General features: G+C 40.3%; 2 protein-coding genes and 1 pseudogene across 2 annotated transcripts; 2 read left to right on the top strand and 1 right to left on the bottom strand.

The window, feature by feature from the left end:
- Positions 1–8,301: 8,301 nt before the first annotated feature.
- On the top strand, positions 8,302–8,631 carry LOC126015987 (60S ribosomal protein L30-like; annotated as a pseudogene).
- Positions 8,632–12,109: 3,478 nt separating this feature from the next.
- FBXL3 (F-box and leucine rich repeat protein 3) lies at positions 12,110–33,388 on the top strand. The gene is given in 6 exon segments (XM_049778933.1): positions 12,110–12,454; positions 18,717–19,068; positions 23,706–23,828; positions 27,593–27,764; positions 32,645–32,877; positions 32,879–33,388. Coding segments are annotated over 5 exon segments (1,290 nt in total). The 5' UTR covers positions 12,110–12,454; position 18,717; the 3' UTR covers positions 33,290–33,388.
- Positions 33,389–40,742: 7,354 nt separating this feature from the next.
- CLN5 (CLN5 intracellular trafficking protein) lies at positions 40,743–48,634 on the bottom strand. Its single transcript, XM_049778934.1, has 4 exons — positions 48,473–48,634; positions 44,810–44,975; positions 43,718–43,943; positions 40,743–41,265 (listed from the first exon to the last, which is right to left on the bottom strand). The coding sequence occupies exons 1-4, from the start codon at positions 48,613–48,615 to the stop codon at positions 40,754–40,756; spliced, it is 1,047 nt and encodes a 348-aa protein (XP_049634891.1). The 5' UTR covers positions 48,616–48,634; the 3' UTR covers positions 40,743–40,753.
- Between the last annotated feature and the right edge of the window lie 14,580 nt (positions 48,635–63,214).

Raw genomic sequence — 63,214 nt, 5'->3', positions numbered from 1 at the left:
GTCCCAGCCCATGATCTATCCCAGAGAAGGCTAGATGTGCAATGATGACATATGTGTATTCATATATATATATATATATATATTGGTTTTTGGGCCACACCCGGCGGTGCTCAGGTGTTACTCCTGGCTGTCTGCTCAGAAATAGCTCCTGGCAGGCATGGGGGACCATATGGGACACCGGGATTCGAACCAACCACCTTTGGTCCTGGATCGGCTGCTTGCAAGGCAAACGCCTCTGTGCTATCTCTCCGGGCCCACATTCATATATTTTTAAATGGCCATCTTTAAGCTGCAATTCCAGAAATAAAAATAAATAACATTTTTGAGGGAAGATACAGAAAAAGGCATGAAGTAAAAGTATGCAAGCAAAGTCTAGAATGGGAAAGAACTATATTAGTAGTCTTAACTTTCTTTGTGCTGAAGATGTTACTTCCCAAGACTGATATGAACATTGCACAGACTCCATGAGACAACTTGTGAATCAACCACAGACGAACAGGAACTTCCTAAGCAAGAACTTTAAAATTGTCTAGCAGGTCCCCCTTCACCCAGAAGAGATCATTCTGAATAGTCATATAAAAAGCAATGCTAAAGAAACACAAACAAACAAACAAAAAAGCAATGCTGATTTGATTCCTGGCATCCCATTTGGTCCCTCTCAGCCACAGCTGAGCTCAGAGCCTGGACTAAGCTCTGAGTGCCGCTGGGTATGACCCAATAGCCCAAAATAAAAAAAATAATATTTCCCCAGAGGAGATTATATAGAATTCCTTTGTATTGTATGTTGGTGCCTAAGAGTTGCAAGCAATTATTTTTATTGGGATGGGTGGGTGGAGTTATCTATGTCATGGACACACCTAGAGATATGCAGGATTTATTCATTCTGGCTCTATTCTCCGGGGTCACCTTTGGCTAGGCTTAGGGGATCACAGAGGGTGCCTCTACTCAAACCCAGATCAGCTGTGTGCAAAACAGACACCCTACCATTGTACTGTCTCTGGCCCTGCAAGCAATTGTTAATTGCCTTGAGTGGGAACAAGTGAATTGACTGGTCGTCCCAAGTATGCTTTACACTAAAGCAAACTGAAAGAGCTGCAAACTGGACTTAGTCCATTTCTACATGCAGAAAGCTTCACAATATTTCTAGAACAAACCCTCATGTCTTAAACATCCAGAAGGCATCCACGTGTTTTTACCTCTTCACGTTTTTCTTTCTGACACAAGGTCAGTGGAAACTCGTCCCATGTCAAAAAGAGATTCTATCACCTTCTGAAGAACACAACACAGTCTGTTTCCCCCAAATAAGTTTCTCTGCCACACTGTTTCCCCTAAATATGTTACTCTGCCAGAATGTTTCCCCCAAATATGTTACTCTGCCATGAAGAAGCTGAGCATCAAAGAGCAGGAATTGATGACACAACCTGCTTTGTGCTAACTGCTTCATTTCAGGACAGTTTTGCCTCTTACTCCAATTATCCCAATATCTGGGAGACAATAGGCCCAGGCTTAGGAGTGGCTTTCAATAAAAGATTAGTTCAGACTTGTAATACCAGCTAGCAGTTGCCAGAAGAGAAAGAAAGTGGGTTTATCAGGTACAAGGGCTCAATTGTATGATAAAAGAACTACCTGGGGTCAGAGTGGTGGTGCAAGCAGTAGGGCATTTAACTTGCAGGCACTAACCTAGGATGGACTTCGGTTTGATCCCCCAGAGTCCCATATGGTCCCCCAAGGCAGGAGCAATTTCTGAGCGCATAGCCAGGAGTAACCCTGAGCCTGAGAGTCACCAGATGTGGCCCAAAACCCAAAACCAAAAAAAAAAAAAAAAAAAAAAGTTATTACCTTTGGGAAACAATGTGATATTTCACCATGGGATGCTGGGATCAAACCCGGATCGGCCAGTGCATAGCAAACATCCTACCTGCTGTATGTACTATGGTTCTAGCCCCATGAAACATACCTTCTGAAATTCAGTGTTAAATCACTGAAAAACAGGAGGGAAGTAAATGAGCTCTTGTAAATATATTGTATTTAAATTCACAGACCATAGGTATGTAGTCTTAATGCTATGAATATTAGGGCATTTGGTCATTGTAAAAGTATATATATTTTTATATAATTATTTGAGCACCAGGGTTACAAACATGTTTGTAGTTGGGTTTAAGTCATAAAAAGTAAACCCCCCCTTCACCAGTGCAACTTTCCTGCCACCAATGCCCCCATGTTTCTCCTCCCCCATTAACTTTGCTGGCTAACTAATGGCTCCAATCTAATGTGTGCCAGTGTTTAAATCACAATGGAAAATAAAGAAAATAGGAAACTATCAGGATGGCTCAGCTAGAATAAGCCATCGCAAGGTAATATTTCAGTAACAAAAGGGATAAAAGCAACACGCTCTTTAACATTTTCTCAATAAATTTTAATAATATGATCCCAAGCATGATGAAACCAAAAAATTTGAACATTTTAGAAATGAGTCATAAGAAAGAACAGAAGGGAAATGACTTTGGAACACATTGCCAACAGACAATTTTCAAAGGTTGTGTATCAGACAAGAAACAAAGCAGAATCAGGAAAATAGCTATTAGAAAATCTGGAAAGAAACTTTTCTACAATATTTCAGACCTAAGTAAATATCCATTTTTATAAGCATGTTTCTTGGGAGCGGGAGTTTAGGTTTACAATCTTAAGAAAACAAGGACTATATTTGCAAGGATTAAGACAGTTGCTTTGCATGTGGTTATCATTGTTCAATCCCCAAAACTGTAATGACCCCAACTGGTATGACCTAATATCCTCCCCCCACAAAAAAAGAGGGAAAGTACATGGGGTTCAAGTTGTACATACCCGTGAAACCCATATGGTCCCTGAGCACAGTCAAGAGTGACCTTTGGGCCCGGAGAGATAGCACAGCGGTGTTTGCCTTGCAAGCAGCCGATCCAGGACCAAAGGTTGTTGGTTCGAATCCGGGTGTCCCATATGGTCCCCCATGCCTGCAAAGAGTGACCCTTGAGCAAGCACCGAAGCAGGAGTAAATCATGAGGACAGGAGGATGTGGCCCATAAACAAAAATAAAGTGTATTTGAGAAGCACAGGCAGTAAGTACTCCACTAACATTCATCTTCATTGGCATGGTTTCATTCTGCCCCTCCATACCATTTTATCACTGAAATCTACCTACAAAGGCATATATGTATTTCTGATGTGACTGCAGCAGAGCATGACAGTTCATTTTCCTGAAAACAGCCAACAGTATTGTTGACCAAGAAGTTAGCAATCTGAGATATCATCAGGAAAGTAAGTACTTATCCAAGCATTGGACTCATGGTTTGGATCTATGACCCAGGATGGGTGTCCGCTGGAAGCTCTGACTCCCATCCAGGTTCTACTCTTTTTTTTTTTTTTGATTGTTCGTTTGCTTTAGTGTGACATGCGCTCTTTCAAAAACAAAAAATATATATAATTTTGGTACATAACAGAAGAAATAAATGTTTCAAAAGAATTATGTTAACATTCAGTAAATATTTGATTACTGTTTGCTAGATGTCATATCTTGCTTTAAACTTTGGAAATACAATACTATGTGAAACTATGGCTTTTTTTTTCCTTTGGTTTTTGGGCCATACCCAGTGATGCTGAGAGGTTACTCCTGGCTATGTGCTCAAAAATTGCCCCTGACTTGGGGGACCATATGGGATGTCGGGGAATCGAACCACGTTCCATCATAGGTTAGCACGTGCAAGGCAAACGCCCTACTGCCTGCACCACCCCCAACACTGTGCTCCAGCCCCAACACTATGGCTTTTCTTCAAAAAATGCAAAACACAGAATTACTGTTTGGTCCAGTATTTTCTGTATGGAATATTTATCACCAGAATATAAAAACACAACTTACACAAAGATATAAACCACCTATGTTTATTGCAATATGGCTCATAATAACCAAGAGATGAAAATAATTAATGTTCCCACTCAAGAAGACCTGGCACATATACACAATGGAACACTTCTCAACCATAAAAGAAGATAGGAGTTGGTCGTTTTGATGACCAGGGACCACTGTCTTTGAACCAACTTGCTCTTGACAATAAAGCTTTTGTTTTGGACCATTAAAGATTTTTTCAAAAGGATATAATCTTGTAATTTGCAACGACATAGATAAATTTTATGAGAATTTATGGTCAGTGAAGTAAATTTTGTTTTTTGTTTTTGAGTCAGATCTTTCAGTACTTAGGGCTTACTCCTGGCTCTGTGCTCAAGGACCACTCCTGGATGAGCTCAGGGCACCGTATGTGGTGCCCAGAACTAAACGTGGACCTGCAATGATCAAAGTAAGTGCCTTAATCCTTGTAGTATCTCTCTGGCTCTTCAATGAGATAAATTAAAAGAAAAAAAGATAAATACCATGTGACTTCACTCATTTGTAGAATATAAAGACACAAAAGACATGAATAAACTAAATAAGCCCATAAACCCAAGCAATAAATTGTAATGAGCAGAGGTGAAGATTAGAATGTGTACTTTGTAGAGGGAGTTGATGTACTGGTGGTGGTATCTAAACATTTGAAGTAGATTGTAGGGAGCCCCTTAGGAACAGGCAGAAAATGCAGGGCTGAAATGCAGGGCCTGTGACAGGCAAAGAATTTTGCTGAAAGCAGGCAGCTTTGAGAATAAATGTAAATTTTTTGAGATTTAAGACTTGTAAGGCACTTCTAAGGCAGCAAGCAGAGAGCTATGCTAAAAGCAAGCAGCCTTAAGGAATAAACAGTTAAGATTTAAGGTTTGTGGGCCCGGAGAGATAGCACAGCTGTGTTTGCCTTGCAAGCAGCCGATCCAGAGCCTAAGGTGGTTGGTTCAAATCCCGGTGTCCCATATGGTCCCCCGTGCCTGCCAGGAGCTGTTTCTGAGCAGACAGCCAGGAGTAACCCCTGAGCATCTCCGGGTGTGACCCAAAAAAAAAAAAAAAAGATTTAAGGTTTTAAGGTTTGTACAGAAACAAAGGAAGCACAGAATTTTTGGCCCTAGGAAACTGAGTCTAAATTATGAGTTCTGTCATCTGTACATTCCAACCTGCCTGAGATGGATTCCATAATCAGTATCCCCGACCTGATGAAGACAGGTCCCATTAGCTGTTCATTCCATCCTAATTGCTGATGGGTCCTGTTATCTGGACAATATGGTCTGTTCTTTTTTTTTGGGGGGGGGGCACACCCCGCGATGCTCAGGGGTTACTCCTGGCTGTCTGCTCAGAAATCGCTCCTGGCAGGCACGGGGGACCATATGGGACACCGGGATTTGAACCAACCACCTTTGGTCCTGGATCGGCTGTTTGCAAGGCAAACGCTGCTGTGCTATCTCTCCGGGCCCCAATATGGTCTGTTCTATGTACATTTCCTATTGACATATTTACGAGCAAACTGTGCCCACACAAATATGTATATAAGCCAGGCCTTGAATTTCAATAAACGGAATTGGATTCAGATTTGGCTAGAATCCTTTTCCCACTTTTGTCTGTCTTTGTCTGTCTGTCTTTGTCCTTGTGTATACGCAATCTCCCTCCAAGAAAGAATAACCACATCTTAATTGGTGTCCCTGCAGGAAAGGGAACCCACAGTACATGGCTTTGTGTCACATATTCATTTACTAAGAAAGCAACTGTACACCTGAGCCTTCCACTGTGTTGTAAATTATTACCCTCAATAAATAATAAATAAATGAATTATTGTGGCAGTTATATAAAACAAAAATGAAGTTAAAGCAGGAAAACAATCAAAGGACATAACAAAATTTGAAATGGCATGCCACACAGTAGGTAAAAAAAAAAAAAGAAAATACAGAAACTTAAGAGATAACTATTGGAAGATGTTAAAGGGGAATCATGAAAGAAAAAACAGAGGGTCTGGAGTGGTGGCTCAGCAGCAGAGCATTTGCCTTGCATGTGGCTGACCTAGGATGGACCTTGGTTTGATACTCCGGCGTCCCATAAGGTCCTCAAGCCAGGAGTGATTTCTGAGCTCAGAGACAGGAGTAACCCCTGAGCGTCACTGAGTGTGCCCCCCCCCCCAAAAAAAATAATTAGAGATCAGTGTTCAGTATGTTACCATGCAGTCTTCCATGACTACTGGAAAACTTTCAACTTCTTAATAAGTTTCTTAGCCAACAAAACAACACACTCAGCTTTCATGTTTTATAAAATGTGTTCAGTTACCACTTACATGATCTATTTCCTAAAAAAGAAAATACGCTGCATTTGAGTTTAGGAAGGATGGATGGATGGATGGATGGATGGATGGATGGATGGATGGATGGATGCTAGGAACTCAGGTACCGATGTGTTTCTCAGAAATATAAATCACCTGCTTTGCTTTATTAATTCATCTGATTAATATTTGAACACCTGTTTTATATCTGCACTTGACAACTCATGCTCCTGAGTCTGGTAATGACATTCCCAGTAGCTTAGTAATATTTGCACATGCAAGGTGCTTGATAAGTGAATGGTGTGACAGACAGTAAGCCCACACAGGTTGAGCCAGATGCTAGAAATAGGGTATTTGTAGAATAGAAATATGGAAACGTGTTTGCTATACAATGTTATTGAGAGCCCTAATTAAAAGGGAGCTGATGGTGGCCAACCATGATGCTAAATCATGGGTGACAAAGACTGCATAATGACAACCCAAATATGCTCACATATAAAACCCAAGGAAATGAAAGTACATTTACTTCTCCGGCAAAAAATGACTGTGTAGATGTGAGGAAAGGAGACATGGAGATAGAAGTACAGGGAACATCCAAAGGCCAAAATAGAACATTTAGAAAAAAAAATTTAACCTCAAAAATTAAATCAGAACGGAGGCCAGAGGGCCAGAGAAATAGCGCAGTGGTAAGGCATTTGCCTTGCATGTGGCTGACCCGGGACGTCTTGGGTTTGATTCGTGGAATCCCATATGGTTCCTGAACATGCCAGGAGCAATTTCTGAGCACAGAGCCTGGAGTAACCCCTGAGTGCTGCTGGGTGTGGCCCCAGAAAACCATAAAAAATAAACAAAATAAAAGAACTGAGACCAGAGCAATAGTATAGCAACTAGGGCACTTGCCTTGCATGCAGCCCAACACCCCAGGAGTGATCCCTGATTGCATTGCCTGGAGTGAACAATGAGCAATGTTGGTATGGCTCCAACACAAAACTAAACAAAAGTAATCAGAGTTGTCAGACAGGAAGAAAGAGAATCATGGGACATGAAGCTGAGAGTGTGGATAATTTTCAATCTCCAGTCTTCTCATGGAGGATGTGAATAAAAAGCAAAAAAAAAGCTGAGTGGGAGAAAATATTGTCATTAGGATCAATCAGTGAGATCTATGAGAGTCGTACCTTGAAGATTTTCTATTGCTTTTGTTTTAATTTTTTTAAATAAAGTGTATTTTATCGATTAACATTTTATTTAGGGGCTCAGGACACTCATCTCAGGGATAACTTCTAGAGGTGCTCAGGGAACCATGTAGTACTGGGGATTGAATCCCATGTCAGCTGTATATAAGGCAAGCTTCTTACCCACTGTACTATATCTCCAACCCATTTCTTTTTATTTAAAAAAGTTTTTGGTTTGAAGGACAAAACTAAAACTTGGTGATAGTCAGAAGCTACTTTCAGCTCAGGATTCAGGATCACTCTTGACCAGGGGTCTCAAACTCGTGGCCCGTGGGCTGTTTGCGGCCCTCCGTACAACATTTTGTGGCCCTGCCCTAGAGGAATCTTATTTTGTTTTTTTTTTATTTGTTTTGTTTTAGTTGTTTGGGTCACACCCCCCAATGTTCAAGGCTTACTACTGACTTTGAATTCGAGGATCACCCCGACTTTGCCTCCTGCAGCCCCCAGGTAAATTGAGTTTGAGACCCCTGCTTGACAGTGCTCTGGAGGACCATTTCATTCCAGGGATCAAACCTAGATCTCTCACATGCATGTCCTTTAATAAAGTGAAACATATATACATACATATATATATAGGTAGCCTAAAAACAGCCCAATTTGGGTTTTAGTCACAAGTCATCATTAATCTGCCATGCAGAAAAATAGGACACTTAAAAAGAAAAGCTAAAGAGAGTTCTCTCTTTCTGGATTAATTCTAAACAACTTAACTGGAACAGATGGGCAGATAAGACTAGAGCCAATGTCCCTGTCATATTTACTGTCATAAATATTGTGCAAGTGGGGAAACTGTAACATATTATCTCTCTCTTCCCCACCATCTTGGAGACTACTCTTAATTGGGAGTTGTCCTGCACTTGATGATGGTTGCATAGATGAGGAAAAGGTCACTGGAGTCCATCTACTTCGGGATTCAGCTGGTGATGAAAAGTGGCAAGTACATTCTGGGCTACAAGCAAACACTGAAGATGATTGGCCAAGGCAAAATGAAGCTGGTATTTTTGCCAACAACTGCCTGACACTAAGAAAGTCAAAAATCAAGTACTTCCCAACGTTGGCCAACAACAGATTTCATCACTACAGCAGCAATAATAGTGAGTTGCCAAGAGCCTGTGAGAAATGCTACAGTGGGAACAGTAGTGATCATTGATCCTGGTGATTTTAATATCATTAGAAGCATGCCAGAACAGACCAGTAAAAAGTAAAACATGCAAAAGTTTTTGATAATAAAATCAAGACTTATTTTTCATTATTATTATTTTTGTTTTGTTTTGTTTTGGGGCCACAGTCAGCAGCGCGCAGGGGTTCCTTTGTCACTGTGCTCAGAAATTGCTCCTGGGGGCCAGAGAGATAGCACAGTGGTAGGACATTTGCCTTGCATGCAGCCGACTCCAGGAGGGATCCGGTTAAATTCCAGTCATCCCATATGGTCCCCCCGACCTATTCTGAGTGCAGAGCCAGGAGTAAGCCCTGAGCACTGCTGGGTGTGGCCCAAAAACCAATAAATAAATAAATAAATAAATAAATAAATAAAGTTTAAAAAAATTGCTCCTGGCAGGCTTGGGGGATCAGATGGGATGCCTAGAATTAAACCTAGGTCTGTCCCAGGTTGGCCATGTGCAAGGCAAATGTTCAACCACTGTGCTATCTGGCCCCCATCAAGGCTTATTTTAAACACACACACACACACACACACACACAAGAAATGGAAACATAGTTTCAAGTATAGTTTCAATATCTAGAGATCACAGGTAAAAATAACAATGTACTGTTTATACCTATAAAATACTATATCAATATACTATAAAAAAATAGTATATCCTTGTTTGGTTGTAGAACAATAATCCTCGACAGGTAATAAGCCTAACATGCGGGTTATTCAAATAGAGTCTAAGTGCTGTGCTATGGTGGCAGAAACAATGGTAAATCATCATTTTATGGGGGTAGGGAGGAGTTGGGGGCAATTCAGAATCTAAAAGGATAAGTTTCAATCTCTTTCATTTTCAAAGCAAAGAAAATCATAGCCAGTGTGATATCTCTTGTCATACATGCCTAATCCAGAAGCTGTGTATCCTAGTGCTTGCCTATCAATTGTTTTGTTTTGTTCTGAAGCCACCAAGGTATACTCAGGAGTTGCTCCTGGCACTGCACTCAGGAATTACTACTCCTGGTAGTGCTTAGGAGACTATATGGGGTGCTGGATCAAACCAGGGAGGGATCAAAACCAGGGGGGTGGGAGTAGGGCTCATGCAAGGCAAGGGCTCTAACTCCTGTGCTATTGCTTTGGCCCAATTAATTGTTTTTCAAGGAGCAAAGTCAACATCTCCATGAAAAGAAAAATTTCTGCATATGTTAGTGCCTTCTTTGTCATGGTGTCACCACAGCTTAACCCAACAAGAAAGGCAAGATGTTAACTCTCCCTACCCAGGCCTGGAATAGGAACCACCACCTCTAAACACACACGTAAAGTAGAGCCAAAGAACAGTAGCAGCAGCCACAGAGTGAGCATGTAGGGAGCATTTCCATGTAACTGGGATGCACAGAGATGTTTCATATATCCACTGAACTCTCCTGAGTGCTCTATGATAGGAGTTAGGATTACTATTGTTAAGATGACGACAGTTTCCACATTATAGATGAGGATACTGAAGCTCAAAGAAGTTAAATTATTTGTCCACGCTTACACCTCTGGTAAAATTAGAATCAGGATCAAACCCTAGCCAAGGAGGTGGGAAGAATGGGTAGAGGCAGTCAATTTTGTGGTCACAAGGCCACGAGAATGATGAACTGATATATATTACTCACATACTAAGTTCCATGGCCTTCATGTAACTGATATCAGATTGTAAACCAATGGAAATAAGTGAAATGATATATTTTATGTAAATTATTCAATATACATTTAATAAATATATATGCACATTTAAACATAATATACATACATACAAGTACATGTATATAATGTATATATAGATATTTGTATACCTATATACCTATATATAAATTACATACATGGTTTTTATACAAATTATTTCATGAATATACATTTTATATATAAATATGTATATATTTATATATAAAATGTATATTCATGAAATAATTTATATATATATATATATATATATACACACACACACACACACACACACACACACACACACATTTGAAAATTTATGCCAGGTGCTGAGGAGATGGCTCATTGAGCTGGAGTGGTTCCAAGGATGAATCTGAATTTGGCAGGGCAGAATCTGCAGTGCAGATTTTTGGCTGTGACCAAAATCCAAAAACAAGATTTAAGCTGGAACCAGTGACTTTGGGCTTTCATATTAGACCTGGAAACATAAAAGGCCTGAGCTTCAGAAAAAGGAAACGAATTTCACAATGAAGAAGGATTTGCCTATCAAATAATTGTACCCAACATAGAAAAAATAACTAAAATAGTACAATCATAGGCTTAGAGGTCGACAGAGCAATGTGCCAGAAATGAAAGTTCAGAAGGGAATTTATAAGGATTTCTTGTAATATCAACGTAGCATTTTAACGGAGACCAAATTATCATAATAATGGCAGATTATAGGACAAAAGGCTAACTGGAAATAATAAAGTTAATATCATCCAATTATACACCATAAATAAAAAGAAATAAAAAAAGGGGGGACAAGCCATCGAAGTGAGAGGGAAACATGCTCCTTAAGAAATTATAAAGTTAGGCCAGAGAAATAGTACAGCGGATAGGGAATTTGCCCTGCCTGGCTAACCTGGGTTCGATCCTCAGCATCCCATAATGTCTGTTGAACAGACAGGAGTCATTCCTGAGCACAGAGCCAGGAGAAATTCTGAATACGTGAACACCACGCAGAACAAAGCAAAGCAGGGCTGCAGTGATGCAGATGATGCACAAATGACATCTGTACAGATGATGTACAGATGGTAAGCAGATGCAGAGCTTGCTTGCATACTTTTTTGTTTGGGGTGGGGGTGTGCTTAGAGCTTACTTCTGAATCTGTGTACAAGGGACCCACCTGGCAGACTGGGGGGCGACAGATGGGGTGCCAAGGATCAAACTTGGGTGCCAGGCAAATACTCTACGCCACTGTTTTATGGTTTTCACCTGTCAACTATCTACATTTCTTTATTTTTTTATTTAAACACCATGAATATAAACATACTGTATTTGGGCCTCAGTCACTAAAAGAACACTCCCCTTTTCACCAGTGCAACATTCCCATCACCAATGCCCCAAATCTCCCTCTTCCGTTGTTTCATCTGCCCTTGGTTTAGGCAAAGGCCCAGGCAGGCAGGCAGGCGACATGTGCCGGGACAGATTGGGACAGCCCTGGTGGGTGGTCTCTGCACCCTTTCTTTTTTTCCTTCAACTTGCACAGTTTTCCCGGCACCTAGCCTCCGAGCCTCTAGGCAAGCTCCATCTTGGGGCTCCAGGCTCTGGGACCGATCCCCTGCACACAGAGAGTCGCTGTCACTGTCGCAAAAGAGACCCAACATCCCCCCAGCAAACTGGGCTCCCAGCAGCTGCAGGGTGGGCGGGCGGTGGAGGGACGCGCGCTCCCGAGTGCGCACGCGCGCACACTCTCTCTAGTGCACGCGGCGACGGAGGCGGCGGGCACGCGCCCGCTACCCGCGCGGGTGGGCGGGGCCCCGGCTCGTCCGGAAGCGCACCGGCGGCCATCTTGGCTCTTCTGCGAGGGCCGAGGCGCAGTGTGGGAGAGGTGAGGTGGCTGCTGCGGCTCGCGGGGCCCACACCCAGAAGGACGCGGACAGACGGCGCGGGGACGACGACGACGAAAGCTTCCGGAGGGCTTTACCCCGAGCTGCCAAGGTGGAGCCGCGTCGACGCCCGCCGCGGGACCTGTCGCGCCTCGGCCGCGGGCGGAGCGCGGGGGGTCGTAGCGGCGGTGGTGGTGGCGGCGGCGGCGGCGGGACCGTGACGCGGGGGTCTCGGCGGACCTCTCGCGAGAGTTGCCGCCGCCGCCGCCGCCGAAGCGGGGAAGCCGCCCCCGGCGGCCGCAGGTAACGGCGGAGGGGCTGCAACCCCGCCGGGGAGGGAGGAGGGGCCGCGCGCCTGGGGGGCGGGGTGTCGGGGCCGCGCACGCGCGCTCCCGGGCTGGGCTCGCGGGGGCGCGCGCAGGCCTTGGCGCTTTGGCTGGGGGCGTTTCCCTGCCCGCCTGCAGCGCCGCTCCGGGGAAACTTGGATGCACTGGGCGGGCGTGGGCTGCTGAATTTATTATTTATTTATTTATTTGATTTTCTGATTAGTCATCTTTTTATTTTTTTGTTTGTTTTTTGGGGTCACACTCAGCAGGGGTTCCACCTGCCTCTGCGCTCAGAAATGGCTCCTGGCAGGCTCAGGGGGGACCATATGGGATGCTGAGATTCGAACCACCGCCCTTCTGCATGCAAGGCAAACGCCCTACTTCCATGCTATCTCCCCAGCCCCCATCTTTTTTATTTATTTTTAACATTTATATATATATATATTTTATTTTTTTATTTGTCTTTATTTAAACCCCTTGATCACAAACATGATTGTAGTTGAGTTTCCGTCATAGACAGAAAGCATTGTTTTTCCACCTTTTTTTTTTTTTGTGCAAAGGCATTCTTTATTCATGAAAAAAAATATCACGAGGCACACCACCATTAGAAAATGTTAATAAAAATTTAACTCTGTGCCTCTGGTGACTATATATAAAGTAGTTCTCTTGACAAGGACTCAAATTATTTTATAATTACTTTATTCTGAAATAAAAATCATTAGAACCTAATGATTGGTCTGTTTGTGAGCCGAAGCCACATGTTAAGGAGGAACTTGGGATTTTTCCCGCAGCATGGTGGTTGAAAAACACATATATGGCGCTGGAGAGATAGCACAGCGGCATTTGCCTTGCAAGCAGCCGATCCAGGACCTAAGGTGGTTGGTTCGAATCCCTGCGTCCCACATGGTCCCCTGTGTCTGCCAAGAGCTATATTTCTGATCAGATAGCCAGGAGTAACCCCTGAGCATCGCTGGGTGTGGCCCAAAAATAAAAACAAAAGAAAAGAAAAACACTGATAAAAAAGAACACCCTGCAGGGAAGAGGGGAGGGAAGACAGTTTCTTGGGGGTGGGCTGGTGTCTGACCCCCAAAACTACCAGGTGAGAAGTGTCAGGGGTTTTATTGGTTTTGGTTGCTCTTTTTTGTTCTCTCTCTCTCTCTCTCTCTCTCTCTCTCTCTCTCTCTCTCTCTCTCTCTCTCCCCCCCCACCACCACTACACACACACACACACACACACACACACACACACACCTACCAGGTGAGAACACACACACACACACCTAGCAGGTGAGAAGTGTCAGGTGTTTTATTGGTTTTGGTTACTCTTTTTTGTTTACACACATACACACAAACTCTCTGGGACTTAGCACAAGAACACCCACCACCACTACACACACACACACACCACACACATACACACACTTCCTACATTTTTTTATATCCCAGCTTAAATCTGTTGATTTTTTTTAAATTTATTATCGTCAGAGAGCATAAGTGCACAGAAAAGTGGGCCCATCCAGGATTTTCTTGGAATTGGGTCCAAACCTGCTGCTTACACTACTCTCAGCCCAGCCGGCTCCAAGCTCCGGAACCGGAGAACTGATTGTCAACAGCTCAGCATCCCTGGCTCTTTGAGCACCTGCTCTCTGATGTTCGAGCTGCTCCAGTGTGGTCCTTCAGTGCAGGTGCTGTCCAACACTTCGTTCTCACTGCAGCTCTAGTGCTCTCTAGTTTGCATCAGTTGTTGGAAACAGGAAAAGTTCCCCTTTTACATTGAAGCCCCCCAAAAGCGTGGTCTAGAGTTCCAGAGTGAAGTTGACTGGGAAGCTTTGTGTTGTGCAGACTCTATTTTAGAGAGATCACAGATGTGCTTTCACTTTGACTACAAGAGAGGAATGGTCCACCCTGGGTCTCTGTTTCCTTTTCTTTTTTTTTTTTTTTTTTTTTTTTTTTTTGGTTTTTGGGCCACACCCGGTAACGCTCAGGGGTTACTCCTGGCTATGCGCTCAGAAGTCGCTCCTGGCTTGGGGGACCATATGGGACGCCGGGGGATCGAACCGCGGTCCGTCTCCTAGGCTAGCGCAGGTAAGGCTGGCACCTTACCTCCAGCGCCACCGCCCGGCCCCGACTGTTTCCTTTTCTTTAGGTTTTGTTTTAAACCACACCAAGCAACATTTTAGGCTTAGTTAACACTCAAGGCTCTACACTAAGTTATCTCTCCTAGTAGGACCCAAGGGAATCATACTGAGTGCCTGCCTAGGGAGGCTGGGTGCTTGGCAAATGCCCTACCTGCTGTACTACCTTTCTGGCCCATGGTGCCACATTTTTGGCTGATTGAAAGTGGATGCTCAGAGCTGTTTAACTTTCTCTAATGCAGAACTTAGTGATGGAAAAGTTTACAAGAATAAATGAGGTCACCTTAGGAAAAATGGACATGTACAATTTTTATTTGTTTTATTTTAAAAACTCTATCTTTAATGTCTGTTAGTTTGTCATAGGATAAATTAAAGCCCTAGGTAGCAAACTCTTTATTCTTTGACCCATATTTTATATTCTAAAATTAAAGCAAACTTTCAGGATAAAGTTAAAGCAGAAAATTGGGTCAAACAAATGCTCTTTCAACCTCTAATGGGACATTGTTGCATTATTACTTTTTTTTAATGTTAAAGGTAAAATTATAGTTTATACTACATTTAAATTGAACATTTTGAAAAACATATTTATCTGGCATAAGTTTCTGTCTTGCATAAAGCTTTCCTATTGCCATTGCCTCTGTCACTTTTTTCTACTCCACCAGCTCAATAGGAAACATACATATATATCACATATATGTCATATACACACATAGTTTTTACTTTTGTTTTACTTACATATTGGAGAGTAAAGGCAAGGAGAGTAGAGGCTAGGAAAGTAGATGATTTCTTGCATATATGTCAGAACTAATTAGAATAGGATATGTTTCTCTCCAAACAATCTTTCACAAGTTTTTTCCTTTCTGGATAAAGGGTCTATTTGGTGTATAATCCTGATTTTTACATCTTTCATTGTATATAGGAATTTTACATTGTATTCATAACTTCATCGGAGATACAAAAAATTTTTACAAATGTAATTATTACTGTATATTTCTTTTTTCTTCTCTTCAATTTTTTATTTCTTTTTTAAAAATAACTTTGCTTTCACTTATCTTGAAATAAATGTATTATGATCAACTGTGATACATTTTCTTTAAATAAATTTTTAAAAAGAATAATTTTATAGGGACTGGAGAAATATTTTGGTAGGTAGGGTGTTTGTCTTGCATGCAACCAAAGCAAGTTTGATCCTATATAGTTCCCCCACTCAGTTATTCCTGAGTACAGAGCTGGGATTAACTCTGAGCACCACTGGGTGTGGCCCTAAAACTAAAAAAAAATGAATTATTTTATTAAAGAATGTAATTTTCTTTCAGGACTTATATTTGGGGATGTCGAGTTGGATATCCAGTAGTGCTCAGAGCTTCCTCTTGGCTCTCTCAGTCTTCCTTCTGGCAGGACTAAGGGAACTGGAATTCCTGGGATCCAGATTGGTTCAGCCATGTGGCAAGACAAGTACATTATCTGCTGTACTATCTTTCTGACCCTTATTTTACTTTTTTGGCTTTGGGATTAAACCTATGACTTCATGAGAGGCCTGTGTTACCATTGAGTTACATCACTAGCCCTTGGAATTGGTCTTTATACTTCATTGTGTTGCTGAAAGGGAGTTGAAGCCATAGGCTACTCTTTTGTTGAAGAGTTGTGATGCCAAATCCAAACTATTCTCCTGATAGAATAGTTTGTTCTAAACTAAATAGGAGTACTGGTAGTTGTCTTGCAGTTACTCCATTTATTTTAGAGCTTACAATACTTTTTCAAGTAACAAATCACAATAAGATCTTTTTATCTTATGAAAGCTTAATTCACTGATGCTAAGAGAAATATCTAAAATAGGGGGGTATGTGGACAAAAAATTACCTGTAATTTCACCACTGTTCTAAAAACTAATATAGTGTAATATAAAATGTGTATGTTATGTGTATATTATAATGTAATATAATAATATTATAGTGCTACTGACTACTCATTGTCATGGTCATAATATAATAGTTAGGTGGATCTCCTTTCAGGGTTTTTCTTATATATGAGTAATTTTCTGTTTCCTGAGAGAGCTCCATAGCACTACCAGCAATATTTGGAGGCCTCCAGGACTGCACTCAGCAGTGCTTGGGGTATCTGTGTGGTTTTGGGGATCAGTTGGGGTTGGCTTCATTCAAAACATATTCCTTAGCCCTTGTGTATGTCCCTGGGCCGTTTTTTGTTTTATTGTTTCTTGGGCCATACCCAATGGAATTCAAAAATTACTTCTGGGAGGCTCAGGGGAACATATTGAATGCCAGAGATCAAACACAGGTTGGCTGCTTGCAAGTCAAAGGCCCTACCAACTGTGCTATCACTCTAGCTACATGTTTTTTGTTTTTGTTTTTCCTTTTTAGTACTGAAAGTTAAAAGCAGGACCTCACACATGCAAGGCAAGGTCTTTATCACCAAGTACATCTTTGGATCAAGGGTGTGTTCTTACACTTTAACAGTATTTTATAACAAAATTAGATGTATTTTTTTTAAGTGGGGGAACTTCTAGTTGGTAATCTCTTATCTCTGTTTAAACTGTGTTACTAGGTTTCATACTAGACTGCTCCCATACCTGATTCAGCAGTCATCTATCCTTTGAAATGCTTGCTTAATTTCTTGAAATAATTCAACAAACTGAAGCCCAGAAAGGTCTGATAATGATCAAGTCTGCTGAGGGATAAGTAGATCAAGATTCTGAATCAGAAACAGGGGTGGCGAACAAGTTTGACACAAAGAACCAAAATTTTAAACTGTGAGAGTCAGTCAGAGAGCCACACCACGCAGTGACCTGCCAAAACAGACAAACATTCACACAAAAGCATATAATTTTAACAATAATATATTAAACACATATTGCGTTTTGCCATTTTGAGTAAGGGTAAAAATCCTGCAGTAATGATGAAGGTGTGTTGCGTCCTCCACACTAAGAACAAAAGGCAAGATGTGACCCAACATGTGACACACGGTCCCCCTGCTTGCTGGCCCATGCAGTTGTTTCCGAGGGATGGGAGACGGGAGGACACAGCCTGGGGACAGGACCATGCACTCAGAGATCTCTCCTCAGAGGTCCCTCCTCGGAAGAAGCAGAACAAAATCCAAACTTGGCAGAGAGCCACAGTATACAAAATAATGATAAGAGGCAAAGAGCCGCATTCATTTTGGCTGGGAGCGGCATGCGGCTCAAGAGCCGAGTGTTCACCACCCCTGATCAGGAAGTTCACTTTTAGAACCTGTTTTCTTTAACCGTGCTAGTCTGCTGGTCTTGTTGCTTGACAAGACTAAAAATTGGAACAAAGGTATTTTTTTCAGATACATGATAGGCACATACCTGTAATTTAGAATAAAACCCAGGGAAAGCATTATAGCAGTAAGGATGAGTTTGCTTATTTTGAGCAGTAGTTGGGAAGGTTTAACTAGCATAATCACAAAGTTCATTTTGGAAACTGAACTTGAATTGCAGTCCTCAGGAGGTTCCTGGGACATGCTATGATGGCATTTTCCATTTCAAATAAGATTTTTTTAGATGAAACCTTTGGAGTGTTCCTATGCTTTCTCTTTTAACACATTAACCTTAATACTTATACTTATAAATTTATATATTTATAAATTTATAAGTATAAATACTTATACATATAAAACCTTATACTTGGTTTACCCTCAATACCATGGTGGATATTTTCCCCTGAATAGGGCAGCATAAACATACATAAATGTTTAAAATGACACCTGCCAGCTATGTGTAGAATTTGTAAACCCAGCAGTTGGTTTTCACTATATTCTTTTTTTTTTTATTATATTCTGTTTTGATGGTCATAAATTACAATACTTTTGGGGGGGTGTTGGGCCACACCAGGCGGTGCTCAGGGGTTGCTCTGGGCACCATATGGGACACTGGAATCGAACCCGGGTCCATCCTGGGTCAAGGCAAACGCCTTACCACTGTGCTATCTCTCCAGCCCTACTGGCCACTTCTTTCATGATATATAACCTGTAGACATGTGTCTATGGCAGCAACGAAGAGATTCATTTTTGTATTTATTCATATTCAAATGTTAAGTCTTAGAAAAAAATTCTCATTTCTTGAAACAGGATGAAACGCGGAGGAGGGAAAGATAGTGATGGTAGTTCATCTGAGGAAGGACCTGCAGAGAAAGGCAAGAAGCTGAGGACTTCCGGTGGACACCCTCACAGTTCTGACTGGGGCAACCTCCTTCAGGACATCGTTCTCCATGTATTTAAGTATCTGCCTCTGCTCGACCGGGCGCATGCTTCACAAGTTTGCCGAAACTGGAATCAGGTATTTCACATGCCTGACTTGTGGAGGTGTTTTGAGTTCGAACTGAATCAGCCAGCTACTTCTTACTTGAAAGCTACACATCCGGAACTTATCAAACAAATCATTAAAAGACATTCAAATCATCTACAGTATGTCAGCTTCAAGGTAATACTTTAAATCCTTCTTCTAAAAGATAAATGTACCATGGCCTTTGTGTCCTAAACCAGTAGTATCTCTTCTCATGTATTTAAAATGCTGACTGTTCAAACTGAAGTTGGTAATAAAATGTAATAACCCAACAGTACACAGGGGCCAGGGAAAAAAGAAAAGAGGTGACATGAGGACAGTGGTGGAGTTATAATAACTTTGTTGGCCTGGTGTGTGATACTTTTATATATTAACACTATAAACTTGAACACTGTTGTCACCCTCTAACCTAAACTGTAATTAAAGAAACTTAAAAGTAATAAATTATTGTCTATTTAGGGAAAGTGTTTAAAGGTTCAGAGTCACTGCATAGCTTAGAAGCTGTCACAAAATATTTGAGTTGAATTACTCCTGTTTTACCATAATTACTAGTAATTTTTAAAAGAGCAGAAGGGGGCTTGAGTGAGTACAGTAGGTAGGGCATTTGCCTTGCATGCAGCTGACCCAGGTTCTATCCCTGGTTTATGGGATACAAGTCCATGAAGGGGCCAGAAACAACACAGCGGTAAGACGTTTGCCTTGCACTCACCTGATATAGGCAGACTGTGGTTAGAATCCCAGCATCCCATATGGTTCCGTGCTTGCCAGGGGTGATTTCTGAGTGCAGAGCCGGAGCCAGGAGTAACCCCTTAGCGCCACTGGGTATGATCCCAAAACAAAAAAACAAAACAAAAAAAGAGTCATGTAGTCTTATATAGTAACCAAGGGTGGCCCAAATGAAAATAGAGACTGAAGAGATTACAGCACAATAGGGTGCTTGTTCTGCATGTGGTTGAATTGGATTTTATCACCAGCATCCCATATGGTTCACCAGTCCTACCAGGAGTGATCTCTGAACATCACTGAGTTTGGCCTGAAAACAAAGAAGCAGACACAATTACTAAAATAAGAATGGAGTAGAACCACCACATTAGTCTTACAAATCTGAGCAAAAAAAAAAAAGTCTATAAAAAATCTAAGATTATAGGTGAGAGTTATCTACTAGGGACTGAGGTGTGTGTGGGTGTGGGTGTGGGTGTGTGGGTGGTGGGGTTTTCTAATCAGAAACAGGTTTTATTAAGAGGTACTGAGGAAGGGGACTGAGGTGTGTGTGTGGGGGGGGGGGTTTCTAATCAGAAACAGGTTTTATTAAGAGGTACTGAGGAAGGGGAGGATGGGGTTAAGAAAGAGAGTAAAGCAGGGCTCTCAAACTCGAGGCCCAAGGCCCTCTATACAACATTTTGTGGCCCTGCCCTATTTTTTGTTTAGTTTTGTTTTAGTTGTTTGGGTCACACCCCCCCAATGTTCAAGGCTTACTACTGACTTTGCACTCAAGGATCACTCCAACTTTGCCTCCTGCGCCCCCCAGGTAAATTGAGTTTGAGACCCTTGGAAAGAGTAAGGTGCTTCAGTGAAAGCTTCTCCAAAGGCAGGAAAGCCCTGATACACCCCAGCATGAAAGTAGGAAAGTCCACATCTCAAGAGGGGAAATGTGGGCCACATGTGCTTAGGGACCATATACCCAGACAGCATGTGCACCCTCCTTTGTTCTTCTTCGATCCTTATAGGGTTTCCTAATTTGCCCAAATGGGGCAAGGATCCTGGATTTTTGTTGCTAGGGTGATTGCCAGGGGTAGTTGATGATCTTTGATAATTCCTTTCCTGGCATTTGTTCCTGCTGGAGTTCTTCTCATAGGGTGTCTGGTCTTCTCTGGGTCTACTGTGACCCCAGGGGAAACGTTTACCAATGACTGAATAATGCCTCCAAATCCTTTATCTTGGTTTTATTATCAAGAATTCATTGCCATGGAGGTGCCCTTTCTCGCATGCCTACCTGTATTCCTACTTACCTCCTCCTTTATGTCTAATAGGGACTGAGTTTTATTTCTTGATGCTTTATGATATGGGACATTAAAAAGGAAAATTAAGACTTTATATAAAACACTTAGATGAATATATATAAAATATAAATATTTTAGCGAGAATGTGGGCATCATAGTGATCTGTTTGAGTACAGAGGCTTGTTACCTGGGTCTTGTACTGTTAGAATAATGGAACTGGGGGCCCGGAGAGATAGCACAGCGGCGTTTGCCTTGCAAGCAGCCAATCCAGGACCAAAGGTGGTTGGTTCGAAGGTTTGAATCCCGGTGTCCCATATGGTCCCCCGTGCCTGCCAGGAGCTATTTCTGAGCAGACAGCCAGGAGTAACCCCTGAGCACCTCCGGGTGTGACCCAAAAAAAAAAAAAAAAAAAGAATAATGCAACTGGGTTGACTGTCTTTAACACACCAAAAATTTAATTCATCAAAAATTAACTCAAAAACATTTTGTTGATTATTTGCCTGTGTTTTAAATTGTTGAGCAGTCTTAGTTAGACCATGATAAAGTGATGGGTTTTTGTTTTTTGGTTTTGTTTTTTTAAAATAGGGATATTTTATTACACCATTGAAACATGAAACAGGGCACATACGTGGTAAAATGCATCTTTCCACGTGTCTTCAAATGTAGGTGCCCTTAATCCAGAAAATATAAAGAGATATTTTCACACATTTTTCAAATTTAGACTCATCAGTATAACGTGTCAGGGGTTACTCCTGACTCTGTGCTCAGAAATCGCTCTGGCAGACACGGAAGACCATATGGGATGCCAGGGATTGAACCTGGGTCCGTCCCAGGTCCGCCATATGTAAGGCAAAAGCCCTACCGTTGTGCTGTCTCTCCAGTCCCAATGTTTGCTATTTTTTAAATTAATACTCTTTAAAGCCAAATTGATCTTTGTAACCAAAAATTGCCTGCTCCTCAAATGTCATGTCTTTTTAGACCGATTATCTGCTTATATCTCTATGTGTTTGAGTATGAGGAGAAACCAATTAATGGGAATGGTTGATTGTAGTATGGCCCTTCTGCTCACAGAAATGCTAGATACTGGGGGATAGAATAATTAGATTTAGTAAATAAAAAGAGGATTCCTAGTTAAATCTGAAATAAGGTGTGTGTGCATGCTCTTGCACGCACACCTCACCCAGGCTTGCTTAAACCCTTCACCTATTTCTATTTCTGCGCTCAGGATCACTCCTCACAGGGCTGGGGAAACAGATGGGGTGCTGAAGATTGAAACCAGGTCAGGGTAAGATCATCAGATTTAGCAAATAAAAATAGAGAATTCCTAGTAAATTTGAAATATGATAATAATAAGTGTGTGGTGTTTAGGTAACACTCAGACTTTTTCAGGCCCTTTACATATCTGCTCAGGTATCACTCCTCACAGGGCCTAGGGACCAGATGAGTGCCGGAGACTGAAACCAGGTCAGAATAGGATGATCAAATTTAGTAAATAAAAATAGAGAATTCCTAGTTAAATTTGAAATACGATAATTGTTTGTGTGTAATGGTTTGAGGCCACACTTAGGTTTGCTCAGGCTCTTCATCTCTCTCCCTGCTCAGGGATCACTCCTCACACGCCTGAGGGATGGCATTTAGGAGATTGAAAACAGGTCAACCACATGAAAGGCAGGTGCCTTACCCAGTGTACTGTTGCTTCAGTCCCTCTGTAATGAGGTCCCAGGGACCACACTTTGAGAACCACCAGGATAAAGCTCACAAAGGATATAATGAACAGCTTTGAAGCTATAATACATGTATATAAGTTTTGCAATTTGTTTGCTTGATTTGGGGCATACCCGGCAGCCCTCCGGAGTTACTCCTGACTCTGTGCTCATTGGCTATGAGGGACCATAAGGAATGCATGGGATTGAACCAGGGCCGGCAGAGTGCAAGGCTTTGCTATCACTCTGGCCCCAAGTTTTGCAATATTAAGAATATTTGAGGGCTAAGGTAATTACTTACCCGAACTTCAAACTAAAATTTTAAACTGTTTTAAGATGTGTTTTTAGTGTAGGGAACTTTAAAAAAAAAAGTAATTTTTCACTCAGTTACTATGGCTTAAAATGCACATGGTAATATTTTCAGGCATTCAGAATTTTTACTCCAAATCTACCACCATTGTTATCATGCCTTCATTGAGATCAGAAATAACTTTTTGACAGAAGTTGCTTATAACCTTGAGAGTGTTTTATTTTTTCCCCTCCATATTACATCCTTCTATAGAAAAAAGTTGTAAAAGCCAGTACCTTTGTCATCATCTTCAAAGTTTCATATTTGTTTGGAATTCTTGTTCTGTTGCTTATTCATTAATAATAGAGTTGGAAACCAAGTTGTGATTCATTAGAATCTTTTGAGCAAATACTCAGTTTGCAGTGCTTTGAAATATATGTATATATGTGTGTATGTACATGTATAATCCAATACCAAATATATAATTTTTCAAAGATTATAAATTTACATATGCCACTAGTTTTTACCACTAGTTGAGATTAAGTCAACATTGAAGCAAACTCCTTTCAACATTATATATATATATATATCATAATGATGACAGTTAAGCCTCAGTAATAACTCTTTTTTTCGGAAAGGAACTAAGATAAAGCTGACCTTTTATGTGAGAAAAAAATAAAAATAATTTACCTTCAATTATAATGCAGTAAACAAATAACTTTGTTATGTGACTTAAATAATCATTTAAGTAAATAATTTGTGTAAATACTTTCCCCTCCTAAGGTGGACAGCAGCAAAGAATCAGCTGAAGCTGCTTGTGATATATTATCACAGCTTGTGAATTGCTCTTTAAAAACACTTGGACTTATTTCAACTGCTCGGCCAAGCTTTATGGATTTACCAAAGGTAACTGCTTTTCTTTTTAATTTGTCACTGGTTGAGAAATCTAATGAAATCCTAAACCATTTCTTATATTGGTAGCATGTGTAAGAAAAGTAGTGATTAAAAATGTAATCTTTAGTAACACTTTAGAATAATGGTAAATGGGATTTTTGAAATTCTTTTTATTTTTTCACATTAAGCTTTGTTAATATTAAAGTAAATAGATGTGCAAAGAATTTTAACAAGAATTGAGAGACCAAAAAACATTGACAATAAGAGGTAGAGAAACATATTTTTTGATTTTCAGCAAAGATTGGTGAAATTGTAGTAAAAGAAAAGTAGTGGCGAATATTGAGAGCAGGTGTACCTTGCTTAAAATCCTTTGGTAGAAGGACGGGGTGATAGTACATTGGGTAAGGTTCTTTCCTGAACTCAGTTTACTGGGGTTCTGTCCCCAGCACATCATGGTCCTCTGAGCCCACTAAGAGTAATCCCTGAGCATAAAGCTAAGTGTAAGCTCTGAGTATCCCACCAACAAAACAACAAAAATCTTCTGGTTGGGTATAAAGTTTTATCACGAGTAAAGTTTATGTTAGTATAGCTTGGATTAATTTACAGGTTATCTTAAAAGGTTATTTTTTGGTATGGCGAGTTAAATCTTTTATGTATGTATCTGATATGATTGCAGATAATTAGAGATTCTCTCCCAATAATTATTTTATTAAAATAGAAAAAATAAGTATGTGCATTTTTTTTCTTTAGTAAGGCAAATGATAAAGGCCCTTGAGTATGTTGACAGATGCTTGGTTAGTATACAACAATAATTTAAAAGTTTTTTATGGGGCTGGAGCGGTGGTGCAAATGGTAGGGTGTCTGCCTTGCACACGCTAACCTAGGATGGACCACAGTTCGGTCCCTGGCATCCCATAGAGTCCCCAAGCCAGGAGTGATTTCTGAGCACATAGCCAGAAGTAACCCCTGAGCATCACTAGGTGTGGCCCAAAAACCAAACAAAATAAAAAAGGTTTTTCATAATATACAAAATACACACCTTTAAATGTTTTAACAGTTTAGTTTAAAGCTTGATTCTGGAAGAAATACTACTAAATTGACTATATATTCTACCTTTCAAATATATTATCAACAAATGTATCAACCATTGATTTCAAGTACTTGCTTTTGGAAAGTTCACTAAATATGCACATTTGAAATAAATGCTTTTATTTCAACATTTTAAGATATTTTAGCTAACTGTGTGAGTTAGATTGCTTCACTGTGGTTTTTAAACTCAGAAATTATCTGAGGAATTTGTACATTTTGGATTCCGATTCTATGCCAAGTTTCCCCTTCCTAACAGCATTCCAGGTTACTCCTGTTGAGCTGATTTAAAGACCTCACTCCAGGAAGTATTAAGTCATGCAGTGTAAGTAGCATCTTGTTCTTACTTCATACGGGAAATGAAGTGTCCTGAATTGATTTTCTGTGAACCTCTTGGAGTTCTATATAAAATACTTTTTTTGTTTTGTTTTATTTTGTTTTCGGGCCACACCTGGCAGTGCTCAGGAGTAACTTCTGGCTCTGCGCTCAGACATCGTTCCTGGCTGGCTTGGGGGAACATATGGGTTGCCAGGAATTAAACCTGGGTCCATCCCGGGTTGGCCTCTTGCAAGGCAAATGCCCTACAACTTTGCTATCACTCCAGCCCTATAAAATATTTATTAAAAGAAAAGGTTTGATGAATATAATAATTTTATTACACAGGATTATTATTATATGTCTGTGCAAGTAATTGTGTGTATATATGTATATGTAAGTATATACATATATATAGTACAGTTTTGTCTTTGAGAACTTGGCTGCATCTAAAACTGCTTTTCTTATTTGATTTTTATAAAAGATTAAAACATAGGTTGTTATTTTGTCTTGGAGAAATAAGTGTATTTGGCCAAAACTAAATTTGAGGGAAATGGAGAAAAGAAGGCTAGATGTAATTATGAGAATATTAAAGAAATGTGAGGGGTCAGAGCAATAGCATAGAGGGTAAAGTGTTCACTTTGTTTGTGGCTGACCCGGGTTCGAGCCCCAGTATTCCATATGGTCCACCAACCCTGCCAGGAGTGATTTTTGAGATCAAGCCAGAAGTAATGCCTCAGAACCACTGGGTGAGGCCCCAAAGCAATAACAACAACAAAAAGATGTGAGTATATATAAGATATAGCTGAGCCTGAAAGTAGGATGATACTATCAAATAGATAAGCAGTGACTTAATCAGAACTTAAGTATTAACCAATCATGGACAGAAAAAGTAAGTTTGAGCGGGATTGACTAGGAAGACAGCTCGAGGAGCTGAGCACAAGCATATGTGACACCCTAAGTTTGGCTTTGGCATCAGCATGGCCCCTGACCACCACAACACTGGAGCATCTAAGCGTCAGGCCTCTGTTGTGGGCTTGGCATTGCTGGAAGTGGTCTCAGCCCTATGAGCAGTTATGGAGGTGCCTTTACAAAAGAAAATAATAGAAAGTTATCAAGTTACAGAATGTGTCCAAGAGAAATATTTTTCATTGGTTTGAACTGTTAACCTGTCCTGTTCTTATCCTTTTTCACTGCTGTAGTGAATTTATAAAGCTTGGGAAAGGAACTCGATGATGTAGTTCAGCCACCCATTCAGTCATACATTCAGGTATGGAAAGGTTGGAAGCCACGGGTCTACGGCCTTGGTTATTACTGCCAGTTTGTGGGTGGTATGCAGGACAGGTGCTGGTTTGAAGGAGTAAAAAGGCTGAAGAATCCCTATGCTGAAGATATGTGTTAGAGCATGTATTGGCCTCTCTTTCCTTATTTTACTGGATTTTCTAACATTCTCTCCCTTCTGCTTCCTCATACCATCTGCCCCCTGTCCATGCCCCATTAGTGATGTGCTCCTTTACTCTGGCTCAGAGTTGCAACATTAGACTTGTTCTCAGTTCTGATTTACAATTTGATTCCTATAACACAAAATTTTTTGGTTTTTGTGTGTTGTTTTTTTTTTTTTTTTTTTGGGGGGGGTCACACCCAGCAGTGCTCAGGGGTTCCTCCTGGCTCTCTGCTCAGGAATTGCTCCTGCCAGAATTGGGGGACCCTATGGGATGCCGGGATTCGAACCACCTACCTTCTGCATGCAAGGCAAATGCCTTACCTCCATGCTATCTCTCCGGCCCCTATAACACAAAATTTTATTGATTGATATAATTATTGATAAAATGCATTAAAGTAGGTTTGAGAATGCTGTAGATCATTAATATCTAAAGGAATTTTAAACTTTTTTGTGGATTTCAGAGCTTCCATAGACCAGATAAGTCTTTCAGAGATCTTAGTTTATTGGCTGCTATATTAATTTTTAATTACTATGCTAAAATAAATTTACTAATTATCAGACTAGCATAGAATGAAGTCCAGTGTTATAAAGCAAGAGTGAGTGTCCAGATATGGTGATGTCTCTGAGAAGTGCTTTCTTAGGAGTTTCAGAATTCCTCGTTTTTCTTATTTGTGATTTAGAAAGATTTAAATCATCCTAGAGCTTGAAGTGTTCTTTCCTCCCAGAGGTAAATAGGCTTTTCTCTAAAAGATAGCAGTAAATCACTTCTTTTCCTTGTACTCCTACAAAAGAATGAAGGCATGCCCCCATTTAGCAGTTATAAAATACATCATTAGGATTCAGTGAACCTTATGTGTGGTTTAGGACAATCTGTCAGTTTTCACTTGTAAAATTTGAAAGTGATTTATTTTGTTTCTTGTTTATCTTTCAGTCTCACTTTATCTCCGCACTGACAGTGGTGTTTGTAAACTCCAAATCCTTGTCTTCACTTAAGATAGATGATACCCCAGTAGATGATCCATCCCTCAAAGTACTAGTGGCCAACAACAGTGATACCCTCAAGCTGCTAAAGATGAGCAGTTGTCCTCATGTTTCTCCAGCAGGTAGGCTATGTTTGTTTGCCAGACAAAACTTAGTGAAGTGTATTAATGTATTTATTAAACTTAGAGAAACAACGACTAGAACTAGGGAAATAACATAGAGCTAGATCATATTCCTGTCATGCATGAGACCCCAAGTTTGATTTATGGCACCTCATGGCCCTTTGAACACTGGTAGCACCTCCAAAATGTATAACCATGATGGTTAACCATAAATTTAATTTAAATGTTAAATAATGCATGCATATTTTCTTTCTGTACATGTTTTGCATCAGTATGATTCATTTTAGAACATTGTTGTTATCCTTAAAAGAAATTATGTACTTCTAAGGTACCTTCCAAAATTTTTATCCTAGCCAGTCAGAGGCAGTCATTAATCTTTCTGTCTCTGTAGATAGAAATGTAAGGGACATTTTTGTATACATAGAACCAGACCATGTTGATGATAGGTTTCTTTCTCTCCATGTTGTGCTTTCTATATGCATGCATATTCTAGCATGTATCAGTATTTTTTATCACCAATAATCTATTATGGATATATTACATATTGACCAGTTGATGGCTATTATCTTTCTTTTATCTATTACGAGCAATCTTGGTATAAAAATTCATAAATAAGTTTTTATAAAAATTTATAAACAAGTCACCCCCAGCTACATCCTCATAATCAAGTTCTTATGTGAACATTTATTTTATCTAAAGTAGCTACTTTTTTTAGGGGGGTGTTTGAGTCATACCCGGCAGTGCTTAGGGGTTACTCTTGGCTCTGTGCTCAGAAATCACTCCTTCCAGGGCAGGGTGGGTTGGGGACCATATGGGACACTGGGGATTGAACCCGGGTCTATTCCGGGTTGTTTGCGTGCAAGGCAAATGCCCTACTACTGTGGTATTGCTCTGGCACTGAGTGACTACTTTTACTTTTTTTTAAATAAAATAATGTATTTAAAGAGCAAACATTTTATCTAGAGTAGTTACTTTTAAAAAATGTATTTAAAGAGTATATATTATATAGTTGACATAGTTGATTTTAATACATTTGTTTCCTGCTAAGTGGGAGTGAGATTATTTTAAAATTAAATTAATAAAATAAAGTGCAGCAACAAGAAAATTTGTGAAAATTTTTGTATCTCACTATAAAGTCATTAAGTCATGTCAGAAGGTTCAGTAAGTTCTTGTTGCTAGTTGACTATTCTGTTAACTTGTTTCTGAACATTAGGTGGCTAATAATCAGATACACATTGGTGTCTAAATTGGTGTGATCCTATAGTGATATAGTATTAAAAATAATGGGAGTTGTCCAGGAATTCAAGCACTGTTACAGAAACTATGGTTTTTGGGAGATAGGGATGTTTTTCATTGCTGGGGCTTTTGCTTCCAGGAGTATGAGAAGGTGGTGCTGGGGTTTTTTGCACTAACCAAAAAAATGTCCTGGTGATATTAATCCCCAAATCGGCATACCTGGAGTTTTGGTCACATTTGTGTCTCTGCAGAGACTCATAGAGGTGTGGTGGAGAATTGGCAAAGCTGCAGTTGTGGGTGATAAGTGCAGTGGGTGTGGCTTTGGCAAGACTGGGACTTAGCCTGCCTAGAGTGGCTACTTCTAATCGGAATTATTGAATCACATAGTAACTATATTAAAAGATTTGAAGACTTGCTAGAGTACTTTTCAAAGTAGTTGTTCTAGTTTGTATTTCCTTTAGCTTATGAAGGTTTCATCATTTGCATATCCTCATCTTTATCTGTTAACTAATTTTTAGTTCCAACCATCTAACCGAGTATGTATTGGTATCTGACTGGTTTAGATTGGCACTTTTGGGGGTGGCAGGGTCACACTTGTTGATGCACAAGGGTTCCTTTTAGCTCTGCTCTCAGGAATTACTCCTATAGGTCTTGGGATAATGGGTATCGAACCTAGGTGGGCTCTATGCAAGGCAAGTGCCCTATCTTGTGTACTATCACTCTGGTCCATTGATTGGCATTTTCTTGAAGACTAAATTGATTTGGAGAGACAACTGTTAAGATACTTTGCCTATGTTATTTTTTTTTTAATTAATTTATTTTTTTGTTTTTTTTTTTTTTTTGGTCACACCTGGCAGTGCTCAGGTGCTACTCCTAACTCTACACTCAGAAATTGCCCCTGGCAGGCTTGGGGGACCATATGGGATGCCGGGATTTGAACCACCATCCTTCAGCATGTGAGGCAAATGCCTTAACCTCCATGCTATCTCTCTGGCCCCACTTTGCCTATGTTTTAATTGTATTTTTTTTTGTATCAGTTGTAATAGCCACCAGTGTTTTGGGTTTTTTTTTGTTTTTTTGTTTTGTTTTGTTTTTCAGGCCACACCCATTTGATGCTCAGGGGTTACTCCTGGCTAAGTGCTCAGAAATTGCCCCTGGCTTGGGGGGACCATATGGGAACCGCGGTCCCGATCTTTCCTTGGCTAGCGCTTGCAAGGCAGACACCTTACCTCTAGCGCCACCTCGCTGGCCCCAATAGTCACCAGTTTTGTCCTTTGTGACTCAAATAGCTATTAAGATTCTTTGTTTATTATGTTTTGTCTTTTGACTTTAGTATATATCGTCACCAGTTTTATCTTTGTTGCTCTTGTGTTAAGTATTTTATAATGCTTGGAACTCTATATTCTTTTTTCTGGTGCTGCATAACTAGAGTAGATTTATCAGTTTCTACCAGCCTGAGTTATTAGCTTCAGAGTTCCATAGATCGGAGTTCTAAGCTCACCTTAGCTGGTCTTTCTGCTAAGTCCCAGAAGCTTTCAAATCTGATTTTCTCTTCTGCAGATGTTCAGATAAAAATTGGCTTTTAAAGGGCTTGCCTGATTAGATCAGGCCCAGCTGAATAATTTTACTTTAAAGCCAACATAATTTGGAAGTGAAGTTTATAACATTTCCAGGAGCATGGAATCTTGTGGCCCACTTTTTAGAGGAGTTAAGGCTACTACAGTTGCTTTTGTAGTTATTAGATGATCTCAGGATTTTATCAGTATCTTTGGTTACCTCTTCCTATGTCTTTGTTTTCTTTTCTTGCTTGACTTTATGAAAAAGGACCATGGTACTCAGATTTCCTTGAGTGATCAGGGTTAGTATCTCACAGGCTGCCTTAAACTCACAATGTGTTGAGTTGAAGTATCTTGTGAAGAACTGAAGCTTTTCAGTGTTTCAGTAGTGACTCACTGGGGCCTGTTATTCCTCTTTATTGACTTTTATACTGGTGATACAGTTCATTCTCTGTAAGTCCATTGCCTATATTCTGCCAATGCTGTTGACCAAGGCTTATTGGTATCCTCTTTCTTGTAGTAGTAAAAATATATGAACTCAAACATTACTCAGTTTGTGTTGGAATTCCAATGTAGCTTTCTAGCCACCTGCATTAACTTCAAATTAAAAGTATTATTTTTCCATGTATTTTTAATATTGTGGATAACATAATAGACACATTAGATAATTTTTATATTTCATATATACACAATAAATAGTAGATAGTATGTTGATTTTTGTTGTTGTTGTTAGATCTTTGTTTCTAAAACACAAGGGAGAAATGGAGTAACTCATTTATCAATTAGTATTGTGAGTATTGTGTAGTGTTCACCCACTGATCTGGATTGAGGAGATGAGTCAATGGGCTGTAGCAAATGCTTTGTATTATAGGAATCTCTGAGCATCATGAGGATGGTTCATGAACACCACTAGGTGTGTTTCAAAAAACAAAAGAAAAAGAATAATATCGCTGGTCTACCAACCACAGTGATCAGCCAATCAGTGATTCCAGTAGTAGACAACAGGTCCCCCCCAAAATGCGGGATATTACAGTATAAGATTTTTCAATGGTCCAGAGTATATATTAAACTAGTTTGGATATCAGTTACTGACTTTTGGTAAATTAGGTACTGTAGGGGGCCTGAGGCAGTTTAAGAAATTGTGTATTTTATTTTTTAAAACTTTATTTATTGATTGGTTGGTTTTTGGCCCACACCCAGCAGCACTCAGGGGTCGACCACTCCTGGTTTCTGCACTCAGAAATTGCCCCTGGCAGGCTGGGAGAACATATGTGGTGTGCAAATTGAACCAGGTCCCTCTGGGATCAACTGCATGCAAGGCTACTGCTGTGCTATCTCTTCAGCCCCAAGAAATTGTGTGTTTTAGAGTTAAATTTTTATTTTATTTTAGTTTAGGGACCACCTCCAGCTGTGCTCAGGACATATTCTTTAATCTGTATTCAGGAAAACATAAGGGTGCAAACTTGAGCTACATGCATGGCAAGTACCTTATCTGCTATACTGTTATCATATTTTCATTTATGTGATTTTGATAGTTACCTTTTGTTGTTTTGGTTCACACCTTGGCACCTTGGCTGTGTTCAAGGCTTGCTCCTGGTTCTGTACTTAGGAAACATGTATTATTGAGATAAACTTAATTGTGGTGTATATTATTTAATATAAGTTATGATTTTTTTGAGTTGGTATCTTAAGGCATCTAATTTTGAATAAATTCAAAATTGTATTGAATTTTTAAATATTTGTCCACTTTTATTAAAATTCCTGCTAGTACAATCATCTTACTAAAATTTAAATTGCTATATAACCTGGGACTGGAGAGATAGTGTAATGAGTAATGCGTTTGCCAGGTTCAATCCCTACAAACCCCTATGAGCACCACCAGAAATAGTTTCTGCATGTAGACCTAGGAAGCCCTGAGCATCACTGGGTATGGCCCCAAAACAAAACAAAACAAAAAATGTATATAAACGTGTGGCAAGAGAAGTATGGTATAATTGTAGCGTAAGACATGTATTGGATCAAAATTTTAAACAGAAGGACTTGCACAAAAAATTGTGAATAATGAGGCCCTTTTTTTTTCCTTTGAAGGTATCCTTTGTGTGGCTGATCAGTGTCACGGCTTACGTGAATTGGCCCTGAACTACCACTTGTTAAGTGATGAATTGCTACTTGCTTTATCTTCTGAAAAACATGTTCGATTAGAACATTTGCGCATTGATGTAGTGAGTGAGAATCCTGGACAGACACATTTTCATACTATTCAGAAGAGCAGCTGGGATGCTTTCATCAGACATTCACCCAAAGTAAACCTAGTCATGTATTTTTTTTTTATACGAAGAGGAATTTGATCCATTCTTTCGTTACGAAATACCTGCTACTCATCTTTACTTTGGGAGATCAGTAAGCAAAGATGTGCTTGGTCGTGTGGGAATGACATGTCCTAGACTGGTTGAACTAGTAGTTTGTGCTAATGGATTGCGGCCACTTGATGAGGAGTTAATTCGAATCGCAGAACGTTGTAAAAATCTGTCTGCTATTGGACTAGGGGAATGCGAAGTCTCATGTAGTGCCTTTGTAGAGTTTGTGAAGATTTGTGGTGGCCGCCTGTCTCAGTTATCCATTATGGAAGAAGTATTAATTCCTGACCAAAAGTATAGTTTGGAGCAGATCCACTGGGAAGTGTCCAAGCATCTAGGCAGGGTCTGGTTTCCAGACATGATGCCCACTTGGTAAAGTCTTAGTGTGGAGGGCAAGATGAATAGCACCTTACTTGTAAACATACTTGTTTATAATAAAATTTATTTCCTGTAGTTTTTATGTAATTCTATTTTGTGGCAAGGAAATTTGATACCTGGATTAAGTATATAAGAATTCTTTACTGGAAGAAGACCTGCAAAACAGTTTTGGATAGCAAATGTCACATTTCGTTAGTCTTAATAGCAGTCAAATCTCAGAAAATAAAATGTGTCTGAGATCTTAAAGTAATAACCATCAATAAAGATTAAAGTTCTACTGTTTGAAGAAAACAAAACATATTTACTAAGCACTATTGGGTCAGGAATGTAGCTCAGAATGAGGCCCTGTGTTCAATCTCCAGCCAGTTTTCCAAAAGTATTATGTCCTCTATGCATTTTTTTAAAAATGTAAACTTGACATTTTAGGGTCTTCAATTATACATACACCTGTTATAAGGTGTTTAGTATAGCTCAGGAAAGTGAGCATTTTTGAGGAAAATGTAGGGTCTGTTGCATCTAATGAAAAAGATTGGTTGAATATTCTCAAATGTTGCAAAACTGGTTAATGAGGTTAACTGGAGCTCTTAGAAAACTAGCAAATGTCACAGTGGTTATCACAGAATAATAAATAGAGCCAAGATCAAATTCAAATTTTAAGAAGATGACAGAATTTAGTTTATGTATATTTTAGGTTTTCTCTGTAATCCAATAAGCGATACAAATTATTTTGTGATATGTAATTGGCACTCTGCATTCAATGTTAAATAGGAATGTTCTATCACTTCTTGGTTTTGTTTATCTTTGTTTAAAACTAGCCTTGAAATATTATACAGTATTTGAAACGATAAGCTTACCTTTTAAAAAATCAGAGTGATTAAAGGTGTATATTATTAAAGTGTTTTAAAATTGCTCCCTTGAAAGCATCGTAGTCTCCAGTGAATTTTAGTCATGGCTCATTTTTTTCATTTTGGAATACTGTTACATAAGTAGAATTTTCAAAAATTACAAAAGGAAACCACTGTATAATTAAATGTAACAAAATTTAAAACATATCTAAGTTTATAATCATATTTGAATAAATATTTCAGTGGACTGGAAACTTTTAATAAAAATGTCTAGTTTGTGATTGTTAATTTGTCTAAACTTACATATTATTTAAGTAGGTAGATTTTTTTATTGCCTTGTTATGAATAAGGGTAATCCATACATTGTACAATTTGTAAAAATACTGTTAGGGACTGCATTAAATTTTTGGAGGATATTAGATAACCTTTGTTTCTGAGAACTCATATTAGTAGATACCATCCTTCTAAGAGAGATTCGAAGTTATTTATCCCCACTGGAATATATGAATGCTTGAAATTAAAATAGTATTTTGGTAATTCTGGAAACTAATAGTTTTACAACTCTAATATATTTTTGGGACATATTACTATTACCTTCCTGAGAATATAATACAAATTTGTTTTTCTAGTGCTTTTCAAAGTGATTGATTGTATTTCAGCCAAATTTAAATGAGAAGAAAAACGGCTGGTCCAGGATTGAAATTAAAACAGCTATTCTAATATTTTCCCTCCTTTTCAAATTATATATATATATATATATATATATATTGGTTTTTGGTTTGGGGCCACATTCAGTGGTACACAGAGGTTACTCCTGGCTCTGTACTCAGAAATTGCCCCTGGTTGGCTCAGTGGGCCATATGGGATGTCGTGAATCTGTCATGGACACCCAGGTCTGTCCTGGGTTGGCTGCATGCAAAGCAAATGCCCTACCACTGTGCAATTGCTCTGGCCCCAAAATTACAAAAAGTTTTGATTGTAGAAGAAATACTCTTGTTAGTAAGGACACTCATTTTTCTTGAACAACTTTTCAAGATGGATTTGACAGTTATATTAACCAAAGCTTACATAGAATTTTACTTTTTTGTACAATGGAATTATATAAGTTTGAAGTACTTTAAAGCCACTTTATAAGCAACATGCATAGAACTTGATTGTTTATACTGTAAATTATGTTAAATGTTTTTTATTATCTTGAAAATAAAGAGTTCCTAAAGTCATTGTATTACAGTTAACTCTGAATACTTATTTGATTGTAAAACATGGTAACAATTTAAACATTTATGGCTTCAGTTTCAGACGTAACTTAATAGACAGGGTTTAATGGTAAATAAGATTCATGGCAGAATGGTTCTTTAAAAAATATATGATTAGGAAAAGAGTATCATTTAGGAAAATTTTACATTATCTACAACTTAAATTAATCGCAAGACAGATAATATTTAAGCTAAATAAAATTTAAAGGGCATTTAAATTTAAATGGTAAATATTTTCCTGGTCATTTTTGCATTTCTCATTTCTCAGCTTCTACTTTGAAAGCATATTCTTTTTTCTTGAGGGGGCAGCTACACCTGGAGACGTTCAGAAATCGTTCCTAGCTTCGGGTACCATATGGGATGCTGGGGATCGAATCCAGGTCCGTCCTGGGTCAGTTACATGCAAGGCAATTGCCCTACTGCTGTGCTATCGCTCCGGCCCCTGAAAGCATATTCTTGGACTATCTCTACTCATTTTTTATTTTCAGTTGAAATTGTTGATAAACTCTTAAGGAATGCATGAATGCTCTATTTATCGTCATCACCTGAATCGGTTACTTTCCATTGAATTTATTCTTAGTAATAATGGAAAGCCTTGATTGATTTTAATGTAACTACTAGAACCTTGATTTAAAATTGAAGTATCTCGTACAGATTCCCTTATTTATTTTATAAGGCTTGTAACCAAATTCTGTGCATTACAGTCAGTACAAACTTAGCACACCTGACTTTTCCCCCTTGTTAACTTTTAACTTAGTTTAGTTTTTTTATTAAAGATTTATTTTTATTTTTGGGGCCGGGCGGTGGCGCTAAAGGTAAGGTGCCTGCCTTGCCTGCGCTAGCCTTGGACGGACCGCGGTTCGATCCCCCGGTGTCCCATATGGTCCCCCAAGCCAGGAGCAACTTCTGAGCACATAGCCAGGAGTAACCCCTGAGCGTTACCGGGTGTGGCCCAAAAACCAAAAACCAAAAAAAAAAAAGATTTATTTTTATTTTTAATTATGAGAACAATGATGCAAAGAAAAAGGACAAGGTAAAGTTACCGTGGAAGGACTGTCACCCATAAACAGAGTTCTCAGAAGAAATCCTGTTGCTGACACCTTAATTTTGAACTTACAGTCAAGGAACATTAAGAAGAAATAAAACAGAACCAATGTACAATTACTTTATTCCTCAAGTCTCCAGATGTACATCATAACATTTCTTAGTGGTACACAAAGCAATCTAAAGTCATGAAATTTGTGAACTCCTTAAATATTGAAGGCATTTTATAATTTACATTTCCATGCATATGTATATTAGTTTATGTTAACCTCAAAAGGTTAAGTAGGTTTGTTTTTTTTTAAGGTTTAGAGTCAAAGGAGCAAAGTAAAAACGGTGTTAGAGTGGCAATTATTGTTTGCATAGGCCCACCAAAATATGGGGACATGGAAAGGAAAAGCCTTGGCCTAAATACAAGGAGACCCTACCCCTGAAGTTTCCTGGCATAAGACCAACTCTAGGCTCCAGGCATAATAGTTTGTCTAATCCAAGTCATTGTAGTGCCAATACAGTTTTTATTTTTCAAACAGTCTCTGTTGTTGGCAAAAGATCCTGGAATCTGCATATCCTACATTGAAATCAGGCTGGTGTGGAGCTTCCTCTAGTTTCACCTCACAATTAAAGGGCAATGCAGAGAGCCCTGTCCAGTAAGCAGGACATTATTGTTGTTAAGTCTTCTCAGTGTTAAGGGAAGTCTCTTTTGAGTAGATTGATGTCAGAGCAGTGGTAGGGTCTTCCCTGGTAGAGGATTGCTTCCAGGTGATGTTACAGACAACATTGGATGTTTCGTAAGTGGCTTCCCTAGTTCAGGGGTGAATGAAGAATGCCCATTCTTTTGAGACCTGCGCCAGGTCATTATGTCAGTGTTTAGGGTGTAAGGTCCAATTGCACTACAAGTTTTGTGTGTTCCCATCTCTATTAGATAAGAACTTATTTGTATGTATAGAATTTTCCCCATTTTAATATGCTTATGCAAACAAGGAATAATGCCACGTGGCATTATTGGTACATATGACGGCTGCAAAAACAAATCCAACAATCCCCGTGACTTGGTTCAAACATAAGCAATAAACTGAGGGAATCTTTCACCAAATTCCTTATTGATCAGTTCATAAAGAGAAGAAAAGATAAAACGTGGAGGAAATTGTCACTGTATAAGAGAATATTTAGTAAGAGATATAGCTGTCAAAGAAAATAGACAAAATATTTAAAAGACATACATGTCCGTGTCCGTTTTATTCTTTTGAAATAGTTGGAAGGGTGTTAAATCTAGTACACCATATTGGTCTGTGATTTTGGATGGTGCAGTACTGAAGTTAAAAAGGGTAAATGTGGGATAATGATAGTTGGGGGTGAGAGAGTTAAAGAGTAAAAAATGAGTTTTGTAGGGGCGTGAGAAAGGGCAGAATACAAAATGAATATTCTGCATACATAAAAACATATCTTAAGGGATATTAACTAATATATATTGTGCGTGCGGGGCGGTTTGGAACATGTAGACTAGTATGAAATTAGCAGTGACTGCCTTAGTACAGCCGAGCAACTATCAGCCCCCCCACCCCCCCAGTTAGGTTCCTCCAAGGGTTAAAAAGGCTTTAGCACAACGGAGGTCTGCCGAACCCCATGCTAGCAGAGACTCCTGGCTCCCAGGAAGGAAAGAGATCCTTCAAGAGCCGGAAGGCCGGAAGTTCAAAGCCCATACCCTAAGCCTCCCTCTGGAGCCGGGTTGGGAGTGGGGAAAGCCTAGGGTAACCCTAGACAGACGCCTTACCGCTTGCCCACTGCTCTGGCCCCATCCTTGAGCCATATGTGCACAGTCATTGAGCTTAAGAAATAAAATTAATTTTTTTTCTTGTTTTTTGGGTCACACCCAGTAGCACTCAGGGGGCTACTCTTGGCTCTATGCTCAGAAATCGCCCCCGGCAGGCTCGGGGGACCATATGAGATACTGGGATTCGAAACACCGTCCTTCTGCATGCAAGGCAAACGCCTTGCTATCTCTCTGGCCTAAAAATTAATTATTAATGAAACACTTTAACCTGAATGAACAGGCTAAGTGGCTGGTGAAAGTTTTCCCTCTGCTTCTGAGATTTGTCTGCAAATGGCAAGGCTGCTCTCAGGCTGCTTCTGATCAAGGGCTGAGAGTTTTTTGTGTTTTGGCTTATTGTTGTTGTTTGTTTTGGGGCACACCCGGCAGTGTTCAGGAATGACTCCTACCTCCTCAAAAATTATTTCTGGCAGGCTTGGGGGCCATATGTGATGCCAGGGCTCAAATCCAGGTTGGTCACATTCAAGGCAAATGTCCAACCTGCTGTTCACTATCACACTAGCCCCAAGAGCTAAGTTTTTAAAAATTTATGTAATTGAATTTTGTTGTTTAAACCTGGCTGTTTTCAAGGCTTACTCCTACCTCTTCACTCAAGGATCACTCCTGGAGGGATTAGGGGACTATATAAGATTCAGTAGGTTGAACTAGGTTGGCCATATGTAAGGCAAGTGCTCTACCTGGAAAAATGTCATTACAGTCCCAAAGTTTTTTTAGAGTGTTGTAGTGCCCTGAAAGAGTTTAGCTAATAAAAATTGGACCATAGACACAAAATACAAGTACCATGTTTTATTAGATTCAACAGAAACAAAGATTTTTTTTATTAGATTCAATAGAAACCAAAACATTTTATTAGATTCAATAGAAACCAAATCTGTTGGAAAAGCCTGTTTTCCAACAGATTGCTTTAATTGTTTATAAATGATTATATTCAGCTCCTCACAGACCATAATATACGTTGTCGGTAATCAGTGACACAACACTGACTTCAAGTCTACACTTGAGCATCATGCTCAAAGCTGCTTGAGTTTATATCCCACGTAGTTAATGGAATCTGCTTCAAAATGTGGCTTCAGTCAGATAGCTGTGAAATGCTCATTTAATCTTCTTAAGCTCAAATCATTTTGATCAGGTAAATACTGTTTATGCTTTTTTATAAGATCTCAGTGATAATAACTAATCTGAGGCACTCGGATGTTAGTTGAAATTAAATGTAATTAATAATTTACATATTAAGCAGATTAGTTTCTAGGTCATCATCTTATTGATGGATGGTGTTCCCATGAACAGAAGTGTGTTCAGTAGTTCATCAAACATGGGACCTTGAAATTGTGCTCAATGGCTCTCCTGGAGTTACAGCTACTGGGAATCCCTTGACAAAACCTCTCTGGGAAGTAAAACCTCTTCCGCTGAGTTAGCAGCTTACTGGGCAGAGGGAGAATGAGTAGCAGTGAGGGAATGAGTGCAGACTCAAACTCACCAGCAATCAGATACTCCCATGCCTCAGAATTTGAAACAATGCAAAACATAATTATGCTGGTAGCTCAAAATTTAGGTGCTAATTAGAGGAAAGCTGGTGTGTAAACTACATTAGGCAAGATCAAGGATGACAATTGGTGCTTTGTTTCAATGCTATAGATACCATTTATTGTAATTCAGTATATCCAAACATGGCTTGGAGCATTTAGTTCTGATAGATGAATCATTTAAAAAAAAAAAAAGAAGAAACTAAGGCTCAAATGAAAAGTTGTATAAATCACAAAATGCCAGTGATTAGTTACTTCCAAAATGATCTGCCAGAACTTTTAACACTTAATTTAGCACATCTGGAAACACAGATATTCCATTATTTTCTTTTTTATTAGAACTACTTTGTTATTTAAGGTTAAGTGAAGAAATTAAAATCAAAGTCCTCGATATGGTTTCCAAAATTTAGAAAGTTGTAAGGTCTTAACTACCAAAGAATACTTTAAAATTTTTTACTAGCCAAAAATTTATCATCATGAATATCAGTGCTTATTGTTGAAATCTTAGCATACCACTGTACCAATAATTTTAGAATACTAGGTCCAAATATCCAGTATGCCTGATATGAATAATAATTATACAAGGAGGGGCCCAGAGATTTCTTTCACTCAGGGTAAAGTAATTTTACTTTTTTTTTTTTTGGTATTTGTTTTTGGGTCACACCTGGCAGCGCTCAGGGGTTACTCCTGGCTCTATGCTCAGAAATCGCCCCTGGCAGGCACAGGGGACCATATGGGATGGCGGGATTTGAACCACCGTCCTTTTGCATGAAAGGCAAATGCCTTACCTCCATGCTATCTCTCCGGCCCCACTTCTTTCCAATAAAGGAGATCTGAGCTACATGATGATTGTGTGATGTCCATGTTACTTCTTGTCGCAAAGAAGACATAGGACCTTCACATATGTAAAGCTATTCCCTGGAAAAAAACAAAATGCTAGTAGTTGAAGAAAAACATAGAATCAAAGTTTTATAGTCTGGAGAGTGTTGTGTTTCTACTAGGTAAAGGGATTTCTTCATATGTTATTTTGATAAAAGGGAATTTCATAGGTAGAAACCAATATTCAAAATTATAAAACAAATAGAACTGTCTGTGTACAATCACTTCATCAAAAATTTTCAGAAAATCGAGCAGAAATTCTTTAGTTGATGAATGTGGTTTAAAGGGGTAATAAAATTTTTTTATGGCTGAAGCAAGAGTTTTGTTTCCTGTTGGTCCAAAAACAGATGTTTCGTTTCCCAAGTAAATAGGTTCTCCACTGTAAAGAAATATTCTTGTATAATTGGTTTCTATCTTCTTGAACTGTGCTCCAAGTTCAGCCAATTTATAATAAGTCCTTAATACAAACTTAGAACAGTCGTAGGATTCAAACCACGTCTCAGCCTCTTTTCCTGGGCTGGATTGTACCGTCCACGTCTCATAATAAATCCCAGTTTCATTGTCCCATTTCACCCATTTTGCCATTTGGTTAAACATGTTACCTATTAAAACAAACAAAAACATCACCTATGTAACACCAAATATCTTAACCTTATTAAAAACCTCATGAATAACATAAACAGTTTTTGAATTTACAGACCTGCATCTTAGTAGAGAATTCAAGTTTAGGTCATTTTTAATTCATTTTTCAAAGACAAAGATTTTAAAAATTGTAGATGATAGATAAAGCCACATATAGAGAAGTTGTATGTATTAATTACATAATCGTCACAGTCAATGATTTTCAACCTTGTTTTATATCTGGGGGATGGAAATCACAGAATTGGAAATCACAGAGTGAAGTTAGTCAAAAGTGAAGTTCCATATTTGCATTATTCCTTTTACTTTACCCCACTCAAGAAACCTCAAAAGAGAAAAACAAGGAGAAAGATGCAGAAGAGGAAGAAGTGAAAGGGTAAACAGTGTAAGAACTGAATGTCAAACTGCAGAGCCACAAAGCACAGCTGACTGCATGGCAGTGTGCAGTTGTACAGCTGGCCATAGGGCTGTGTGAGGAAGAACCCTGTCATTTCCACCTGGGATATTTGGCATTTCCCTTTCTTCATTTGAAGCTGTTGTGATACTTACACTTACAACTTTCCTTGTTCATCACTCACATCCTTCCAGTGCATCAACTAAACTTCTGACCAGGTTCATGAAGTTAGAGTCCACGAAGCAAAGCTCTCTCCTACCACCATGCACTATTCTGGAGACATTTCCAAATGGTACTGAAATGTGTACTCTTGGATGCTTAGAACCTCACCTGGGTACTCACTGCCTACTAGAGCTTGGTCCTACCAAGTCAGTTTGCATCACCCTTTAAAGCCTTTCTTAGGTAATATGGCCTTGAATCCATCAAATCAAACCTTTATGTCCTCTAAAATGAAAAAAGTGGCTGCCTTGATCATCTTTATAGGAGTAAGTTGTGTTGTGCAAAAGCTCTTTTCTTAAAACTGGAAATAATGTTCTTAAAATTTTAAATAACCACATTTTTTATTCCTCTTTTTTTTTGGGGGGGTGGGGCCACACTGGGTGGTGCTTAGGGCTTACTCCTAGCTCTATACTCAGGGATCATTCCTGGTGGGCTTGGGAGACCACATGGGGTGCTGAATTTTAAAGCCAGTTCAACCACATTCAAGGCAAGCCCCTTACCCGCTATACTATCTCTCTGGCACCACAGAAAGCCATCACCTTTAAGCCATTAAGATTGCTTCAGAGGGGCTAGAGAGGTAGCATGGAGGTAGGGCATTTGCCTTGCATGCAAAAGGACGGTGGTTCGAATTCCGGCATCCCGTATGGTCCCCCGAGCCTGCCAGGAGCGATTTCTGAGCATAGAGCCAGGAGTAACCCCTGAGCACTTCTGGGTGTGACCCAAAAACAAACAAACAAATAAAAATACAATGCTTGAGAACACCTATTTTGTAACATGAGAAAAGCCAACAAACAACAGTCACAGGACTGTTGATAGTAAAGATTTGAGTTCTGGAAAATTACAATGGCAAATATAATATGTTCACATGTTTATATTTTCATAGCAGGAGGAGATTTCAGATAATGAGGTAGGTTCAAATAAAGGAGAAATATGAAATGGCCTATAGTGGAAGAGGAGCTATTTATTATACTGAACATCATTAAAAGAGAAATGGCTTTTTATATTACTGGACTAGTTTGGGACAGACACATCAGTTAGAAAGCAGAAAGGAGATTAAGAAATGACATGGTGAGTAGTTTAAAATGCCCAGATTCTATTCTTGGTTTTATCTACAGCTCTGTGACTGAAGAGGTAATTCACATAACCTATTGAACCTTAATTTGGGGGTGGATGGGTGGGTGGATGGGAGATGAAGCTGCGTCAAGTATCACCTCCAGAATGTCACATTTGCAAAGCAAATGTTTTAATCCTGAGCTAAGTCCCCAGCCCAGAATCTCAATTTATTTATAAAGGGAAAGAGGATCTTTTTCACTGAGCTGTGCAGTAATATATTTGAAAATGCTTTGTGAATATAAAGGTCAAAAGCATTATGATTACCCGAAGACCCACACTTCAATTAATAATTTTTATCTTTTTTTATTTTGGACTTTGGAGAGGAAAGACAACTTAAGAGACAACTCCCTGCCTCTCAAATACAGGAGTCTTGTCACCATTCTAACACTGGACAGTTAGTTCATCTCTAGGAGAAAATGTAAACTAGAGCCATCCACCTGGTTCCTGATCAAAGTTTTGCCGAGCTCTTCCTTCACTTACCATCAACACACACGTGCAGAGAAATCCTACTATTTTTTAGGGACACTCTAACATATCCAGAGAACAACATCTACTAGAGAAGATGTTTAAATTGTTTAAGGAATCTCAAATGTGTAATACTAAAATGCTTCTAAGAAGGATCATCTTTCATTTTCATTGATCATATACTGCCTTTTATTTTATTTTATTTTATTTTCTTTGAAACTTACCTGATATAGTTGCTACTTGCACTAACGTTCCATTTTCCTTCCAGTGCATATCATCAATTCCTTCAAAAAAGCAGGCAGCTCCTTGGTTACACCAGAAAGGGGCACTCATTTCTGGTCGGAGATGGGGAAAGGTGCAGTTTCCAAGTTGGAAAAGTTCATACCATTCCATTGTATAGTTTTTGCCAGTTGATGTACTCCTAAATCCAATGGCATCGTGCATGATTTTCTGTGTAAAGACAATACATGTTACAAACATATTTGTGAGCTCACTGTTGGTGCAGGAGCCAAAGAAGAAAAAATAACCGCAGCTTCATAACTGATAGAACAGGTACTTAATTGATTCTCTTTTATATTCCTGTTCTCATGACCCTCTATGGCTCTGAACTCCAGCCCCTCCTCTGCTTGGCATTACTGCAACTCAGCTCTAACACAAGGACTGTGTGTTCTATGTGGACAGATTCCCGCTTTAAGACTTAAAATGAGTTTCAAACGTCTCTGTGCCAGAGGCTCAGGAAGGACATCTAGATGACTTATAGGGTAAAAGGATGCTCAAATGGCAAAGTAAGCTGAGTACTAGAGGAAGCAACTGCTTCTTCCCCACGTAGCCCCTTTCTCTAGGTTTCCTTTTCTCCCTTTCCTGGATCTGGGTTTGGATTCAGGATATTAAAAGTGATTAAGGTGAGTACAACTGTTATCTACTGAGGCCAAGCGATGGCATCGCAGTAGGTATGGCATTTGCCTTGCATGTGACAGATCCGGGACAGACCCAGGTTCGATTCCCAGCATCCCACATGGTCCCCCGAGCCTGCCAGGAGGAATTTCTGAACACGGGGCCAGGAGTAACCCTGGAGCAGTGCCGGGTGTGGCCCCCAAACCGAAATAAATGTCTAAAAAAAAAAGGTGAGTGCAACTTATCTACTGTGTTACAAAAGCTTTTTTTTTTTTTTTTACTACACATTTAACATAAATTCTAAAATAGTAAGATCTAAACATGATTTCAAATCACCCATGTGAAGAACGGCTGTTTCTTCAAATTCACTACATAAATCATTTACATCATCAAAAGCTTCTAAGACCTAGAAGCAGCCTTACCAAGTGTCCTAAGAGGCCTCCATATTTAAATTCCCACACAGGGGCCTGCAACCGAAAGACCTCGATGACATCATTCTCCTTCATAACAGGGATAGTAGAGCCAGTTGGACAGAAGGTGTATTTAGCTTGACAATAAGGATCTGCTTCTGGCCGGAAGGAAAAGCGTCTAGAAGAAACCAACAACATAGGTTCTAACAGGACTCTAGTTTTCTTTGCCCATTTATAATGTCCACTTCCTTATCACTAACATGTTCAGAGAAAACACACAAAGATTAGCCCTCATGATATACATAGACATTTGATGAGTTAGCCCATAAAATAACCCTCAATGATGTTCTAAGAGCAAATGACATTCTAAAACACTTCTTTAGTTTTAAATTATCAATAAAGATGAAATTATTAAAAATGTTTAAACTGAGATTCTGTGATTTACAATGCTACTAATAATGGTTGTTCATGCATAGAATTCTAACAACCACTTCCATCACCTGTGTCTCCAGTTTCTCCCAAGGACCCCAATACCCCTCCTCCCAAGCCCCCAGCCCCCCATTCAATGGTGTAGATCAGTTTTCCCATTATGTTGGCTTAGCATCTTGATTATTACCTTGCTATGTAAGTCTCACTCACACACTTTAATAATAAATGCACCCTTCCCTTTTTCTCATCGTTCACTGAAATTTTTGAAGGTAGAAACCACCTTGAAATGTTTACTAGTTCAGATTTTAGCAAAGGAGACATATTACTGAGCAATTAATAGCTTTCATGTCATGTTTTGTTGGGTTACACATTTTTACCTAAAACGAAGTTTATCCCTAGTTTCATTGTATCTGTTTACAACTTGGTTTCACCCAAAACAAAGATTGTCTTATGTGTAAACCTGGCTAGACAGGCTCAATGGCTGCCCCACCTTAGAGTGGTCTCTATACTCAATAAAAATGGTAGTTCTGGCAGGCAGCAGGCTCCATACTAGATAGAAGACAGCCAAACTACAAGTGTTTCACCCTCAGCTTGGTTTGGATTAATTATTGTGTGACCCTGATTCAGACTTGTTCACCTAGGCTTGGATATACAGTGTGAGGGGTGATTTTACAATGTTTAATTCCCCAAACTGGGTATGAAGACATTTCAAATGTTATTAACTATTCTATTTTCTTAACAACTGACCAGTATCCTCTCAAACAATATTTATTTTCTAAGGAGCTCCCTTATGTAAGACACTACACTGCGAAGTAGGGATACTATTTGGGTGTCCCTAAAGCAGTTCTCAGGGATCTGGGACCCCTCCTAGTGATATCCACCCAACCTGGTTCCATGTTAGGGCCTGAGGATGTGGTGCTCAATGCCCTGCAGTGCCAGGGACAGCAGCATCACCTTGACAATAATGCTTGAGGGGCAGCATGGTACTTAGGGATGAAACATGAATTTGTTGGGCCTTGCATGGACCCCAATCTCCATGCTCCTGGTAAGTACATTTAAATGTTCCCTTCCACAAGGAACTTTTGGGGCTGGAAGAAGTTAAATAAGAAATGAAGCACAAGGTTGAAAGCCAAAGAAATACACGAAGCACCAAAGAAAACAACAGTGCTGTGTGAGTGGAAGTGACAAGAGCAGAGAACGGGGTTGAAGACCTGGCCTATATTTTTAAAATACTTTTTCAAGATATAGCACAGCAGGCAGGGCAATGCCCTTGCACGCAGCCGAGCAAATTCAATTCCTGGCACTTTATTGTGATCCTCCTGAGCCCACCAGGAGTGATTCTTGAGTGCAGAACCAGGATAAGCCCTGAACGGATAAGCCCTGAACACCGCCCAAACAAAAAGTAATAACAAGATTACTATAGAAGCTGGGGAAGCAAAGGAGAGAAAACATGATGTCCACAGCAGGACTAGTAGTACAGCACTTTAGACTCAAGAAAGTAATTAAGAAGGGAATTCCAGGTAGAAGCGGTAAGTGGACCCTGCATTGTAGGTTGGGGTGAGTGGCATTAAAGGAGTAGAGAGCTCCCCCTTATGCTATAAAACAAACCTTGTTATGAATTAGAAGAGGCTGAGGAGAGAGACCATAAATTAAGGCAGAGAATGAAATGAGTCGCTGTAGAAACGCAACAAAAGACAGCAATAGGGCCGGAGAGATAGCATGGAGGTAAGGCGTTTGCCTTGCATGCAGAAGGATGGTAGTTTGAATACAGGCATCTCTCATATGGTCCCCGAGCCTGCCAGAAGCGATTTCTGAGTGTAGAGCCAGGAGCGCTGCCAGGTGTGACCCCCCCCCCCCAAAAAAAGAGACAGCAATAGGATTATCGCTGAATCAATCAAACTAAATGAGAGAAGCTGCTGAATTCACACTAATAGATACCTTCCTCATATTGGAACCAGGAGGTAAAGGGGAGGAAGAGAAAAATAGTTTTTTATTACTTATCCTATTTCCTTCCATATGTACTTCATTTGCCCACAGCATATGTTTTTCTTCAACGGTTAAAAGGAATAACCAGTAAGTGCAAAACCTTTAGAGAAAACACTGGCATACACTTTTCTATTTTTTTTATATTTTGCTTTGGGGCCCATACCCAACAACGCTCAGCTGAGGGTTACTACTGGCTCGGCATTCAGGAATCAATCCTGGCCCTGCTTGGGGTGTGCGGGACTGGGACTGAACCCAGGAGATCCTTGAGCACAGAGCGGGGAGTAAGTCCTGAGCAAATGTGCCAATTTGCAGAGGAACTTGTGATTAAATTCTGCCTCCTGACTCTGTGCACGTGGGGCACAGAGACGTTGAGCAACGACCCGGGATCTTTGGGCAGTAAACCCTCAGCACAATCTGAACCCTGAACTGGCTCCAGAATGCAGTCACCCCCCACCCCAGCCCAGCCTCTGGTCTCCAAAACGGGGAACCTGGACAGTTTTGCTTTGGCAAAAGTGCTTCACTATATACTCTTGTCTTAAGTGAAGCAAAAATTCTACATCTAGGAGGAACCTTGGAATCAACCTCAGAGGCAAGCCTGCACCCTCCCTCCTAGTTCTAGGCTGCCAACAGGGGACTAAGGGAGAAACTCGACACCCTCCAGCCTGGGAATGATGGATTAATTTCTGGGGGGCCAGGGGAACTTTCAGAGATGAAACCCCCAAAATCCCAGGGGTCGTTCCATCAGACTGTCGACTGCGCTAAGGGATGCCTTCATGCCAACGAATACCAGGACAAGCATCAAGTCATTTAGCACGATCTCATCAGTGTCCCCAAACTAACCGAGGAGCCCTAAACTTGTAACTAAAATGCACCCTTTTTGCAGCTGGAGCGATAGTAACAGAGACAGGGCACTTGTATGCCCACCCAAATTCAAACCTTAAAATCCCGGGACACCCATCTGGAGTGAACCCCGAACACAGAAGTGTCAGGTGTCACTCCTGATCTTCACCTGGGAGGTGTGGTTCCCCAAATTAAGACACCCCTATCAAGTTACGCCCAGGATCAGGGACTCCCCTGCTTCAAGGCGGGTTCGCCTCGTTAAAGAACTCCAGTATCCCGAACAGAAAGATCCCAGAGTGACTCCCGGACACTCAACCAGGTTCCCCAAGGCACTTCGGGGTGCCCCTTGGCCTCGAACCCGCTAACACTCTGGGCTGTCACTTGGGGCCCGGGCCGGGCCTCACTCAATCACTCACTCACTTGTAGGGCACCGGCCACCGGTGCAGAGAGGGATCACCCGCCGCCGCCGCCACCGTCGCCTCCAGCCCGATCAGCAAGAGCACCCAGCGCCCCCAGGGCCCCCACCCTCGGGCCCCGAGCCCGTCGTCCCCTGCCCGCGCCATGGGCGGCCACCGGGAGCCAAACAGGGAGCCGGGCGCGAGGGCGCATGCGCGGAAGAGGCCGAACTTTGACAGCTCCGCCCCAGCCAGCGCCCGCCGGCCTTTAGGGGAGGGACGCCCCAACTTTGCCAGTGGGGTGTGCACTCCAGTGTAGCTTCCGGAGAACTCCGAGCGCCCCCCCTCTTTCTTGAACCAGGTAATGCTGGTTTGTGCAAAACTTGGTGGACATTGCCAGCCCCCCAAATGATCCCACCAAACTCCCCCCTTTTTTTAGTTCAAGTACTGGACTCCCCGGTTACTTTGGGGAGACTGCTGAGATCACGGGCAATTATTTGTATCCCAGCTACCCAAAGCAGAGATCCTGGGCTATTCTTCATTTTCTAGCACTGAATTTTTTTTGGTGGGGGGCGGGGAGAGGTATAGGGGAATTGGGGTCACACCTGGAGGCGATCAGGGGGGTAACTCCCTGGAGCTCTGTACTCAGAAATCTGGCTGGCTTGGGGATCCTATTGGGATGGTGGGGATCAAACGTGGGTTGGGTTGGTCCCCGGTGAGCTGTGTGCGATGCAAACGCCCTATCACTGGGCTAGCGCTTCATCCCACCCCACCAGCACTGAATTCTTTTTTATTTATTTGTTTTTGATTTTCTTTGGGCCACACCTGGTAATACTCAGAGCTTACTCCTGGCTAAGTGCTCAGAAATCGTTCCTGGCTTGGGGGACCTTATGGGGAATCCAGAGCGCTCGTCTTGCAAAGTCGCGCAATGAATTGGAACCGCTGCACTTCCAGAGTTACCGCCAGGGGGTCGCTCCTGAGCCAGGTCGGATTGGTCCAGCCCTTTTTGGGAAACTTTCAAATATGGACTTCCCTCCAAAAAAGCTATTTCTAACTATCTGACAATGTTAATAAATGAGTGAGAGAAGTAGAATGTTGCACTGGTGAAGGGGGTGTGTGCTTTTTGTAACTGATGCTCAATTTTAGTCATGTTTGTAATCACGTTGTTTAAATAAAGATACAAAAAATAAAAAAAGAGGAAAGAAAAAAGAAAGGAAGAAGGAAGGATGGAAGGAAGGAAGGAAGGAAGGAAGGAAGGAAGGAAGGAAGGAAGGAAGGAAGGAAGGAAGGAAGGAAGAAGGGAGGGAGGGAGGGAGGGAGGGAGGGAGGGGAGGGAGGAGAAAGGAAAAAGGAAGGAAAGAAGGAAGGAAGGAAGGAAGAAGAAAGAAAGAAAGAAAGAAAGAAAGAAAGAAAGAAAGAAAGAAAGAAAGGAAGGAAGGAAGGAAGGGAAGGAAGGAAGGAAGGAAGGAAGGAGGAAGGAAGGAAGGAAGGAAGAAAGAAAGAAAGAGAAAGAAAGAAAGAAAGAAAGAAAGAAAGAAAGAAAGAAAGAAAGAAAGAAGACAAAAAGAAAGAAAAAATGAGGCTGATAATAAGAGAAGTAATTGGGGGGCCCGGAGAGATAGCACAGAAAGAAAGAAAGAAAGAAAGAAAGAAAGAAAGAAAGGAAAGAAAGAAAGAAAGAAAGAAAGAAAGAAGGAAGGAGGAAGGAAAGGAAGGCAGGAAGAAGGAAGGAAGGAAGAAGGAAGGAAGGAAGCAAGCAAGCAAGCAAGCAAGCAAGCAAGAAAGAAAGAAAGAAAGAAAGAAAGAAAGAAAGAAAGAAAGAAAGAAAGAAAGAAAGAAGACAAAAAGAAAGAAAAAATGAGGCTGATAATAAGAGAAGTAATTGGGGGCCCGGAGAGATAGCAACAGTGGCCTTTGCCTTGCAAGCAGCTGATCCAGGACCAAAGGGTGGTTAGTTTTGAATCCAAGGTGTCCCATATGGTCCCCCTTGCCTGCCAGGAGCTATTTCTGAGCAGGACAGCCAGGAGTAACCCCTGAGCAACGCTAGGTGTGGCCCAAAAAAACAAAAATAAAAGAGAAGTAATTGATGGAGATTGCAGATATGATCCTTTGATAATAAACTAATCGGTTTCAACTAGCTGGTACCATCTGCTGTACAAAAGGGAATTCAGAAGAGCATCCTAGCTAAAGAGTGAAACTAACTACATTCTGTGTTTCTCTTGTCTGATCAGATGAAATTCAGATTAGAGTATTTTTTTCAATAATCCATTAACCATTCTGTTGTAACCAGTAGTATTAAATAAATTATTGTGTGGCCTACTAAGGGGACAGGCTCTGGGAAAGTGGTGACAATGGTAGGAGGAAAGTCACACTGGCGATGGGATTCCTGTTGGAGAATTGAATGTCAAAATCAACTATATTATAAACAACTTTGTAAACCATGGAGTCTAAAATAAATTTTTAAAAAATTAAATTACATTACACAGAAATTCAGATTAGATACAGAGACTTGGAACTCTTTCTTGTGTTCATGTTTTAAAGATTCACTCAACCTAAAAGCAGTAAGTGCAACAAAGAACATTTATTGTAACCAAGCCTACCTTGTTTAAGTGATTTGTTTACAGTGCATGCTGAGTCTGAAATTAAAAATCTCTGGTTTAGGGGCTGGAGAGATAGCACAGCAGGCAGGGCATTTGCCTTGCATGCAGCTGATTCAGGACAGACAGTGGTTCAAATCCCAGCACCCCATATGATACCCCCTGCCTGCCAGAGTGATTCTTGAGCTCAGAAGCCAGGAGCAACACCTGAGTGCTGCAGATTATGATCCAAAAAAAACAAAACAAACCCAAAAAAACAAGAACAAAACAAACAAACAAACAAAAAACCCTCTCTGTTTTAAGAGCCCCAAGGCTGGATAGAAGGTTCCAGAGACTGTAGCTTACAAGGCCCAGGTTCAATTACTGTTATCAGTTCTATGAGGCATAGCAAAGATGTGCTCCATCCATTTGCTTTGCAGGCAGACAACTTTTTTTTTTTCGGGCCACACCCATTTGATGCTCAGGGGTCACTCCTGGCTAAGTGCTCAGAAATTGCCCCGGGCTTGGGGGGGCATATGGGGACACCGGGGATCGAAACCGTGGTCCTTCCTTGGCTAGCACTTGTAAGGCAGACACCTTACCTCTAGCGCCACCTCGCGGGCCCCGACAACTCGGTTTTGATCCCCAGAATCCCATATGGTTCCCTGAGCCTGCCAGGAGTGATTTCTGAGCACAGAAATCAGGAAAAAACCTCTGAACATTGAGAATGTGGCCCCAAACCCAATACTAACTAACTAACTAACTAACTAACTAACTAACTAACTAACTAACTAAATAAATAAATAAAAGGAATGTGCCCACCTCAGAAAGCATCTCCTAAAAGTCATCTGCCCTTCAGTTCTGATACAGATGAAAGAGTAGGGTGGCATTCCCAATCTTCTCTATCAAAAATGCCACATTGGTACTGCAGCCAGGGCTGAAGAAATAGCACAGTGGGTAGAGTGTTTTCCTTGCACACTGTTGGCCCGGGTTTGATCCTCAGCATCTCTTATGGTCCCTGAGTCTGCCAGGAATGCTTTATGAGCATAGAGCCAGGAGTAATCCTAAATTACCACTGGGTGTTGCTCCCCAAACAAAAAAATAATTCTATTCACGGTTAAGATCAGAGGATGAGGGCGTCCATTTTAATCAACTAAAATTCAATTTCCAGCACTGCATATGGTTCCCCATATTTCACCAGGTATAAGCATTGAGTATAGCCAATGTGGACCAAAAACAAACTAAATAAAACAACAGGAAAATATTATGTAACCAGTATTTTTCTTTTATTTAAACATTGTAATCACAATATTGTTCATGAGTGAGGGGGGGGGTGTTTCAGGTCTTACAATGTATAACCACCCTTCTTCCCTGAACATTTCCTACCACCATGGTCCACAGTTTCTCCCCTCCCTCCTGGGAAGGCATTTAACCCATCTCTCTCTTTCTCCCCTTAATTTTCTATTTAAACCCTGTGATTTACACTATTATTAATAGAGGGGTTCCATGCATATCATTTTACCTCCATCTAACACTCAGTTATTGTCCAGAGTGATTCCTTCCAACTATCACTGTCATAGTGGTCTGTTTTGCTCTCTCCTTTTTCTCTCTCTCTTTAGACAATGTGGTTTGCAATATTGTTACTGAAGGGATATAATGCATTGTAGCAGTCAGCCCCTGAAGAGGTTGACTGATGGGTGGGATGGAGAATGAGGCCCTTTTTCTTCTCCAGCTAGCACGCGTCTGCTACCCCTGATCCTAGCCCACGGTTCTGAGGTGAAACGGCGGGTAAACAGCTCGCAGACAGGTCAGGCTCGTGGAAATATTTGCTTTATCGGAAGGACAAAACTGAAGTCCCAAAGACTCAGATTCAGTTCCAGCCAGCCAAAAGCTCCGGCCTTCCACAGACTCCTGTTTTTTATACTCCAGAATCAGGTCCCCACCCAATGGTGGGATCAGATACCAACCAATGGTGAAAGCAGAATCAGGTCCTACCCTAGGGTGGGGGCAGAATGCCAGGTCACACCCTAGGGTAGGGCACAATCACCTAATCAGTTTAGGGTGAGCAACATAGTAATCCCCCAAAATATTTACATACACAACAATGCATCTTGCTTTACCTTTTTTCAGCACCCAGTTTTGGTTCAGAGTGATCATTTCCAACTATCATTGTCAAAGTCTGTCCTAACTGCTCTCATTGCTTGTTTGTGGCAAGCCTCCTACCATGGACGGATCCTCCTGGCCCTCTTTTCTACTATCTCCGGATATTATCACCACACTATCTTTTATTTTTTATATCCCATTAATAAGTGAGATTATTTTATCTCTATTCCTCTTCCTCTGATTCATTTCACTCAGCATAATAACCTCCATCTCCATTCATGCAAAAGAAAATTTTGTTACTTCATTTTTCTATTAATGCTAATAGAATATTAACCAATATTAGAACCAATAGTAACCGATATTATAAATAATATAACCAACATTAATATTCACTTTTGAAACAAGTTGCATGGAAGTTACTTTTGTCCTGCCGAGGATAACATCCTTTACTTTTTTTTTTTTGGGCCACACCGGTAACGCTCAGGGGTTACCCCTGGCTATGTGCTCAGAAGTTGCTCCTGGCTTGGGGGACCATATGGGACACCGGGGGGATCGAACCGCGGTCCGTCCAAGGCTAGCGCAGGCAAGGCAGGCACCTTACCTTTAGCGCCACCGCCCGGCCCCGACATCCTTTACTTTTTTGCGTTGACTTTTTAAATATTTGTTCTAAACGTAATAAAAATTTTTCAAATATTGGTTACCGATTATTTAGGTCTGGTTTCAGGCTTCCTAGCATTCTTTCTCTTAAATCCCCAGCACACGGGAAGAATACGCCGCAGCCTTTTGCAATTCCCTGCCAAGGGCTGAATGGACCCTCCCCACCTCGGTCCGCCAGAGGCACTGAGCCCATATAGTCCGCTAGGGGGGCGCGCCAGTACCAGATCCCGCAGCCACGCTCTGGCCTCCACCTGGCAATTCTGGCTTCTCTCCCAGCCAACCTTAAAGCGCATGCATCTGCTGTGTCTCTCTGCCTGGGTCCCTGGGCAAGACGGGGAGGGGGCCTTGCTCCCCTTTGCAATCTGCAGAGGAGCTTCGGGAGACCTTTTCTTTTTCTGGAATTTCTTTCCTTAATTTTAAAAATTTGCTTTATTATTATTATTATTATTATTATTATTAGAATTACAAGTCTTTCAGAGTTATATTTAAGGTGCACAGTGACAGTGAAATAGGGCCATTCCCACCACCACCAGTGTTGACCTCCCTCCACCCCTGTTCCCAGGATGCATCCCATATCTCCACCCTTAGCCCCCTGGACTGCTGGTGTAAACAGGTCCCTTTTGTGTATAGCTTGTTGTAGTTTGGGTCGCTTGTTTCTATTGTAATTGACTTTGGGTTGGGCATTTAGGGTTGATCATCTTTCATTGTCACTCAATGCTCATGAGACTGCTTTGTCTGGAATTTATTTCTTTGTAATCTTTTGTTTTTGTTTTTGGGTCACACCCGGTGATTCTCAGGAGTTACTCTGGCTATAGGCTCAGAAATTGCTTCTTGCTTGGAGGAACCATTTGGGACGCCAGGGATAGAACCCAGGTCCGTCCTGGGTCAGCCGCATGCAAGACAAATGCCCTACCACTGTGCTATCCTCTGGTTCCGTATTTCTTTGTCATCTTTTTTTTTCTTTTTTTTTTTTTTTGGTTTTTTGGGCCACACCCGTTTGATGCTCAGGGTTACTCCTGGCTAAGTGCTCAGAAATTGCCCCTCGCTTGGGGGGACCATATGGGACGCTGGGGGATCTAACTGCGGTCCTTCCTTGGCTAGTGCTTGCAAGGCAGACACCTTACCTTTAGCGCCACCTCACCAGCCCTATTTCTTTATAATCTTAATGTGTTCAGCACAGGTTTCTCTGCCCCAGCCTTTGGTCATAGCAACTGAAGGAGCCCATATAGACAAATAGAGCAATTGGGGGCGATGTTTGCCTGACAAACAGAAATGCCAGGGAACACCCACCCCTTCACAGCTCCAAACACTCCCTCAGCCAGCTGCTCTGTGCCTGATTTTATTTCTGATGTTTTGTAGTGGCATCTGGAAACACACACAAAATTTTCCATGTCTTAACCACATTAACTGTCATTATTTCAGTGCATTACATTCTGGCACACTATTGTAGGACAGTTTCACTTCCAGAACTTGCCCATCATCTCCAGCTCGTTCCCATTTGTGATTATTGTTGATTTTCTTTTTATCTCCTTTCTTTCTGCTGTAGTTGAGGTGATATGGTTTACAATAGTTTTATGTTTATGATGTTTCGGATGTACTAATGATTGTGGCTCTCTCCTCCAGCACTATCTTTATGATATTTTTAATCCCGTTGTCTTCACCCCTGCCCCTATTACTTCCTCATCTCAGTTCTGTGGTCAAAGACAAGGGTTTTTTATCATCTGATACTGTCCATCCCTTGCATAGACTCCCTTTATATCTGGTATGTGTCCTCCTCCTCCTGACTATTTTCCTCTGAAGCCCCTGAACTCTGTCCAGGTTGTAGCACATTGAAAGCATTTATATTTTCTTGCAGCTAAACAGAGTGTCAGTGAATTGAAATGTCTTATCCTTTCACATAGGCTGAGTGGTATTTCAACATGCAAATATGTTTCTTTATCAGCTTTTCTGCTCTTGGGTCCTTGGGCTGTTACCAGATCTTGACTATTGTGAAGAGTGCTGTAATAAATAAATAAATGTGCAAATATCTTTTGGAGTTAATATTTCTGTGTTTGGGGGTCTAGACTGGAATTACCACGTCATATGGGTGTTTTATTCTCATCTTTCTGAGAATTCTCCATGCTGTTTTCAAAGGTTGATCTAGACAACATCCCGCTAGCAGTGTACAGAGTTTCTTTTCCTCCACATCCCTGTCATCAAATCTTTCACAGTTATTCTGATATGTACTATTATCACAGCTATGAGATGATAACTCATTCTCTTCTTGATTTGGATTTCCCTAATAATAAGTGACAATAGGTACCTGTTAAGGCACCTATTGGCATTGGCCATTGTCTGTCTTCAGAGATGTGAGTCTTACTGCTTTAGAAAAGGCCTCAAGGCTCACCACAAAGAGTAATGGTACAGTTAGGGAAATAACTACATGAACAACTATTATGATAATCTTAATGAGTGAGAGAAGTAGAATGCCTGTCTCAAATACAAGCAAGGGTTGAGAAGGAGTTGGAGGCATTGGTGGTGGGAATATTGCATTGGTGAAGGGGTTGTTCTGTTTATAATTGAAACCCAACTACAATCATGCTTATAATCATGGTGCTTATATAAAGATTTTCCATATTAAAAAAAAGAAAAAGAGAGAAAAGACTTCAAGGACTGATTTAACCAGTTCTCCTAGGCTCTTCATACAGCCTCTATATTTCTCCCAAAGAAACAGTATTTATTTCTTCCTCTTTTTAAAACACACATTTGAACATGTTCACATACATATTTAAAGTAAGGGAAGATTCCGCCCTGTGTATGTACCAGTGTCTTTATTCAATCATTCTTTCTTGGACACTTGGTTATTTCCAGATTCTGGTTATTGTGATTAGTACTGCAATGAGCATTAGAGTTTATGATGTATTTTCTGAATAAACTGTTTGGGCCCATGGGACCCAAATGACAAGATGACAGAAAGTAGAAATGCTGAGTTATAGGAAAGTGCAATGTTGAGGTTTTTTGAGAAGAAACTATAGTATATATACACAATGGAATACTCTTTGACTGAAAAAGAGACAAAAATCATACACTTTGTACTACGTGGATGGAACTGGAGACTATCATGCTGAGTCAAGTTAGAAGGAGAAGACAGATACAGAATAATCTCTCTCATAGTGGGATAAAAAACATAGTAGGAAAATATCAAATAATATCAAATATCAAAGAGAGTAGAAACTGAAAAATGGACCTTCATATGGAAGCTTACCATGGTGGGGGAATGGAAGAGTTCATATAAAGGGGCTCTGGGTCAGTGATAGCAGGAGGTGAATACTCTGATGGGGATATGTGGTACAGGAATATTTTATGCATGAAACCCTACCATTAATAGCATTGTAAATCACAGTACCTACAATTAAAGAGAGAAGGAAAAGAAAGATCACAGAGCTTTTCTTTTTTTCCCTCATGGTTACCAATACCAAGCAATTACCACAATGAATGTCGATAGAAAATACTGAAATAAAAATCTCTCGAAGAAAAAAGTTATAGAAAGTTTTTTTTAGACTTACATTTTTAAAATGATAGAAATAGAAGTCAATATAAAATAGTGTCCTATTTAGATCACATAGGACATATAAAATACATTTATATTCAAATCAATATCCCTTCTATTTCCTTTCTGGAACTGTTATATTATTCTATGTGATTTTCCTCTAAAAGCTTCTTTATTTCCTTTTGCTCCTGAATGCATGCAGAATTACTGAGTGCTTTTTTGTTTATTTTTGATTGGAGGGCAACATCCAGCAGTGGTCAGGGGTTACTTCTGGCTCTGTACTCAGGAATTACTCCTGATGATGCTCAAGGAACTGCATAGGATGCTGGGAATTGAGTCTAGATTGGACATATGCAATGCAAACATCCTATTCACTCACCCTATTCACTGTTTTATCACTCTGGTCCCTGAGTGGTTTAAACTTAGCGATTGATTTTCTTGATTGTTTTCATAGAAGCAATGGTGTCCTTTAATTCTATTTCTTTTTTAAGTGTGAGGATATTTGTTCCTAATGCTGAACAGATGCATGTTTTTAATCACTTGAAAGGGAGCCCAAGAGAAAAAGAAGAGAAATGTGCCTGAGGCAGGTGCCAGAACAACCCAAGGGGACTTGGCAGGCCTGCACTTGAACGTGCTTGACACTGTCATTAGACCTATTGAGTTCCTTGAAAGCTGTAACACCAAATGTTTGACTTTGTTAATAGACACTGAGGGTGTGAAGGACTGAGGGCTCAGCCGCTATTGAATCCTTCCATTCCAAGCTCTTAAGCTTTGCTGTACATAAAATCAATTTGGGGACCTTGGAAGGAAAATCCCAGTGCTGGGTTGCTAGATACGTCAGACCCACCAACGTAGTAGTTGTTTTTGTTGTTGTTGTTGTTGTTGTTGTTGTTTGGATACTTTCCAGGTGGTTCTGCTATGCAGCCACAAGTGAGAACCAGTGGTGCTAACTCGAGTGACTGTTGACCTTGATTTGACTGTCCCTGCTGGTCTTCAAAACCTTCCATATTGGCACAAGCTAATGCAATGGGCAGGCCACTTACTTTGCACACAGCAGCCTGGGTTCTATTCCTGGCAATGCATATTGTCCCCAAAGCATTGCCAGGATTAATTTCTGGGAACAGAGCCAGGAGTAATTCTTGAAAAACACCAGGTGTGTCCCTAAAACCAAAAAAACTAAAAAATAAACAAAACCAAAAAGCCAACAACGTGTTCATGGTTAGCAATTTTAAGACTTCCAGGTGATTCACAGATCGGGAGTTACTGCTTTATACCAACATGTCTTTAGCTATAATGGTCCTAGGAATCATCTAGAAATTTTGTTACAATGCAGACTCACCTCTTCTAAGGTAGGTGGCCCACAGTTTAGTTGGAATATGGAGACTCCAATTGTTACAATGGAGGTTTTTTTCTGTTTCTTCTTTAGTGCAGGAGTTATTTGTAGATTAATGACTCCACTATTTAAAATAAAAGATCGGTTTTGACTTTGACTTTCCATTGTGTAATTCCCTTCTTAATAAAAGGTGTGTTGCTTGGGCATACTCTTGAGTTGTTTGCTGCTATTTAGTATATAGAAATTTTTTTGGCCACACCCGGCAGCGCTCAGGGGTTACTCCTGGCTCTGTGCTCAGAAATCGCTCCTGGCAGGCATGAGGGACCATATGGGATTCCAGGATTTGAACCACTATTAGTCCTGGGTCGGCTGCTTGCAAGGCAAACACCCTACTGCTTTGGTATCTCTCTGGCCCCAGTATATAGAATATTTTATATAGAATATTCTAGTATCTATTTATATCTGGCATACATTTCAAACATTTAGTGATTTCAAACATAATTAATTATCACAGTCCTAGTTTTCTAGGTTGGCCTGGCTTAGCTGGGCTTTGCATGGGTTCTCATGCAATCACTGCAGATCGTAGCTAGGGATGCAGAGACCTCCTTAATTGAGGTAGAGGACACAACAAAATCTTTATTACCTGGGCTGGAATGAGCTGCGGCATTCAAAGACAGAACGTTTGGCCATATAATTATTCCTTATAGGTCTCCCTCATAATCTAAACACACCAGAGGTTTGAGTTTCTTGCATACCCCCAAGAATAAGTATTCTAATGACTAAGACTTTCTCCTGTTATCTGGACACAGGTGTCTTCAATGCCACTTCTGCCCTGATCTATTGATCAGAAGTACAACAGAGTCAAGGAAACAACTCAGGAACCTGAGTGCTGGCAGGCCTGAGTTGCCATACTGGTTGTTTTTGGCTCTTTGCTCAGAAATCACTTCTGACAGGCTCAGGGAGCCAAATGGGATGCTAGGGATTGAACCCAAGTCGGCTTCTTGCAAAGAAAATGCCCTACCCACTGTGCTATTATTCAGGCCCCTCAAAGATAATTCTTGATGGAGCTTGGAGTATCATATGGGATGCCCAGAAACAAATCTGAGTCTGAAGCATGCAAGACAAATGACCTACTCACTGTATTCTCCAGCCCCTGGGTAGCTATCCTTGCTGCCCATTATACATAAACTGTGGGTTTAAATAACTACAAGCTCCAGAGACAGGGGGGGGGGGAATGAAGATTATTTGAGCTTCTCTTTTGAGAATTTGCCAATCAGATTGTCTTGAGGCAACTTTGTCAAGGTTATTCATATGATGCTAATATTATGTGTCTTTACATCTAAATCAATATTCCTTATAGGTCAGTGCAAATTCTTACTGCTCCTAAAACACTATTATTGATTTTTAGTGAAACCCTATTATTGATTTGAATTTCTTTTTTTTTTCTAAGAACACAGATCCAAAATTTAATTGAACCATCATGAGATATACAATTAAAATGATTTTTATGATTGAACTCCAATCATACAATGTCCAACACACATCCCTTCACCCATGTACATTTCCCACTATCAATGTCCCCAGTTTACCTCATGTTTTTCCACCTGCCTTCCCTCCTACCTGTCTCTGTGGCAGACAGTTTCTTTTCTCTCTTTCTTTTTTGTTCCTTTTAAACACAGTGGTTTGTAATATTGTTACTGAAGAGTATCATGCACTACAGATCTAAATATTAGACAAATTAATTCTTTATTTTTTTATTTTTTTTATTTAAACACCTTGATTACATACATGATTGTGTTTGGGTTTCAGTCATGTAAAGAACGCCACCCATCACCAGTGCAACATTCCCACCACCAATGTCCCAAGTCTCCCTCCTCCCCACCTAACCCCTGCCTGTACTCTAAACAGGCTCTCCATTTCCCTCATACATTCTCATTATTAGGAAAGTTCAGAATGTAGTTATTTCTCTAGTTAAACTCTTCACTCTTTGTGGTGAGCTTCCTGTGGTGAGCTGGAACTTCCAGCTCTTTTCTCTTTTGTGTCTAAAAATTATTATTGCAAGAATGTCTTTCATTTTTCTTAAAACCCATAGATGAGTGAGACCATTCTGTGTTTTTCTCTCTCTCTCTGGCTTATTTCACTCAGCATAATAGATTCCGTGTACATCCATGTATAGGAAAATTTCATGACTTCATCTCTCCTGACAGCTGCATAATATTCCATTGTGTATATGTACCACAGTTTCTTTAGCCATTCATCTGTTGAAGGGCATCTTGGTTGTTTCCAGAGTCTTGCTATGGTAAATAGTGCTGCAATGAATATGGGTGTAAGGAAGGGGTTTTTGTACTGTATTTTTGTGTTCTTAGGGTATATTCCTAGGAGTGGTATAGCTGGATCATATGGGAGCTCGATTTCAAGTTTTTGGAGGAATCTCCATATCGCTTTCCATAAAGGTTGAACTAGACGGCATTCCCACCAGCAGTGGATAAGAGTTCCTTTCTCTCCACATCCCCGCCAACACTGTTTATTCTCATTCTTTGTGATGTGTGCCATTCTCTGTGGTGTGAGGTGGTATCTCATCGTTGTTTTGATTTGCATCTCCCTGATGATTAGTGATGTGGAGCACTTTCTCATGTGTCTTTTGGCCATTTGTATTTCTTTTTTGTCAAAGTGTCTGTTCATTTCTTCTCCCCATTTTTTGATGGGATTAGATGTTTTTTTTCTTGTAAAGTTCTGTCAGTGCCTTGTATATTTTGGAGATTAGCCCCTTATCTGATGGGTATTGGGTGAATAGTTTCTCCCACTCAGTGGGTGGCTCTTGTATCCTGGGCACTATTTCCTTTGAGGTGCAGAAGCTTCTCAGCTTAATATATTCCCATCTGTTAATCTCTGCTTTCACTTGCTTGGAGAGTGCAGTTTCCTCCTTGAAGATGCCTGTAATGTCCTGGAGTGTCTTGCCTATGTGCTGTTCTATATATCTTATGGTTTTGGGGCTGATATCGAGGTCTTTAATCCATTTGGATTTTACCTTCGTACATGATGATAGCTGGGGGTCTAAGTTCAATTTTTTGCAAGCTGCTATCCAATTGTGCCAACACCAATTGTTGAAGAGGCTTTCCCTGCTCCATTTAGGGTTTCCTGCTCCTTTATCAAAAATTAGTTGATTGTATGTCTGGGGAAAATTTTCTGAGTATTCAAGCCTATTCCACTGATCTGAGGGCCTGTCCTTATTCCAATACCATGCTGTTTTGATAACTATTGCTTTGTAGTACAGTTTAAAGTTGGGGAAAGTAATTCCTCCCATATTCTTTTTCCCAATGATTGCTTTGGCTATTCGAGGGTGTTTATTGTTCCAAATGAATTTCAAAAGTGTCTGATCCACTTCTTTGAAGAATGTCATGGGTATCTTTAGAAGGATAGCATTAAATCTGTATAATGCCTTGGGGAGTATTGCCATTTTGATGATGTTAATCCTGCCAATCCACGAGCAGGGTATGCATTTCCATTTCCGCATGTCCTCTCTTATTTCTTGGAGCAGAGTTTTATAGTTCTCTCTGTATAGGTCCTTCACATTTTTAGTCAAGTTGATTCCAAGATATTTGAGTTTGTGTGGCACTATTGTGAATGGGGTTGTTTTCTTAATGTCCATGTCTTCCTTATTACTGTTGGTGTATAGAAAGGCCATTGATTTTTGTGTGTTAATTTTGTAGCCTGCCACCTTGCTATATGAGTCTATTGTTTCTAGAAGCTTTTTGGTAGAGTCTTTAGGGTTTTCTAAGTAGAGTATCATGTCATCTGCAAACAGTGAGAGCTTGACTTCTTCCTTTCCTATCTGGATTCCCTTGATATCTTTTTCTTGCCTAATCGCTATAGCAAGTACTTCCAGTGCTATGTTGAATAGGAGTGGTGAGAGAGGACAGCCTTGTCTTGTACCAGAATTTAGAGGGAAGGCTTTTAGTTTTTCTCCATTGAGGATAATATTTGCCATTGGCTTGTGGTAGATGGCTTCAACTAGATTGAGAAAGGTTCCTTCCATTCCCATCTTGCTGAGAGTTTTGATCAAGAATGGGTGTTGGACCTTATCAAATGCTTTCTCTGCATCTATTGATATGATCATGTGGTTTTTATTTTTCTTGTTATTGATGTTGTGTATGATGTTGATAGATTTACGGATGTTAAACCAGCCTTGCATTCCTGGGATGAAACCTACTTGATCATAGTGGATGATCTTCTTAATGAGGCATTGAATCCTATTTGCCAGGATTTTGTTGAGGATCTTTGCATCTGCATTCATCAGCGATATTGGTTTGTAATTTTCTTTTTTTGTAGCATCTCTGTCTGGTTTAGGTATCAAGGTGATGTTGGCTTCATAAAAGCTATTTGGAAGTGTTTCCGTTTGTTCAATTTCATGAAAGAGTCTTGCCAGGGTTGGTAGTAGTTCCTCTTGGAAAGTTTGAAAGAATTCATTAGTGAATCCATTTGGGCCTGGGCTTTTGTTTTTCGGCAGACCTTTGATTACCATTCTAATTTCATCTATGGTGATGGGGGTGTTTAGATATGCTACATCCT

The sequence above is a fragment of the Suncus etruscus genome, chromosome 8 (genome assembly GCF_024139225.1).
Source record: "Suncus etruscus isolate mSunEtr1 chromosome 8, mSunEtr1.pri.cur, whole genome shotgun sequence".
Lineage (NCBI taxonomy): Eukaryota > Metazoa > Chordata > Mammalia > Eulipotyphla > Soricidae > Suncus > Suncus etruscus.
The sequence above is the reverse complement of the archived record's forward strand: the minus strand, read 5'-3'. Positions and strand labels throughout refer to the sequence as shown.

Bases quoted from the DNA above. Each gene is read 5' to 3' on its own strand.
- CLN5 (XM_049778934.1), bottom strand. From the start codon at position 48,615: ATGGCGCGGGCAGGGGACGACGGGCTCGGGGCCCGAGGGTGGGGGCCC. The intron at 44,976-48,472 runs GTGAGTGAGTGA...GGTTTCTTCTAG, and splicing joins CGGTGGCCGGTGCCCTACAA to ACGCTTTTCCTTCCGGCCAG. The intron at 41,266-43,717 runs GTAAGTTTCAAA...TTGTTTTAATAG, and splicing joins GCAAGTAGCAACTATATCAG to GTAACATGTTTAACCAAATG.